The sequence below is a fragment of the Symphalangus syndactylus genome, chromosome 3 (assembly GCF_028878055.3).
Source record: "Symphalangus syndactylus isolate Jambi chromosome 3, NHGRI_mSymSyn1-v2.1_pri, whole genome shotgun sequence".
NCBI classification, from domain to species: domain Eukaryota; kingdom Metazoa; phylum Chordata; class Mammalia; order Primates; family Hylobatidae; genus Symphalangus; species Symphalangus syndactylus.
Window position 1 is genome coordinate 147,903,716 of NC_072425.2, and position 72,089 is coordinate 147,975,804.

General features: G+C 42.5%; 1 protein-coding gene across 18 annotated transcripts; it reads right to left on the reverse strand.

The window, feature by feature from the left end:
- Nucleotides 1–5,981: 5,981 nt before the first annotated feature.
- On the reverse strand, nt 5,982–52,308 carry SNX19 (sorting nexin 19). Of its 18 annotated transcripts, none has more exons than XR_010119905.1 (13): nt 50,065–52,292; nt 47,433–47,571; nt 46,076–46,176; nt 45,822–45,941; nt 43,735–43,865; nt 42,389–42,485; nt 41,718–41,898; nt 39,095–39,224; nt 16,146–16,330; nt 15,148–15,235; nt 13,258–14,084; nt 7,247–7,443; nt 5,982–7,005 (listed from the first exon to the last, which is right to left on the reverse strand). XR_010119905.1 is itself a non-coding variant. In XM_063635668.1 (12 exons), the coding sequence occupies exons 1-11, from the start codon at nt 51,736–51,738 to the stop codon at nt 13,952–13,954; spliced, it is 2,979 nt and encodes a 992-aa protein (XP_063491738.1). In that variant the 5' UTR covers nt 51,739–52,292; the 3' UTR covers nt 7,302–7,439; nt 13,927–13,951. The 18 variants fall into 18 exon arrangements, 16 of the variants coding, with proteins under 16 accessions (XP_063491738.1, XP_055129758.1, XP_055129759.1 ...); XR_010119904.1 differs by having other exon boundaries at nt 5,982–7,010; XM_063635668.1 differs by lacking the exon at nt 5,982–7,005 and having other exon boundaries at nt 7,302–7,439; nt 13,927–14,084.
- Between the last annotated feature and the right edge of the window lie 19,781 nt (nt 52,309–72,089).

A 72,089-nucleotide genomic window follows, 5' to 3' on the forward strand; every position in this document is an offset into this window, starting at 1 on the left:
AGCATCCAATGCATGGTACAGACACTAGTTCTGAAGGAGCTCCAGAGATGGGGACTTGGGCACTCAGAGATGCCTGGGCGAGCAAGGGGAGTTTAATGTGGACCTCGAGGAAAGGACCAGGCAAACTGAGAGGCAGACTGTTCAGGCAAGGAAGGAGTGAACAGGGGGAGTCAGCAGACGCGGGCATGGCCTCACCGGCAATGGCTTGGTTGGAACAAAAGCATCTCACAGCAGAGCCATGGGAAATAAGGGGTGTGAAGAAGCTAACCAAGGAGGAAGGATGTGGCCTGATTCCTCAAGGCTGGATAAGAAGGCGCTCCTCTGAATTCAAATGAGATTTCATGATCAACATGGTTAGGACTTTGATGCTATTACTCTAGGAAAGGGTTAATGGTTTCCCCTTGAGGCCTCATTCTCTTAGTGCTGAAAGGGCTGTTTACCTCACAGGCCACTAGGCCCCACCTGCCCCAGAGGCCCAGTTAAGGAAGGATGGCTGCTTAGCGCTGCCTCCAGGGTGGAGTCTTCTCGTGTGAATGGCTGCTGTCCGCACTCTGCCTAAGTCCTCCAGGTGCTCAAGGGCCTTGTGACCAGAAATCACCTTTCTGAAAGCCAACCTGACTGGCCCAGGAGTGAGCCCATCTCCATCCCAGCCTGTGTTTTCCTGTCCCTACTCCTGAGTATGAAGATGTGCAGGACCCCAACTTACTGGAGCACGGCTTGGAGCCTGGGGCAGCAGACCCTGTGTCCACTGAGAACTGTGGATGTGGAATATGCCCAGGACTGCATTCTCAGCCGTGCCTGCCAGCCGCACACTGGTGCCCGCCTGCTGCACCATCTATGAGATAATGTCTCTCCATTTTGGGATTGTGACATAGTTACATCAGACCTCAGTGGCCAGTGCTTGCATTCCAGGCCTGAGATCAGTGTGACAGCAGAGAAACCTGAGCCGCGAGGGACATTCTCAGGCTCAAAAATCACAAACCCGACAGGGAAAGGAATTTGATCAGAAAACGACACCATTTAGGTAATTTTAACGCCTGGATCTGAGCTGCCCTTTAAGCAGAGCCCCTTCTGTCGCAGGACTTTATTACCAAGTGACCCCGGCAGATGACTTTCATTTGTTTTTAACTGTACAACAAGGTCATGTTTGCTTCGGGCATACTACATGGAGTGGACTTTGGGTGACAGGGTAAGGCCTGGCTCAGGCCTGTTTTTCCTTGCACACAGCATGCAGGCTGACAGGGCAGAGGCCAGGTTCTGAGGCTTTGTAGCAAATGACCTCCTGTGGGTGCAGGGAGAACTTCTTCCACTCTTGCACATACAACTCCTAAAACTTCTACCTTTACTGAGGCACTATACTGTTGAATGCCACCTAGGCATTCTTTGATCATCTGAAACTTGCAACTAAGAGGTGGGAAGAGACAACTGTTAACCACTTAGAGGTGACTATTAGTTCACCAGTCAATCAATTTATGAATCAAGAAACATTTGTATATCTATTTACTAAGCATTTTTTATGTGCAGGAGAGAGTACATACCAACATACAACATAGTCTTCCTTCTTAAAAAGTACACAATAAAAGTATGAGAAACAAGATTTGTATTCAGAGAACTCTAAGACAAATGGTCAAATATTCAAATGGCCTGGCACTAGTAGTAATTCCAGCGGACAAACAGCATGAGAAAAGGCCGGGAGACAGTAATAAATACGTGCCCATTGCAATGAGTTACCCAATCAAGCCCCTTTACCTCCTTAAGATGGCAGATTAGAAGACCCTCTTCCCCAGAAGAGTGGGAAAGTCTGCCTTCAGGCTGTCAGTAATACTAAATAAGAGTGCTTGATTTATAAATTTTAAAAACATAAGAAGGTTTGATATTCTGCCCAGAGCAACGGAGGGCAGCGTGGTTTACCAGCAAAAGGACTGAACAGAGTGCCAGGAGCCCTTAGCTCTAGACTTACTGAACACAAAGACCTTGGGTGAACTTTTCATTGAAACACTGAAGGCTTTAGGTTCACACCTGTATATGAAGGATAGTCCTGGTGTAGGGCAGCAAAAATGCCACAGAGCTAGAAGCTGGAAGACCTAGGTCCTGGCTTTGCTAATAATAATGACATTTATTATGCACTGTGTGCTAGAGGTTGTTCTTAAATATATTAGCTCATTTAGCTCCCTTGCCCACCCAATCTCTGTGAGGAAAGCACTATTCTTATGAGCATTTAATGGACAAGGAAACTAAGCTACAGAGGTGTGAAATCACTTTCCTAAGGCCAGAGAGCTAACTACTGACAGCTGGGATTCTACCTGGTTGGTTGTCGGCACAGCCCGTGTTCTTAATCTCTGTGCTGCTGCCTCCCAATAAACTGGGGGAGTGATCCTGGGCAAAAGACAAGCTCGCTGCATTTCAGTTTCCTCTTCAGTAAAATGAGGACATGAGTATTAATAACTTGCCAAATTACCTTAAACAGTGATTGTCAAGATCTAAATAAGACATTGGATATGAAATACTTTGTGATATAGAAAGTCCTATACATGTGTGAAGTCTATTCCTCAGAATGATGAAAAGATGAAATGAGATGGCTGATGGGAAACGCTCTGGGACATGAACATAAAAGTGTGACTTGGATGATCAGTGCCACCACCGTCCTGGGAAAGGCTAACTGGCGGTGAGCAGGCTCTTGAACTCCATGAAAATTTAAGGATGTGGCTTCTTTTTCATATCTGTATGGTATCTTTAGTCAACTTGATTTTGGCAGGTTTAAAGAGGAAAAATGAAGGACAGGAAGTTTTTATCCTAGAAGCCTAGAGAAAGTGAAGCATATTCCATTCAAGAAGAGAATCTCAAGGTTTCTTTCCTTTCTTCCTTCCTTAAATTGAGACCCAAATGAGGTGGAAGAAAATCTCTACTGAGATGAGACGCATTTTTAGGACACACATAGAGACCATCATCGTTGTTCCAGAATCTGGCCATGTGCTAAGAGACAGCTTCTGCTCCCTAACTGATATTACCAAGCTGGACAGCATCTTTTCTATGATCCAGTTCAACTTCTTTGTGTGGAAGAAACTGAGGTCCAGGGAAGTGAAGAGATTGGTCCAAGATCACCAGAACCCACGACTACAAGGCAGCTCTTCTGATGCCAGACAAATGTGTGCTCCTCCCCATTTCACTGCCTTTCTTTTGGATGGGTTTGGGGTGAGTTAAATTTTTATGAGAATCTACATCAAAATCCTGTGACAATTCCAAAGAACAAAATGACTTTTTAAAAAATCTCTTCTTTGAAATGGCTCCACCTCTGCCTTCATATTGCCCGAAGAGTTAAACAGACACAATCTGGATGACTCTCAAAGATAGTAAGAATCACCTGTTTTCTTGTGGTAAGAAGGTGCTTCCAGAAGGCTGATTTTTCACTTCTCAGGCCTTCCCTTTTCACACACTGGGGGCAGAGACTCTCTCCTACTGACAGGAAGAGAATTAGCCTCCTTTGGTGTTACTGCTCCTTCCCACTTTAGCTCAGCATTATACACACAAAACGGGTGGGTGCGGAGCCCTTTCACCAGGGACTGGGTTGCAGAGTCTGTTAGTGGAAAAAAAAGCAACACCCTTTTTGAGCCTGGAATTCATCAGATTTTTTTCCTGTGGCGATACAGAGGCCCCTTCACCCCAGCAACCAAGAGGCTACAGCTGGATATGTGCTTATGAGATGGGTCATAGTTAAGAGCTGCCAGCCTGGGGTCTGTTTCTGGGACATTTCCACCTTAGATTAGACAGGCATTGGAGTCAGGAGCTAGCTGGTTACTGTAGCAACAGGACTTCAAAGCTTCACATTTCAGATGGAAGCTGCTACGCTATGAAACTTGCTCAGGACCCACTTTTTCTCAGTTTGAGGTTAAGTACTCCTCCGCCCCCCACGCCCGACCACACTCCATGCCCAGTATACTTTTACAGCAGAGAGGAGATCTGGAGGAGACAAGGGCCTAAGGCTTCACCCTTGCTCACTTGGAACTAGGCATTCTTGCTGTCATCTGGTTTAGTCAAGGGGGTTGTGAGGGGTGTGGCCTCCATTGCGAGTGTAGGAAAGATGGGAAGAAAATTGCCAGATGGGGAGGAGGATTCCAAGCCTATCAGGAGGAAAGAAACATGTTACTCACCACCACAAGAAGGTTGCCAACTTTGCTTATGGATCAGCAACTGCTGGTAGGCAAAGTCTGTTACATGCCTGTCACTAGGCTATGCACCCGAGGATGGAGGCACTAGCTGAGGCTTACGAGTCAGAATAGATAAGGAGAAAATTGTCTGCCATGGTATATGCTGGAAAAACTCTGGGAAACAAGACAATCTGCCTCCAAGGGATTAACAGCCCAGTGGGGAAGATAGACCAACAGGCGAACCCTAAGGGCAGGTTAGAAAGAAGCTTGACTAGTGTAGGTCATTCAAAATGAAGACAGCTGTGTATGTCTCAATCAAGCTGTGTGGGTCCAGCCAATTTAAGATAAACTCTGTTTAATTACGTTTTATGTTTTAAAAGGAAACTTCTTCATTACATTGCCTATCAGTGCAGTTAAGTAAAAAGGCACATGGAACTATATGAACAGATGCCATTAACAGGTTTTTGCTTTTACATATCATCTTTCCCATTTGACTATCAATTACTCAGTATTTTCTCATCAGTTTTCAGAAAGTTTTTCGAGGATAAACTTGTAGAGGGATCTGGGGAGAGAAAGCTTTATTGGGATCTCTAGGGGCTATTTTATATTTTCCAATATCTGAACTGTTTTTACAACAGATTTTCCACAGAAAGCTCAACAAGTCACTAAACTTTCTGAGTCTCAGAATCTGGCACTTAAAATCAGGGGAAGAGATGTGAATGGCTAAACTTTCTAGTTGTGTGAATAGTTTGCAACATATAAAGAATTGGTCAAAATGTTTATTCTTAGGGTCGGGGGTTATTCTGACTTCACAGAAGGGAATATCTGGCCAACTTTCCTCATAGAATATCAATTGTGGAATCAAGTATAGGGAATATCATGCATTTAAGGTTCACATATAGCCTTAAGTTGATGTCCATATTGATTTAACTATCAAAAAGGCAATTAGATTAGTGGGGTAGCCAAGTCACCCACAAAGACTGATGAGCTGATATAGAAAAAAAAAGGGATAAAGAAAAAGCAATTTTGAAGTTCCATGAGAACAAGAGAAATGACAGATATGAAGAGTTTTTTGAAGAAAGTTTCTTCTCGGTTGCTATTTAGTTTTAACAAAGGAGTTTCAGAAATGAACATAGAGAAGCAATTGGGTGAGGCTCCCTGCTAGATGAAGAAAATTTCTATCACTTGGGAAAAATCCACAGAAATCCTAATCCTATTAAAAACTTAGGTCATTCCACCCCAACAGTACTCTTTCTTCCATGTCCAAAACCATACGTGGAGCTTGCTTGTGTTTCAATACAAGCTCTTGCCTCAGTCCTCTCCAGATTACTAAAAGGAGGTATATAACCCTGCTCTTCAGCAGAAAGACCGCAGGTATTCCCGCTGCATCCGCATATGCACACTTACTTCCCTTTGATCTGTGGCAATGAGCTCTGGTGCTGCAAATGTCATATGCCATCCGCAAACCCACATGGATGCAGGGTACACACCTGAACAGGGGGTAGCCTCTGATGAAAACATTTGAGCAACAGATTTCTTTACCTCACCCAAACAGATCCACTGAAAAGGAAACTTTTTAGGTTCCCACCCACACGCAAGATGTACAAAGCTGTCTGGGGCAGGTCTGGTACAGATTAGCCAGTGCCCTCCACTGGAATAAGTGGTTAATTTCAAAGAGGTTTACGGTGGTTTCTCCACATATCTTCACCCTTCAAGCCTTACCTGCAAGCCTTTCCATAAAAGTCACCAGCACACTATCTCTGGGATGTGGAAGGTTGGGAGAAAGGAATCAACAAAATGAAAGTAACAGTATCAAGATCCAGACTTATTCACAAATTTTGCCTCTTAAATAAACAATCTTTAATTAAGTAAACTTTAATATTTATTTTGTACCTATCATGCACTAGGTATATACATATAATTAGGGGGCATAAGGACATAATAGGACTAAAAAAGATAAAAGACATGTTCACTGCCCTTGAAGAATTATAATGTCTTACTGAGGACTTCATATACATGCACATTGACTAGACAGGCAGTGTAGATAACTGAAAAGAAAGTGGGAAGAGTTTGGGCTGGTGCAATCAGACAGTGCTTCTTGAAAAGGGAATTTGAATTGGTCCTTACGGGCAGAGGTAGCCTACTTGCCCAGCTGGAGGAGAGAAGGTAATCTACCACGTGGAAGGAAGGACAAGAACAAAAAAATGAAAGAAGGAAGGAACATGGTGGTTTGGGCAGAATAAAAAATCCCTAGATTTTTGTGGAAGTTTCTCGTCTAACCTCCTGCCTAAACCATCTATAATACATTCTGTCCCCAAGAAAATGCTCTACTGCCAACTAAGCCTATGTGATTCTCCTAGAGATGCATGAGTCCTTAATGAAAGCTGCCCTTGCTCTTCTTGAAAAAGCCACTTGCATTTATAGATAACAGAGCGTAAACTTAAAACACAACTGCATAAAGTGGCAAGGAACTGGCCTGCCGTCAGCTCACTGAATTTGGATTCCATGCAAGCCGCATGTGTAAAGGAGGTAAACTCCAAAAGTGTTTTTCCTCCCTTAATAAGGTCTATTCTCCTTAGTGTCAAGGTATGAAAAGCAGATATTTCATATCAACCTTCATGGTTAATCTTTTTGATAGTTACAGGAGCAGGATGATTCTTCACCCACGGGTGCGGGCAAAAGGGCTGATTACCTATGCTCACAGGTCACCAAATCCAGTTCAACACACTATAAACAAGTCATTGCTTCTGTCGACATTTGAGTCCTTTTGTCTGCAATCAGCGACTTCTGTGTCTATCTAGCCAGGTCTTTACTCTCATGGGTTAATCAAAGTTTCCGGAAGTAATCACAGCCAACTCTCCTTTGCTTATAACAGGATGCAGCAGTAACATGGAACATAAGGTGGGGAAAAAAGACAAAAGTGTGGATGATTCATACATTATTCACAAACTTACCTTCTTAATCACTACAACACTTTAATATTAAAATTAGCTTACACTTCCTAAACAAACACTGACTGGTGACAAAGGGATTGGGTTAAAAGGAGCAGATAATGTCACTTCAAGAAATGTTTTCTAAGTTTGGATCTTGATTACTGTTACCTTCGTTTTGTTTTTTTAATTCTTCCCTCCTAACCTTCCGCATCCCAGAGATGGTGTGCTGGGGGCTTTCATGGAAGTGCTTGCAGGTAAGGCTTGGAGAAGTGAAGACAGGTGGAGAAACCAGGTTTCGTCAAGCTGTTGAAGAGACATCAAAGCCAGGAGTAATTCTCTGCATCCTGTCACATGCTTGTTTCTGCCTCCAAGAAAGCAGAGTTAAAATGGACTTTCAGACCAGAGACAGGTGAGGATGACAGGGAGGCACTGCAAAGGCTCCGCAAGTCTGAAAATAGCATAGTGTGTCTGCCAAGGTGACTGCGGGTGCCCAAATTTCCCCCACCACTTCACAGTGGCCTTGGCTTTACACACTGTTGCTACCAAGTCACTGAAGGAAAAAGATTCTGATGATTTTCACTTGTTTCACGCTTGACAATTAAAACATTCTTCTGGATTTCCTTTTTCTCTTAAACCAGTCAATGTTGTCTTCGTGTAATAAGAAATATCAGGTAAGTCTTAGGATGTGGACATCATGTTTGGGACAATGTCTCCCTCACCGCCTCTCTCATCCTTTATACCATAAAAGAGTGATGGCAATATGCTAGCTGAAATTCACCCTTCGATGGTTTCATTTTCTTGTCTACAAAGGCAGGGTGAGCGACTGCTGCCCTGTGATTTCTGGCACTGCCGGTGGAAAGGAAGCAGAGCGGCCAAGTTACGGCAGAGCGCGCCCAGTTAGGCCTTCGACTACAAAAGTATCATGGTTTTCCTTCCTCCCCAGTTACCGTTCTTTCCCTGGTTCCCATCCCCTTCCACATCCAGCAGTGTGGGCTGACCTTCCTTTCCTCATCCTGGGAAAACACATCTTGCTCCAGTGCCAAGTTAGATTGGACAAACAGCCGATGTGGAGGGGGCTGTGGGAGATGCGGCTTGCCAGGACAGCTTGGCTGAATGGGTTCCTGAAACAAGGCATCTCCAAATGCTCCCTGCCCCTCAAACAGCAGAGGAGTGTGATAATCACGCTGTCAAGATTTTTAGAGCATAGCACTTACGCTTTTTTTTTTTTTTTTTTTTGAGATGGAGTCTCGCTCTGTCGCCCAGGCTGGAGTGCAGTGGCGCAATCTCGGCTCACTGCAAGCTCCGCCTCCCGGGTTCACACCATTCTCCTGCCTCAGCCTCTCTGAGTAGCTGGGACTACAGGCGCCCGCCACCACGCCCGGCTAATTTTTTGTATTTTTTAGTAGAGACGGAGTTTCACCGTGGTCTCGATCTCCTGACCTTGTGATCCACCCGCCTCGGCCTCCCAAAGTGCTGGGATTACAAGCGTGAGCCACCGCGCCCGGCCAGCACTTACACTTTTACTAGGCCTCACTCCGGACCTACTGAATCAAAATTTGCATTTTAACCCGATCCCACATGAATCACACACACATTAAAATTTGGTAAGCAGTATTCTAACTCACTAGACCACAGGTCCACAAACTGACTCATGGGACAAATCCGGCCAGCTGCCTATTTTTGTAAATCAAGTTTTATTGGAACACAGCCACACTTGTTTATGAATTGTCTACAACTGTTTTTACACTACAATGGAAAAGCTGAGTAGTTACAACAGAGACCATACTGCTGCAAAACCTAATATTTAGTCTCCAGACCTTTACAGAGAAAGTTTGCTGGCTCCTATACTAGACTGTAGACTCCTTAGAAGTGAGAACCTGGTCTTGTTCTGCTTTGTAAGGTAGAAGGGCAGTTCAGTATAGTGGATATACATGTAGGCTCAGAGGCAGACTGACATGATTTGTATCTAGGCTCTGCCACTCCCTTGCAAATGACTGTGGGTAAGACAGAACCACTCTGTGCCTCATGTTCCCCACCTATAAAATGGGGATGTATTAGATTGGTGCAAAAGTAATTGCATTAAAATGGCAAAACTCCAATTACTTTTGCACCAACCCACTACATCAGAACCTACCTTTAAGGGTTGATTTGTGGGTTAAATAAGTGAAGATATGTAAAGACTTTAAGTAATGCTCTCAGAAAATGTTAACTTTTAGCTGGTACCAGGCATTTTGAGAGCAGACAGGGGATTTGCTGAATGTTGGCAGAATGACCCATCCCTAGAGCAGACATTGTCTATCAATATCCATTCTCTGCTTCTTCCTTGCTAACATCAATTATTTCTGTAGACATCTGACCTTCATGGAAGATGACCTCATCTCTGGGGGAAAATACTAGTGAAAGCCAATCACAATGCCATTCTCAGTGTCAGTGGATTGGCATGAGGTGGGTGGTTCTAGCCAATGAGTCATAAGAGGCATTTTATTTTGATTTGGGGTCTCACTCTGTCACTTAGGCTAGAATGCAGTGGTGTGATCATAGCTCACTGCAGCCTCAAATTCCTGGGCTCAAGTGATCCTCCTGCCTCAGCCTCCCTAGTAGGTGGAACCACAGGCGAGAGCCACCACGCCCCGCTCATTTTTTATATTTTTTGTAGAGACAGGGTCTTGCTATGTTCCAGGCTGGTCTTAAACTCCTGGCCTCAAACAATCCCCCAACCTTGGCCTCCCAAAGTGCTGAGATTATAGGTGTGAGCCGCTGTGCCCGGCCTAGAAGAGGATTCTTGAAGGACTTCTGGGAAATGGTTCCATCATTCCTTAGAAGAAAACACAGAAGAGATGCTCCTGTTCTTTTATGAATTTTATCTCTGGGTGTGATGCCTGAAACTGCAGCAGCAGGAAGGCAGGCAGTCTGAGAGCATAGCTGACCTAATTAGAATGGCAAGGAAGAAAGACGGAAAGAATTCAGGCCCCTTAAGAGGTCTCAGAGTTGCTGAATCACCAAACTCCTGGGCTTACCTACTCACGTACTAATGTTATGAAAGAAAATGAATTTTCCTCATAATTTAATTCTTGTCCAGAGCATCCTGATTCATATAGCCAGGGACCATAGTTAGTTACACATATTTTTACTTCATCCAGGACCTAACAACTGGTGTTGGGTGCTATGAGCAAAGGAAGAGCAGTAGCTGGAAATGAATGACCTGGGTGTAGGACACAGGAAGACTCAAAAATCTTCTAGGCTATGCAAATCAAAACCACGAGATATTAATATCACCTAATACCTTTTAAGATGCCATTATGACAAAACAAAACATTACAAGTGTTGGAGAGGATGTGGAGAAACTGGAACCCTTGTACATTGTTGGTGGGAATATAAAATGGTCTAGTCACTATGGAAAACAGTATGAAGGTCTTCAAAAAGAATTAAAAACAATATATGATCCAGCAATCCTACTTCTGGGTATTTATCTAAAATAATTAAAAGCAGGGCCTCGAAGAAATAGTCATACTCCCATGTTCACTGCAGCATTATTCTCATAATCAAGGCGTGGAGCCAACCTAAATGTCCCTCAATGAATGAACAAAGAAAATGTGGCATAGCCATACAAAGGAATGTTTTCAGCCTTAAAAAGAAAATTCCGTCACATGCTGTAACATGGATGAACCTGGAGGACATCATGCTAAGTGAAATAAGCCAGTCAAAGAAGGACAAACACTGCATGAGTCCACTTATATGAGGCGTTCAAAGTAGTCAAACTCACAGAAGCAGAAAGTAGAATAGTGATTGCCAGAGGCTGGTGGGAGGGGAAATGAGGAGTTGCTGTTCAATGGGTATGAGCTTTTAGTTATGCAAGATGAAAAACTTGTAGCAGTCTGCTACAAAACACTGTGCTGCTTCTAGTTAAATGTACCGTCTCAAAATAAATAAATAATGTACTGTACACTTAAGAGGGTATATCTCACATTATGTGTTTCTTTACAACAATAAGAAAATCACCTTGTAAACTGGAAATTTCCAAAATGGAAATTGGAGTAGCTTGTATTGATTTTAAAATTTATACATGCTGTCACTCATAGGTGGGAATTGAACAATGAGAACACTTGGACACAGGTAGGGGAACATCACACACTGGAGCCTGTCGTGGGGTGGGGGGAGGGGGAAGGGATAGCATTAGGAGAAATACCTAATGTAAATGACGAGTTAATGGGTGCAGCACACCAACATGGCACATGTATACATAGGCAACAAACCTGCACATTGTGCACATGTACCCTAGAACTTAAAGTATAATAATAATAAAAAAAATAAAATTCATATGTGCTCCTAGGCTCAGATTTAGGAATTTATTTTCCATTTAGGTTTTATTAAGTCTAATCCAAAAATGCAAAAATGAAACTGTGAGTTATATGTGATAAAAAAGTATAGCTTTCTGGAATTCAAATAAGCAATGGCAAAGGTCACGTTTAGAATTTGACAGAAAGAACACAGCATTCCTGCCTCATCTTTTTTATAGATATTAAGAAAAGGAAAAGTAGTCTTATTTCAAATATCAAAACTCTGACTTAAATGAATAAAATTTAGTCAGTCACGAGTAAATACAAAAAACAAGCAAACAAAAAAACCTTCCTGGATTAGCACAGGCCCAATTCTTCCCTGCCTTTTATCACCCTGTCAGCTGGGAGTATCTTTTCCAGATACCTGTGGCTCTCTACCAATTGTTACTCTCTTGTTGTCTGAACCTGCTACCCAAACTTGGCAGGTCATTTTCAAAGCCAGATGAGTTTTGATTGTTCCCTTGGCAATATCCATTATTTCCCTCCTGGGTAGAAGGGGGATCTGAGGACAGCTTATCTTTTTGGGGTAGATGGAGTAGAGGTGGGGACTCTTATATAATATGAAATAAAAATAAGTTCTTTGGGCTGGAAGTGTCAAAAGATTCCTTAGAATTTATAGCCACAGGGATTTCATGGTGTGTCTGATGTACTGATTTTGTGCCACATTTGAGCCAGAACTGGCAGCAGATTCAAAGCAACACAGGTGGCTAAGTACACATGAGGGGAAGGTATGGGGAGAGAAAAGTGGCATAAAATAAGGCTGTCCCCCTATGCCCATCGAGAATAAGATCTTAGCCCTAACTGAAGGAGCTTAATGATCAACTCTAACACATTGGCTGGACTCCTGCAGGTACTCACGGAAGGTAGAGGTGCTGTGCTACCTTTTCTTGTCAAAGTCTAGGGCTGGAGATGCTTCAAGAACTTTGGAGCCATAAAGTCACTGTAATGGTCAACTTCTAAGGCTAGAAGGGGCCATGAGACATCTCATTTATCTCCTTGCTTTTGGGCAAGAATTGCACACCTAAGCTTCCCGAATACATCAGACACAATTTAGGGTTAAAAGCCTCCAGAGGAGCAAAAAAGTAAAAAGATTTTACAACTTTCTTCCACAAACCACTTTAATTATGTGCTCATCACCTACTTCAGAATCTAAGAGAACTTTGACACTTGTTTTTGACAAGTGTCTTCTCATCAGTCTAACTCCAAGACCTTCCTCCAAGTGGCAGGCTCTGGTAATTCAGCGAAAGCAAGGCGCTAACAGGCGAGTGTGAAGCCAAAGGGCTCCCAGTGACATCCTTGACAGCTTTTTGCCAGCTATTCACATACATTTAATATACAGCACTTCCCTGTGACTGTCTGCATCCCTTTCTACCAGCAGTTCCTCCTGATTTATCATTCTCCAGCAATTCCCAATTGCTTTGCCTTTCTAATAGATGTTGCAGTCTGACAAAACACCTTTGCCTTCATGCTGGTGTTGTTAAAAGACTGATTATAACCATAAGGAACGGGAAATAAGATATTGTTGTAAGTTTGCTAATCTTCTCTGTTCAGAATAATAAAAGTTCTCTGTCAGAGACTTATGAAGGGAGATTTCACCCCCCGTCCCCCCCACCGGCTTGCTAGTCCTACTGTTTGTGCATTCTTAAGACAGGAGGCAAGTGCTTTACATTAGAAAAACTGAGGCTGAATATGCAGCCTGTCATGCAATTTTGCTGAAGATAGAGGGTCAAAAATTCAAAAACTCAATTGCTCTAGGGCAGGGGGTTGGGAGCAAAGCCAATAAATAAAATGTGTGGTGCAAATGCCTTTCAGGAAAGGGTGTGAAGGGTGGGGTGGATTTACCAGAAGCTTTGGCAGTCAGCTTTGAAGTCTTCTGGAAAGGAAAGTGTAGCCTCCCAGGGAAGCAGCCTCATGACATCTTCCATAAGGCTGATGTGTTGGGAAACAGCAACACGTGAGCAAGAAGTTCCTTGAAAAATTTTTCTTCCCTCCTTCTTCTTCTGGAACTGTTGGGAAACTAGATTAGACCCAGGAGTCTGGTTTTTGAGAATGGCCCTGAATGAATCTTTAGTTTCCGGGTAGGAACAGAGAGCTCAGAAGGTTGTTTTCTCCTCCAAGGAAATCTGGCCACAGTTTTTTTCCTGTTCTACCCAGAGCTTGTGTGCTGGTGGATTAAGCACATGTGTGCACAGGGCCAGGATTGTGGCAAACAATCTCAGGGAGGATGGCAAAAGGAGAAGCAAAAGGGGCTCATTCATCTACCTCACAGCTTCTTTTCCCAAAGGAAACAGGATCTACTCACCAGCAACAATCCCAACATCACAAAAGGAACATGGAAATAAATGTGCATGCAACTGGGACACATAGACCCCTGTCACCTGCTACAAATGGAGCAGAAGTGGGAGACAAGTGAGCCACCGAGAACCTAGGCATTCTTAGCTGTAGCCTACGTCAAGAGAGCACGGGCTTCCTGACTGGTCTCTGGTGGCCGAGTAACTCTACTTCCCTGACCTGGGAAGAAGGCGTGAATAACCAACTAAGAGGAGGCACCCATCCTCTTGGAGTTGCCTGGGGTATCTGAGGCAGAGGTGGTTGCAGCAGACTCCTCCACAGAGGCACTGAGGTCCAAGGATTCCAGGATGATGTCCCCAAGGCAGTAAATCAAATGCCTGAAACAAATGGACAAAAAAACTTAGGGGCTGGCTCAGTCAGGAAACACAAGATCCTGTTTATGACATTTATTTTCTCCTCCCCCATCACTGATACCCTAAACTTCAATAGCCTGATGAAACCTCTGCCATCAAATTAATGTTTTTTAAACTAATAAAGCCTCTGACCCTAATAAAGGCAAGAACAGTTTTTATATAAGACTAGTTTTATTCAAGACTAAGTTTTATAAAATTCCATTTCTCTTTACATAGTTACATTAGCACTGCTCTGAAGAACTGTGATAACAAATCCTTGAGATGTCAGGTTACTAGACACTTTCAGAGCTCCTGACTACTGTTGTTTCTCATAATTACCTTAAATTTATAGGCTGCTTTACAGGCAGTGAGGCAAAGCCAGGATCCTTGAGGAAGTTAATAAACACAGTCTACTTTGGGGTAGGGTTTGAGTGCAAGATTACTCAATACTTCCAGAAGAGTAACAGCCCAAGGGATGGAATCTATCTCTTCTGGATTATTCTAGGACTCTTCACCCAGCATTTCTGGTCCCTTTATGAAATCCAACCTTACTATCTTGTCTACCTGATATGAAGCAAAGACAACTCCTGGTCTTGACATGAATCACAGCTTTGCTATAAGGCCAGGGGCTCATGGTGAACATCTTTACATAGTCTGTGATACACAGGCCAGGGTCGCTCTTGGAGCATTCACAGGGGCTGGCAGATGTTGGCAAGAGCACTGAGCAAGTACGCTGAACAAGCCTGGAGGAGAAGAGGTCATTTTCAGCAGCTCGTGTGGGGGCCTGCATAGAGTTCTTCCAAACACAAATGGTGGTTGGTCCAAGAGTGATTTCCTAGCACGTGATGACCTGCTCAGAAGCCTGATGGTGTGGATTTTAGTTAGTGTGTGGATCTGGACATCAAACTCTGTAGTCAGTGCCCAGAGCAAGGAAAGACTACAGTGCTATTCTTTGGAATGTGGGCTTTTCACTCAGAAACCTTGGATACCTCTGAGACCAGAGGTGGCTTTAACTATGCTGATGTTGGAATAACATTTTTCCACTTACCTGTTGATGAGGGGTTGTTGTAGTGACTCCAAGACTAGACCCCAGCTCAGCTGGCATTTGTTCACCCCAAGAATTTCTACTACGAGATCTGAGGAGGAAAAAACAGATGGAATTTGTGTGTTATCGCTGCAGTTTTAGATTCTAAGGACAGTCTCTCCCCAGGATCTCTGCCGTTTTTACATAGGTTAGGTATTTCGGGCATAACTCTAAACCACACAGCCAAGCTAAAATCCTCACAAAACAGGAAAAACCTGAGAAAAATACGTTTCTCAAGTTAGGTGCCTACATAAGAATGGGCTTCAAAGATTATTTTGTAACCTGTCACTCAAATGCAGGTACTCCTTCCAATGTAACAGTTTAGGTTGGCAAACAGAGTTATAATAATAAGGGTAAATAAAACTGATTGTCCAGAGCTAAGTTCACAACTATCTCCTGGTTGTCACAGCCATAGGCAACAAACTGCCTTCCTGGCCCTCTAAAAACACAATGCAAGGAAAAACAACCTTCTCAGATTTTGTTTTTACTTATTGCTAAAGGCCATGTACCATACTCAATGGCTGCAATTTATTAAGTTGGACTTTCTGTGAGACATGTGATTTTCTTCCTTGGTCCCAAAATGCTATGAATTGGCAGAGAATCTGAAGTCTTCATCTCCTGGAAATGGCTCTGAGACCTGTCCCTGCAGGCAGAGCTTCCCCAGACCTGCCAGCAGGTAGAGAGAAAGTTATTAACCTAAATATCTGCAGGATTGTCACCTAGTATTTAGGGTGCAGCCGTAGCGTTCCTTTCCATTCCCTTGGCATCAGCTGAGCAATGGATAAAAGAATTGCAGCCCTGTTCATTTTCCTATTAGCCTGGGAAATGATGGGTCAACAGAGTTTTGAATCTAGCCACATTCAGGGCCCTTTTACAAACAGGAAAAGGTGCAGGGGTAATGGTGGCAAAGCAGAATGGAAGGGAAATGTGATTGGTATAATTGATCTCATTGGTCCAATTACCTGGGAGGACTCCCATCAGGCTCTGCAAAGCCTGTTTCTCAGCAGCCAGTTTCTGCTCTTGGGTCCTTACAGGCCGTGGAAACTTAGGCAAAACTCCACCAGGCCAGATGGACTCCTGAAGAAGCCGGAGGTACTGCACCCAGCGCTGTGGACTTGTTAAATTAGCTACCTGCACCTCTAGCCACCTGTGGTAGAAGAGAGATGAAAGCTTAGATAAAGCTGAAGGAAAGGAAATAACAAGGCAGCGGACTGACTGTTTATGTTCCCCCGTAGATTCCTATGTCAAAATCCTAACCCTCAAGGTGATGGCAGTAGGAGGGAGGTGGGGCCTTTGGGGAGGTGATTAGGTAACGGGGACAAAGGTAAATATCCTTATAAAAGAAACCTGAGAGAGACTTCTCACTCCTTTTGCCATATGAGGACACAGGGAGAAGACAGCTGTCTATGAACCAGGAAAAGGGCCCTTGCCAGACACCAATTCTGCTGGTACCTTGATCTTGAACCTCCTGGCCTTTAGAAACTGTGAGAAATAAATTTCTGTTGTTTATAAGCCATTCAGTTTATGGTATTTTGTTATAGCAGCCCAAACAGACTAAGATACCATGAATTACATGAGCAATCAGAACCGGACAAAGTCAGCACTGACTCTTGCAATGGAAACCAAGCCAATTCAACAACCTGGGATAACAGAATTTGAAGATGAGTAACAATAAGAATCGTGTTATTTATGGAGTGTTCACTATGTGCCATCTACTGTACAAGCAGTTTTACAGAAGAGAACACTAAAAGGGCCTCGGTCTCTGGGCAAGCCTGCACCTATACCTTCCCAGCTCTCCTCTGGCAAGGCTGCACCTATTATCTTTCTAGCTCTCCTCTGATGGGAAGCATTATAACCTTCTTGGTAACATGTACACACAGACTTCATAGCTAAGGACTTAGCGATCTTTATACAAATTCCTCTCTCTACCTCCCCAGCCATATCCCCTGGTCTTCAAGTCCTCATGACTGTCTTGGGGATTTCCTACATCTGCCCTTTGTTCATAATAGTTCTCTCACTAACAAGGGCCTTTTCTCGCCTTGCCTGAAGAGCAAGTCTCAAGTCTGCCCTTCTGGCAAGACCTGTTTCAACCCTACTTCCTCCATGAAATCCTTGACCATCACAGCTGGAAGTGCTCTCCTTCTCCACAGACCTCCTTTGGCAGGTAGTTCTGGAACAATTACTTTGGAATATGAATCTTTTTTAAGGTGTTTATAGCTTTACTTCTTCAACTAAATTATAAGCTGTAAGAGTTCTGTGTCTTGTACTTTAAAAAAATTCCCCGCAGTGTTTGGTGCTCAAGAAATGGTTGACTGACTGATAACTCTTCTTATTTCAATGAAAAATTTTCCCTTTGTCTTACTTTCAAAAATGAGTCAAAATTTTCCCTTTGTCTTACTTTCAAAAATGAGTCAAAAATGAGGGGTAAGATATACCAAATCTGGAGTTCAGCTGGAAACCTAGAAAGTGGTTCAACGTTATTCTTTATCTGTTCCTGCATTTTTTTCAAAGTGATATGGTCAGAAGTGAGGTTCAAGGCTGTTGAGGCCTCCCCTTCACCCACCTCATTTAAGACTGACATAGCTGTGTTGGTCATGGATGGACAATCAACCACTTCTATTCATGCACGGAAGACTCGTTTGATCCTGCACCACATGGCAGCTCATGCCATCACTCCTCACTCCTATACTCGAGTCACTTGTCACTCATCCAAGAGCAGAGGGGGCTGCCAAGGCAAACTTTATTTAACCTCCACTCTGCCAGACAGTCTGCATTCCACTCAAGCTGGGCATTCCAGCCATGGGGGCTGCAATCCCCCAAGCTCAAGGCTCACAACTGATTCTAAGAATAGGAAGTGTGTAAGGTAATAGCAGGGCAAGAATGGCAGCCATCGATGGAGATCAAGAGTGGCACAAAGCTGTTCTTGTAAAAAATAGCCATCACGATCGTATTTGTTATTATTCGGGCCGCATCTCCTTTTTATAGGGCTTTTCATTCAGCGAGCCTAAGACGCCTGATGAAAGGGATCCAGTAGCAAGAATTCCTGTTCCTGTTTATATAAGAGGGTCACGAGAGGGAGGTGGCTGCAATGACCTGATCGGCTTCTCTGCAGGGGATTAAGTGACCCAAGGTCTCCTTTCTTCACCTCAAGCCATGTATACTTCTGCAATTTTTGCTGAGGAGAATGATGTGTCTTAGGGTCTCATCTAACTGTCTTGAGGGACAGGGGCAAAGTCTTGCAAACCAAAATCTTCAGCCACATGATCCTTCCTAGACTGAACATGTTACATGCCAGCAAGCCTGGGTACCTCAGCCATCTTCTGGGCGTGTCTTACAAAGCAAGAGTTACATTCTTTTGAATGAACATTAATTTATCTGATGGGGACAGTACCTCACATGGCATTATGACAAGGATATCCTCCTTGTTCTCTTGCATGGTGATTAAGTGTCTCATGTATATGTGTGGGGTGCAAAATGAATTTTATCATGTGGCAAAATAAATTTATAAACTTATACAAATCTATAAGACAGCTTTTCAAACTCTAAATGGAAATGCTGGGGAGAGACATAAAAGTAGGAAAAGTAAAAATAAGCACCTGATGATGAGGATGAGTCTATGAGTCAAATAAATTTGTGGGAGCTAATAAGCACAACTCACGAAAAGGACTGCCACCTCTGAGTAAGTATCAACTGCTGATGAGACAAAGACACTGTCAAGCACTGTACACACAAGGCACAGAACTGGCCAACAGGAGGCCCTGGAAACAGTCAGGCCCAGGAATGTAAGAAACAGGACTTCCACAAACTGGCAGAAATAAACTCCCTCCAGGCCTACAAAGAGGGACAGAGTTTGGAAAGCGATTTCTAGTCCCTGGGAGCTGCAGAGTGCCAGCTTTCCTTATTCTTCTCCACACTCTGAAGATAAAAGACACAAACCACACATTTGTACCACACATGGTTTCAACATTTGCCCTCTTTCCTGGATTCTCCTCTTGCCTATGTTCTGCCCACCCTTCCCCCTGTCAGCAAACAGAGGCTTTATCCTAGGCCTTTGGGCTCAGCATGGTCTTATTTCCTAGTCCCAGGCAGCCTGTGTAGAAGACCAAGTGCAACAAATCTTTCTTGTTCACAGAACTTCTGAGCGACGGTGTCTCGGTAAAAATGATGAGCATGCCAATCTGGAAGGAAAACATGACAAAGAGCAAACCAAAAAAATCACCACCACAACTGCCACTGCCCTCACACAATACAATCTCTAAATTTTTAAAGCTGTAATTCAATTTCCAAGACATACTTTATTATCACTCGCAATGCCTTTCTTAAGTTGTAAATGGCTGTATTCAGGGATTTGGTATACTTTGCCTTGCCCAACACCTGGATGGAACCAACTGCCACAGGTTCTTGAGAGCAATGAAGAAGGTGGAGATTTCTTCATTCAAATCTCTTTCCTCTCCCTTTCATCCCTACCTTCCCTTCCTTTGGCATCAGTTTCTGGACTTTGCTGGTACCATTTACTATTAGGCTGACAGAAATCTAAAGCTTCAAGGTCAAAACACACACACGTTCCTCTTACTATTCATTAGAAATTACTTATAATAGGCCGGGCATGGTGGCTCACACCTGTAATCCCAGCACTTTGGGAGGCTGAGGCAGGGAGATCACCTGAGGTCAAGAGTTTAGACCAGCCTGGCCAACATGGTGAAGCCTCGTCTCTACTAAAAATACAAAAAAAATTAGCTGGGCATGGTGGTGCATGCCTGTAGTCCCAGCTATTAGGGGAGGCTGAGGCAGAAGACTCGCTTGAACCCAGGAGGCAGAGGCTGCAGTCAGCCAAGATCACGCCACTGCACTCCAGCCTGGGTGACAGAGGGAGACTCTATCTCAAAAAAAAAAAAAAAAGAAATTACTTATAATAAATCATTTACTAAATACAAATGCTATTGTTTATGTAATACAAGATGCATGAAGTAAATATGCTAAAATAAATACGGTAGAGAATAGCCTCAGATAGCACTGGTTTTATTTTCCACCACTATTCCAGGTCTGATATTTGATTTAGAGATATCTCTTTCTATTATCCTGCCTTCATCCCAAAGAAGAGAAGAAAAAAGAACCCAAACCAGGTCTCTTGTGTCAAGCCATCTCTGAATGATTCAGAGCCTTACCAGGGGGCCTAGAAATAGCCAGTAAAATGGCCAAAAAACCCCACCCCACAACCACATTTTGACCCCAAGACATTCAAGAGCTTCACTTATGCCAGACAGGGGAGAAGAGATGATGTGGAGCTCAGGGCTTGTCAGTAGCTGGGACTGCACATCCACTCCATGTTCAAGGGAACCTGGTCTGAAATAGCCGCAGATAGAGGAATGAAGTAATGACTAAAAAGGAGACAGTTTAATACTAGGGCTTAAGATGGCACTTCAAGGTTAGCAGAAGGTCATTTCCCATCAAAACAGCAGGATCAAATCTCATGAGTAAGAGGAGAAGGCTTTAGAGACCATGTCTAATCCAATTAGCCAAATCCCCCTCATTTCTTTTCTAAGACAGCAGCTATGGCTGAGTGAGAAAGGGTCTTGAATCAGTATGGCTTAATGAAGAGGAGAAAGGGAAGAAGATACTAAAGTCATAAAACAGAAAATAGTCATAAGATCCATACCAACATTCTAAACAAAAATGCCTGGTGCAGTCTAAATACAAGGAAAATAACAGGTCCATTCCTTCCAGCCTATTTATCTATTGGCTGTACCTCTACAGACAATCCAAGGGCAATTATGCTCCAATGTTAAGATACCAAATACAGTTCAAAGGAAAAGAGACAGAAAAGGAAGATCAAGTTAAAGCTTCTATCATCCTAAATACACCTTCAGTAAATTAGAAGTATTGACTTATTACCCTTAGAGCAGGGTTTTCAACGTTGGTACTACTGATATTTTGGACTGCGAAATCTTTGTCAAAGGGGCTTTCCTGTGCATTATAAAACATTCCACAACATCCCTGCCCCTCCTCCCCTCAAACTAGATGCTAGTTTTGCCAACCAAACATGTCTCCAAACATTGCAGCATGTCCCCTGAGGACAAAATTGCTCCAGTTGAGAATTACTGCCTTAGACTTAGGGACTTTTGGATATAACTGTATCAGGCTACTTTCACAGTCATTTTAAACCTGATGGTTGTAGTGGTTGTAGCACAATGTTTTTCGACCTGTGGGCTGGACATCATTAGAGGTCATATAATCTGTTTTGTTGTTTGTGATAACATAAAAATGCATCTCATGTTTGGAGACACTTGTTTCGTATGTATGTACATGTGTATGTATATATCAGATAGGCGTGCATGCATATGTGTGTATGCACCTGTGACTATGTATATGCTCATAGTGGGCTGCAATGTACAATGCATTTTTTACTGTAGGTTGAAGTTTTAAAAAAAGTTTGAAAAACACTCATACAGTGTCAAGAATTAGGAGTTCCGAGGGAAAGTAGGAGAAGCCCAAGCCACATTTTTAGCTTCCTGGAAACGCTCCCGATCTCCACCCACCCAAGCACCCTGTAAAATGTTTGCAGGGGCCTCAACCATGAACACTGTGCTCTGTACTGCCAGTCCTAGCACATAAGTATGAGTATTGGCTCATCCAATCAGTAGCAGCAATCTATAGGGTAGGAGAGAAAGGAGGTCTTGGAGGTGATGGTGTAGATTCAGGACGTTCTCCATTAAACAAACTGTTTTTGCCAATTTCACACCTGATAAAAGTTACACTTCTTTTCTCTCTGATGCCATTCCCAGGCCTCTGTCTTCCTGCCATGGCCCCTTCTTGTGTTTATAGACAGTTCCCCTTGTCAGCTCTCAGCTCTAGGCTTCTGTCCTGTAACTATCCAGACCCAAGTTACTCAGCTGTGTCTGAGAAAGTTCAACACTGCTACCCTCTGACTGTGTATCTGGGTCACCACCCTTTCCTGCCCGGTGCTGGGGAAGAATGAGGAGGAAATGAACCCCGAGGGCAAGAAACTACCACTTCTTTCTCCCAATGACTACTGTGAAATTTAAAATGGCTCAGAGTTTGCACAATTTCTTCTCTGATTTTTGCTTTCATGTTTTAAATCATGGATCCACATCTTTGAATCATGTACTTTAAGGGAAGACTTGACAGTCTCCTAAATATCACAATGTAAGAATCTGAGTTCCATACATTTATATCTAGCCACAAAGTTTTTTTATTTTTTATTTTTTTATTTTTTATTATTATACTTTAGGTTTTAGGGTACATGTGCACAATGCGCAGGTTTGTTACATATGTATCCATGTGCCATGTTGTTTTGCTGCACCCATTAACTCGTCATTTAGCATTAGGTATATCTCCTAATGCTGTCCCTCCCCCCTCCCCCCACCCCACAACAGTCCCCAGAGTGTGATGTTCCCCTTCCTGTGTCCATGAGTTCTCATTGTTCAGTTCCCACCTATGAGTGAGAACATGCGGTGTTTGGTTTTTTGTCCTTGCGATAGTCTACTGAGAATGATGGTTTCCAGTTTCATCCATGTCCCTACAAAGGACATGAACTCATCATTTTTTATGGCTGCATAGTATTCCATGGTGTATATGTGCCACATTTTCTTAATCCAGTCCATCGTTGTTGGACATTTGGGTTGGTTCCAAGTCTTTGCTATTGTGAATAGTGCTGCAATAAACATACGTGTGCATGTGTCTTTATAGTAGCATGATTTACAGTTTTTGTTTTTGATTGGTAATGTACACATCACAGATATAAAATTAATATGTATTAAAAAATGGAAGGATTCTTAAGGAAGGAACTTCAAAAAATCATCTGTTCAACCTTAGTGGTTTTGCCAATCTCACCAACTCTACATATGAAAGCATTGGGCACCAAAAGGAAATATTTTACATCAAGTGGCTTATAAGAACATACAACTTGAGAGTTGGAAGGAAACTTAGAGGTTATCGTATCCAGTCTCCTCCCAAAGCAGAAACCTCCTCTGCAATATAGGCATAGACAAGGGTTGGGTCCTGTGAATCCAGAAACTTGGGCTTTTATCTTAGTTCTGCTACCCAGTTAGCAATGTGACCTCGGGCAAGTGGCTTAATTCCTTAAAAGCATAATCTAAATTCGTTGAAGATGCTTCTTAAACCTTGCCAACCTAAATCTGCCTCCTTATGTTAATAAATTCTAGTCATTGGTCCCATTGGTCCTAGTTCTACTCTCTGGAGTTACCAGATATTAGGTTAAATCTCTTCCAAAAGACAACATTTTGCATTTTTAAATTCAGCTATTATTTCTCCCCTATGTCTCTTCTATAACCTATACATTCGTGATTTTGCCAACCTCAAAGACACTCAATAAATGTCTGAGGAAAGGAGAGAAATGAACCACTCCTCAACCTGGCTCCATCCTCCGGGTGTGCTGTTTTGTTTTTCTTTTAAAATGATGTGCCCAGAACCAAACAGCTCTGAGATGTGACCTGACCAGCAAAGAATATAGGGGATTGATGCCTTCCTTGATTTAGACACTATACTTCCTATATAGCCTAAGATTGTGTTAGCTTTGTGGCACACACGTCAAAAGCACTGACTCATATTGAGTTTTCAGCCAACTAAAATCCTAAGTCCACATATGTACATTTAAAAAAAAAAATCGTGTGCCCCTCTGTTAAGTATAGTCTTGCCCTTCTGTATTTGTGCAATTAAAAAAAATCTAAATTATAGTTTACAATATTTATTTCTACCAAATTCCATCTTGTTGGCTTTAGATTATCATTCTAAGTTTTCTAAATGTTTTTGAATCTTAATTTTCGTCATCTAGAGTTTTAACTACTCCTCTAAGATTAGAATTACTTGCAAATTTTCTGATGAAAAAACTGATCAGGATAAGATGAAGAGCAGTGCTCTATTACTAGAAATTTTCCTCTAGGATGGCATCAGTTTATGATATTATTTAATAATCTTGGGCTAAAGACACTCAACTAGCCACAAATTACTTAAATGTACTATAGTGCAGGCAACATATTCCATTTTGTCCATATGGATATTATGGCAAAAGCTTGTTGGAATCCATATACAATGTAGCTACAACTGCATGCTAATCAGGCAGGGCACACTCCTACTGAACCCATAATGGTTTCTAGGGTTCCCCATTGCCCTTCCCAAATGTTCACAAACATCTATTTCATCATCTGCTTCAGAAATTTCCAGAGATAAATGTTGGGGTCAAGAACCTTTAACCATTTTTTAAAAAGGCAAGATATCTGTGCATCTCTAACCCATATGGACAAATGGCAATGTTTCTGAATGACTTTAGGTCTTTAATGTTAAATATAAATTTGTTAAGTTTCATGGGATATAATTCATCTAGGCCATGTGCAGCTTTAAATGTACAAACTTTAAAATAGGTTGCATGCTCTATTATTATTTTCATTTCTATTTTGGTCGCCAATTCTACTTTAATCATGTCTGTTCAATTCTTTTTGCTAGGCCATTTTCCTTGACAAAGAAAACAGAAAACAGCCTAGCAAATAATAGACCCATTCATTCACTGCTGAATGAATAAATGCTTTCACCATGTGATCAGTTAATACTACAGCATCTGTCCCAAACAATTACCTATATATATTTTTTCTTGTTAGTAACATGTGACATGTGTATGTGTTTTTCACCTAAGTCTTTTCCCTTAATATTTATCTACAACCTCAGCTCCTTCTGACTTGACGCTTACTGGACCCTGTTCTTATTAGTTCTATTACTACTATTTTTGCATTGTTCAGTATGTGTCTCCTCTTCAATTTTTTAAATATGTTCACCTAGAATCTGATCGCAGTTAACTACGCCGGTTTCATTTGATGCTGACTCTTTTTCTTCCTCATTGGAAATGTGTGTTTAATTTGTTCATTCATTTACTCAAAGCACTGCTTGAGCTTCTTGTAAATGCCCCCCACCCCCCAAAAAAAGACTATTAAGGTTTTGAAGGCAGAAATCTTATGTAATTCATTTTGACATCTCCTTTAGCATTTAATAGTGTCATTCACAAATAAACAATCAAATATTTACTGAATGAATCAATCCTGTTGCAAAACTTTCAGTGATACCTTCTGGTGAGAATTTTAAGTTAATCTGTTCTTACAGCATGTAAAACAGTTTTTATCTCATTCTGTTATGCTCTTGTGAATTCCAGTACTCTCATCTATCTCTGCTTTCCTTTCTGTGTCAGCTGTTTTTCACAATATCCAGTTTTAACTTTATCTGAATTTTTTTTTGTCAATGTCTTACTCTTCACTGGGTTGATGGTCTGCTGACAAATATATTCTTTCTACTATTTTTGAGTTGTATTCTGTCTGTGGTCAGAAGTCCACCATGTGACTAATCATATGTCATGGCACAGAAAATTTAAAAACTTTGCCTTGGTAATAGCTACAAAGTTAGCTATTCATTCTATGTTTCCGTTTTTCTTCTAAAGAAACTTACAGATAGAAAAAAAGTTGAAAATATAATCTGGGCCTTAAGTTTTCTATTAAAAAGAATCTCAAAATTATTAGAGATACAGTACAGGCTTCTCTGGGTGTCATCATTTATTTTTATATAAATCAGAGTAGACACTAATCTATTACTTTAGTAAGCAACAGGATTTTAACCACAACCCAGATATGCTGTTCAGAAAGACATTACCCCATCTTTTTAGTTACGCTTCTCAATCTGCAAGGTGGAAAATTATGTGAGTCACTCTTGATTTGTTTCTTTCTCAACCCTAATCCAATACCACATAATCATTGAAATAGTCACGAAATATAGGTGATCCTACCTCCTCAATATCTCATGAATCTATTACCCCTTTACCATCTCTACAGCAATGATCTTAGTTGAATGCCTCATCACCTTTTCTATCAGCGAAATCCCTCCCTAATTTGTCTTCCTGTTTCTAAGTTTGGCCCCTTCAATTAATTAATCCTCCACAGCACTATTTAAATGATTTTTCTCAATTGCAAATTTGCTCATGTCATCATCTGTTTATGTTTTGTAAACTGTTTCCTATCACATGAGTGACAAATGTTTTGTTCTTGGAATGACTCACAGGACTCTGAATGAGCAGACTCCCTTTAAACTCTTCACTGTTATCACCAGCCATTATTCTTGCCTATCATATATTCCTAATCAATCATACTCAACTTCTTTGAGTACCACAAGTAAACTATATTGTTTTACTGCTCCGCCTTGAATGCTCTCTCTCTCTCTCTCTCACTGTCTGCTGGCAACTCCCCACATTCTTTAAATCTCATCTCTGATGTCATCTACTATAAGCCTTCCCTGGACCTCTCATAATTGACGAATCCCTTCTCTGAATCACATATAGAGTTCTTTTCAAAGCACTGATTTTATACTACAACTCCTATTTGTAAGTTTGCACCTCCAGTTGGATATCACACTTCCTATGGTAGGGGTTTTGGGTCTTTTTTTTTTTTTTGTATTTTGATCACTTAACAAAGTGCCTACCACAGGGAAGGCAATCAATAAATTTTGGTTACTAAGTGAATTCATGCTGTATATGAGACAAACACTGGTCTTAAAACATGGCACACAGTTCAAAATAGGTTCTGCAGAAAGCATACATCCCAATACTTACAGCAGCAAAAACACTGAGCTCTTAATTATTCATGCTTACGGAGGAAGACAATTATAGATTTTAAAAAATCTTGGACAATATAAAAATCCTTTGTATTTGGCATTCCATATGTGTTTATATACATGTCTGGCAGATTTACTTTCCTAATAATCTTTTGTTTAGGCTAATAATAAAATGAAACTGTGGGCTAATACACCAGCGATAGAGCTGATGCTGTAATGGGTATGCTAGGTCATAAGTCAGGTGATCTAGAGCCAAGAATAATCCATGAAATGGGCATTCACATCTGGCTATGCATTCCTCTGGAAGGGAAGAGAGCTGGAAGGCAAGGGAGTGGCTCAGCCATGCTTCTTATCTCACACTATAAAGCCTGGAGGAGCGAGACAGCTGCCAGTAGCCTATGTTTGGTCAGTTTCCCTGGGAAATAGGCCCAGAGGATAGAAGAGATTGAAAGTCAAACAAAAAGTAAAGGGGGGTTATGAGGACTATGAGTCACACTTGTATTTTGGGAAGTGCCTCTGATGGATGGAGCAGCATCGAATTGATTCCAACCCATTATCTGAAACTAGTAAGAAGAAAAGAGAGGAAGGTCGCAGAATGGGGGAGGAAAGACCAAAAGCAAAGGTCAGGTTACCTTTCTAACAAATGTAGAATGAGAAAAAGACACTTGGGGACTGTGTATTTTTAGGATAAATAAGACCGATTGTAAAGGGAATGCTCTAAAAATTTCTATACTTCAGTATTGTGACATGTTTAAGATTTCAATCTGAAAGTTTTTTCTTTTTTCTTTTTTTTTTTTTTTTTGAGACAGTCTCATTCTGTTGCCCAGGCTGGAGTGCAGTGGTGCCATCTCGGCTCACTGAAACCTCCACCTCCTGGGTTCAAGCGATTCTCTTGCCTCAGCCTCCCGAGTAGCTTGGACTAAGGGCATGCGCCACCATGGCCGGCAAATTTTTTTTGTATTTTCAGTAGAGACGGGGTTTCACCATGTTGGTCAGGCTGGTCTGAAACTCCTGACCTCAAATGATCCACCCACCTTGGCCTCCCAAAGTGCTGGGATTACAGGCATGAGCCACTGCGCCCAGCCAATCTGAAAGTTTTCTATACACAAATCTAGTGTGCCTCTGAAGTCTTTCAAGTCAACCTTTTTTTGGCCCCATACTATGTTGCTATCGACATACTATAATCCAGTTCTGAGAAAATCAGGACTGACAGACTTTAGAAATAACACTGAAAAGCGACAGACAGGTTTGAACCTGGCTTAACCACATAAAAGTCGAACAAACTCTCTGAGCTCTGGCTTCCTTCATTATAAATTGGGCAAATTCTTGCCTTGCCTTTTTCACAAAGTTATCATCAAGATGAAATAAGAAAAATCAAAAGTATTTCTAAAAGTGCTTGTGTGTTTGCACATGTAAAAGAGAAAAAGACTACTTCAGACCTTCTTTAAAAATCCAACCAGGTTCAGGGAACTAATGATGGCAGGATCTGGAGTAAGCTTTGCATTTCATGCCTCCGTTTTCTCACTTGTAAAGCTTACTCTTCCTGGCAGGCTCAGGGAAGTAAATACTGAAACCAGTAAAGCATTTGGTACTGAGTAGTTAAGAAAATTGGGAAGAGGCCTCAGGGGGTTTTGGATAATATGAAAACTCTATTTCTGAATCCTTCCTAAAACCAGACCTCCATATACCAAACAATAAAACTTTCACTGCAGAGACTATAGGATCCAAAATGTCTCTGTCTCTTCTTTCCTTGTCCCCATGTGAACAGCAAGCCTGGCTCATTCTCAGTCCCCAGGTAGTTATCCTGACCCTGCCTTTCTCAGCAGCAAGGGCAAGGGCAGAGAGGTGGGGGGGGGGGAAAGCGGGAAGGTAATTAAAATGGCCACCCATTCAGAAGAAAATTGAGTCTGTGGAGGGGAAAGGGCAGGGAGAGGGAGCAAAACCCTTAGTGCTGAAGCACCAGGAAAAAAGGCAAGACCCGAAAGAGGGAAGAAGGCAGTAATTTAGCGGTCGTCTTGACAACCAGAGTCCCTATTGTTCACGGGGGCTTTACCTCACAGGGAGATCTCTCTGTTCTGCTCTGCACATAGAACCCCCACCACAGGAAAGGAGGATGGGAAGGGAAAGGCTGCAGGAGGCAGAAGTGATAAGTAATTATGTGCTCGCAGAAGGGGCTGTCCTCCAAATTTCTACAGATATTACAGACAACAGATTTAGCGTGTGCTCAGCCATGATTTGGAAGAAAATTATTAGGGATTTATTTAAATCAGCAGACATGGTAGGACTTCAAATTATGCTGTGAAAATGACTAGAGGAGGCTGGAAAAGACCAGCCTTGAGGAGAATAAAGAATACATGTATGAGAAGCAGATGCCCAAGATAAACAAAGAGAAAAAACAGAGAGGGGTGTAGCGGAGAAGGAAAAGTGACTATCATTAACACCATCACTTTGGTGTAGAAGAGCTACCCAAAAGTATTTCCAGTTTCCTGTCTACAGGCTGAATTGTAAAACCTTTCCAAGTAGAAGGCCATCTATCCTGATATGAAGGATGTAGGGACACCAAATGGCAACTCCAGAATCTCCACAGAATAGGAACTTTGGGAGCACTGACTATGGGTAGAAAACACAGAGGAGTAATAAATAAAACTGGAAAACAACAAAAAGGAAACCTGAGGGAGACAGGAGGCAGGTGTTGAGGAACTTATCTTGATGCTGCATTTGCATACCAGCCTCCCTCCCAGGAAGGCTGAATTTTCCCCGAGAAATCTTTCAGGGCCAGCATTATATTAAAGTATATTTCCCACCAATTTACCCAACTCTCTCCCTGCTCCAGTACCAAGTAGCTCTACTTCTCCAAAGGGCACTTGGAGAAGCCTACAAGGACAGAGGTAAAGATCAAAAGTAAGCATTAACATACGGTTGCTTCTCCAAAACCAAGTTAATGGGAGAGAGCCAAACGGTCTCCATCCATGGCTGAAAGCAATAGGGAATGTCCTTGATTATGTAACAGGTTGATAAGATTCCTAACATCGGGGCTATTCAGCACTGACAATCTCCATCTTAGTGAATACGTAATGTATAAGATTTTAGGGTCACAGGAGACCCTGAATATAGGTCCAAGTAGTTTATAGAGAATACTGACAAAATTCTTGCAATTCAGATGTCTAGCTGGTCTCATCACCACAGACTCTATTCTGCTCACTCTGTTCTGAATGAATCAGCTCCAGCACTGAATTTTTAACGGGTGGGATCCACTCAAAGGGGCAACTTCTGGTCATCCACACCACTCAGAGAAGCAAGCATATGCTGAAGATGCATTAGAGCAGAAGGAAGAAGGGTGAAAGATGAAAGAACAGGGCTTATCTAAAAGTCACTGGCACTAAGGAGTAGGCAGATAAGTGGCCTCTAAACCGTGAAGCAAGTCAGGGAATGGCTTCCATAGTGCTGTATCAACACCAGGGCAGGGGACCTATAACTGCAAAACAAACAGGTCTTCCTCAAAGGACAGCGAATGGTATTGTTTAACCTGCAGCGCCACCTGGTGCCCAGAGGGAGAATTCCTGTGCCCACGCCATGCAGCAGGAGTTTGGTAGGCTTTTGGTCACCTATTTGAAACAACAAAAGCAACACACATTCAGAAAGAAGCTGGCTAAAAATATTCCAGATTGCTTTTTATTTGAAAGTAGAATGCCCCTTCTCCCGTTTTAAAAATGTCTTAGTGTCTAGAATATTATTTAGCCTAAAGCAGTTTAAATGACACCTATCTCACAAGATCTAGCTGTTATACCTTCTTCTATAAAGGCTCCCTAACATTTACCTCTAAATTATCTCTTATCCCCCTAAAAAACTTCATGCACTAGGCTATGATTCCCATTTCGACAGTAACAGGCAAAGGAAGTTAAGTGGTTTGTTCTAAGTCACATAGCCTCAAAGCAAGATCTGAATTCAGATCTGACTTCAAAGTCCATGTTCTTGCTTTCCATGTGGAAGGAAAGAGGTGGAGAAAGTACAACAGCAGGAGATGCTTCCATAGAGGGCAGGCTCGGTGGGGCTTCATACTGGGAGGCCCAGGTTGGGGAGGGGCGCTGCGCTCTTTGGAAAGGAGAGAGCCATTAGAATGGGAGATGGCCTGAAGGGCCCCCAAACCTCTGCTTAGGCCATACCATGGCTCTGGGAATCAGAATTCCCCAATTAACTGAAGATCTGGGTATGCCCTGTGTGGAGGGAATGAAAGATTCAGTTTCCATTTTGCTTCTGTCCCCCAGCACTATTGAGGAACCCCTAAGATTCTTAATAGTGATAAGCAGAGGGACTGCCTCCAGTAGAATGACGTGTGATCTTCTGTGTTCATTTATTTGACACAAATTTATTAGGTGTCTTCTATGTATGGGGCTGGGTGTTGAAGACATAATGGTAAAAAGACACAGTCCCTGCCCTCAGGATGCTGACATACATTCTAAAGCTGTCATCAAAATGTCAAAATCTTAGGTTTCTGTTTGCAGTCACAGATGGGCAAGAGACACCAAGAACCTGACTTGGAAAAAAAGGCTCTGAGGTTGAAATACCTCATGATATTCTGTTTTTTTGTTAACTTTTACAATGAGCAATTCTGTACCTCTATTTGAGTATATGAGACTTCAAGAGCACACACACAGAAATGCAGATGCAATGCACAGGCACACGGCTGTCAGCTGCCATCTGCCTGCTACAATCTCAAAGATATATTCCAGTAGAGACTGGTACTACGTGACAGGAAAGGCATGATGTCTTCATCCTAAGATGGGTGTAGAATAAGTGACACCCAAGAAATATGACAGGCAGACCACTCATATGACAGGGAAACTGCTAGGGCCCATCCTGGTCCAGTCTATAGCAGTCAAGAGCTTCCTTTTGGCATGGCCTAACGGAAGAGGCCTGGGACAAGCAGCATTCCTTCCCAAGGAGCCACAGTACAATCTAAGCAAAGCCATCAATGAGAAAAATTAATTTCAGCACCTCTAAAAACAGCCCAAGCCAATGACTGGAGAGCCAGAAAATAACCGAGAATTCTGAAGACTGAGCTTGAGTTAATTTTGTATTTGGGGGTCTTGCAAAAGTATGCGTATTTCTAGAAAAGCTGTGCATAGGAAGAGATCAGGTATAAGACATAGCCAGGCCTCAGAGCTGAACTGGAAGAAAAAGTTACACAGCAAAGGAAAAAACTGTAATCTATGCTTCCTGAGAAACTCTGAGTCTTAACGTTGATAATCTTTTCCTGATTGTGAATAGGATGTAAATAGAGATAGCTAAGAGACAATCTCTGGCTCAGAAGTGCTTTAAAAATAAAATCAGAATATGCAGACAAAAATAATTTCTATGCTACCATCAGATACATGTGTCCCTGAGAGTAGCCGGATGGAAAGCAAGAGAGGCTAGATGGGAATACGGCAAGGGAACTTTCAGGTGAACCCAATTCTAGTGGCCACTGCTTTGCGGGAAAGCTTGCATGGAGGGGAGGCAGGGCAGAGCAGTGGGAAACACATGAGCTCTGAGGCCAGGATGACTTAAGTGGAATCTTAAGGTGTGGTGGTTACGACTTTTATGATTTTGGGAACGTTATTTTATCTGAATGTAATTTTCTTCACTTATGAAATGTAGAACTATATGTCTATCTCATAGAATTGAACATTAATATAAACAGTACACAGCTGCTTTCCTGGTATTAATATTGTAATAAACGTCAGTTCCTTTCCCATTGCAATTACTCGTGCCCTTTTGGTGGCAGACCTGGAGGTTCTCTTAAGAAATAACCAATGTCACAAAGAACTGTTATCCACCTGCTAGTTAGACATGCCCACCAGGAAAGAGGCCCTTGAAGTAGAGTTCCACTCAGAAAGCACCTTGATTCTAGAGCATTCTAAGAGATTAGTGGAAGCAAGAGGGTTCATGGTCAACCTTTCCCAACTGTCCTTAGGGGAGATGGACATTGCGCCTTGCAGCACAGCACTCTCCAGTGCTCCCAGACTCTGCCACAGCTCTCCTGACCCTTCCTAGGAGACGGTTTATAGAGAGACATCTTCTCTAAGAAAGTGATTCCGAGGTCTGGTGTAAGGTCCAGAGCTTGCTATCAAGTTTCTCCTGGGTCCCCTGCTTGCTGGACTCCTTAAACCTGCACATCCTTTCTTTTTTTCTTCCTCTCTGTATACTTCCTAACTTTACACACTTTACACTCCCCTCTGCCAGAACCTTCCCCCCTCCTTTCTGCCAAGCCATTCCATTCCCACATGCCCCCAACACTCACACACACACACACTCTCTCTTACACTCACACACACACACACACTCCCTCTTTAACTGAGAAATCCTGACGCAGATGCCAGGAATGTGTCTGCTGCCCTTTTGACACAGGTCTGATGCCATTGTCGGGGCCATGGGGAGGGCAGCGCTGCGGACATGGCATTCACGTATTCTGCTGCTGGCGTGGTTCCTATTTTTATCGTGGCATTGCTCTGGGTGTCCAGGCAGGGCGCCAGTCCAGCTTCTTCTCCTTCCTTCACTTATCGGGGCTCCATACCAATCCTACCCCTTACCCTGGCTGGGTCTTCCTGCCCCAAACCCCCTACCATCAATGGAGCACAGTGTATCTCTCCCCGTTCCCTCCAACCCAGTCTAACTCTGAGTACTTGCCCAATTTGCTAAATCTGATTCTGATGTTTGCAGAGATATTTTCAAGTTTCTTCTGTTTTCGGGCATGAGCAGAGTTTGCACAAGCCGGATTTGCTCCTTGGCTCAGACTGCTACCCGCTCTCCCCTTCCCCTCCCTTTGTCTCTCATTCCAAATAAGGAGTGCTTCTTGTTACATAATTGGATGTTCCCAGCACAGAAGCTGACACATGAGGTTAGGCGCACATGCATGCAAGACTTCCCTTTGACTTAACAATGCCTTTTTTGGGCATCTAACTTCTCTTCAGCTCCCCTCCCACTTCTCTCCACATCATCAACAATCAACGGAGATTTATAAGCCTGGCTCAGATCAGAGCTCTTCCAACTTTGGCTTAGAAGGAGGGGTTATGAGGTCGAACTTATTCTGTTTTTTTTTTTTTTTTTTTTTTCCTTTGCAGGATAGAGTGTGTGCTTATAATTTGACAGAAGTCTATGGCGTCCAAGGCAGTAATGTACATAGGTCTTTTAAAGTTGTGAGATGGGTACACAAAGTTGGAAGCAGAGGAATAAACTTGCCTGCTTGGGGATAATAATACTGGAGGTTGGAAAATGAGGATATTTTACGGAGGAGATGCACTCAAATCTGGTGACTATAGCATCCCTGATGGTCAAACTGCAGTGTGTTCTAAATAACTAGAGAAGTGGCAGTACCACGTGTGGCACCAACACCAACTATCCTGCTCTTTTAAGCACAGAACTTAAAGGAAGAGAACCCAAGTACCCTGCAAAAGCATATGGCTCAGCTACCCGTGGTTTCAGGGAGGGCAAACAATGTAGTCTCCTAGGCAGCAGTCGTGGGGATGGGAGACAACGGGACCTCATATCATGCCTCTTGTGGGAGATGCAGGGGGTACAGTGGAGAGGTGCTGCAGCTCTGGAGGTGTCAGGTTTCTAGCACATTGGCTTACCAAAGCAAATAAAGCTGAACCATGTAGCAATGCATACACCACTTTTTAAAATTAAAACCTGCAACTGTCCCAGGGACAGTAACATGGGCTGCCTTTAGACTGCAGCAGTGCCCTTAGTTTAGCTGCAAGTGTGTAGCTATGGAGATGCACTTTGGATTCTACAAACTGCCTGATAATCTCCAGTACTTGGAGACAAAGATTTTTGGGTTGGCTTTTATCCTGCTGAATTGCAGGGCAAAGATCTGATCCTGAAATTTAGACAATCATCACAGCTATAAATCAGAAAAACCTGGGTTCAAATTCTGCTTGTGATATTTATTAACCCTGTGATTTTGACTAGATAACCCACATTCTTTTTTTTTTTTTTTTTTTGAGATGGAGTCTTGCTCTGTCGCCCAGGCTGGAGTGCAGTGGCGCAATCTCGGCTCACTGCAAGCTCCGCCTCCCGGATAACCCACATTCTTTATAACTCTTAGTTTCCTTGTCTTTAAAATGAGGGTCATAATACCACTTTCGCAGGACTTTTGGAGGAATTAAATGGTATTAGGTTGGTGCAAAAGTAACTGCGGCTTTTGAACAGCATGTGCATGTAGTGTTCAGTATAGTATTTGCACTAAGTAAACTCTCGATAAACATTTGCTGGACAGCAAATATGCTGATGCTGATGAGATTATCCACGTTTACACTCTGAATGCTAAAATGAGTTAGCTCCACGTCTGTAATACACAGGGTGCTTGCAGGTATGAGATCATGGGCCCCCAGTGCCAGATCTTTGGAAGCTCTGGTGGAAGAACCGGTTCTTTCTTTAGATATCACGACTTCTAGCTTCCTATCTTAAGGAGGCTTCAGGAAAACTGTGAAACCAGCTATAAGGTACTGCAGAAGAGGGCCAAAAATGTCATTAAAAAGATGGGAAAAATGATTTGTAGGGATACATGAATGGCCTCAAACAGAGAAATATGAGATTCTTCATCTAATTCGAATCTGTGGAAGCTTGGGTGAGGAGACTGCGAACAAGATGTGGTCCTATTTTCATTGCTGCCAATACAAAACCAAATGGGCTAAGGATAAAGTTGGATTCTTAGATATAAGAACTTGTTGACAGGAAGGGATATGAGACAACTGAACATGTATAAAACATCTTCACCTGGAAATATGTACAATGAACCAAAGATAACAGGCCATAGGTACAAGTTTTTCAAAAGTAACTAGCTGCAAAATTCTGTTCTTGCACAATATTCACAATGGCTTCATTCAAATTCACCAAATATATTCAGAGTTTTCCCACTTTTCCCATCACAATAATGATGCTTTTCCATAAAATAGAATAAGACAAAACAAAAAAACAAAAAGTCAGAATGTGAAAAGAGGAGAAAGTCAAGGGAAATTCAGCTGTAAGCCCTCTCCCTCATTTCCTTTATGGCATGAGCTACATTTGGGCTTTGCTAGTCTTCATTCACCAGACTTTACCCAGCTAACTGGAGTTGTGGTTGTAGTTGGGGAGTGTCAGGGATAGGAATGGAAAGGTGAGGAACCTGCCTGGGCAACATGGTGAGACCCCATCTCAACCAAAGAATTAAAAAAATTAGCCAAGCATGGTGGTGTGTGCCTGTAGCCCTAGCTACTTGGGAGGCTGAGGTGGGAGGATGGCTTGAGCCCAGGAGGTTACAGAGAACTACGATTGCAGTGCCACTGCACTCCAGCCTGGGCGACAGAATGAAATCCCATCTCACTGATATTTCATATATTGACATTTTACCCTCAATATATGAAAAATGAAAAAGAAGCCTCACAGCCTCTGCTCTGAACTCTAAAATGAGCCCTGTCTTTTCCATGTTTGCCATGCACCTGGAACTTGCTTCCCTCGTATTTAACTTTTCTGCCTTAGATCTCCCAGGGCCCTGGCTACATGAAATAGTTCTTCTGTGATCATTCTCTAACTCCCAGAATATAGGTATTTCTCCTTTATCTGGACTAGCCCAAACCCTTGAATATTCTGAGTTATTCAAACTTCAGGTAAACTTTTTCCTACCCCTTTTATATAAGGATCTCAATCTTTTTTGAATTTCTCCTAACTCTTCTATACTTTTATCCTCATACTGAATAATTTCTTGTGTTTTGAAACCAATCTGTCATGTAAATGACCTCAAGGAGAAGGGCTCATTAATGGTCACATACTAGCTAGTTTTGGGATCTTCTCATTTTGTTTTTTTAAACCACTTAGAAGATTAGCAAAGGGAAGTCCAAAAAAAGAAGAAGAGAAATGAAGGCCTAATTAGTGACATCCAGAGGTCACAGAATAAAACTAAAGAGACTATACTTTCAAGTGTAAAGGTACTGGGAAGGGAAATGTTTATTTCTTTATTAAATATTTAATGAGTACCTACTATGTCCAGGCCCTGTATAAGCTGCTGGGGAGACAAAGCTAGTTCCGGTCCTTAAAGAACTAATAGTCTACACAGGGTTTCTCAAGCTTGATAATACTGATATTTTGGGCAGGATAATTCATGTTGTTTGGCATGGTGGACTGTCCTGTGTAGCTGCAGGATGTTTAGCAGCATCCTTGGCCTACACCCACTAGATGCCAGTAGGCATCCCACATCTCCTACCCAGTTGTGACGACAAAAAATATCTCCAGATAATGGCAAGTGTCCCCTGGGGGACAAAAGTATCCCCTAGTTGACAACCACTAGTGTAGGAAAAGCAGATCATTTATATAAACACACTGTGATAAGTATTATCATCAAAACTTCACAAGTTAGAGAAGACGACTCCTTAATTCTGGGGGAAAGAGAGCAGATGCTACAGAAGGTTTCACAGAATAAATGACATTTTATGCTTAATATATGAAAAATGTTTTGCAGTAGGCCAAGCAGACAAGAAGAGGAAAAGTTAGGAACACAGCGAAGGAACAGGGAAATAACAGGTAGAGAAAGACCATTCGAAGGCAGATACAGGAAGATGAGCAAAGGCCTGGGGGTAAATGACCACAGAATATTCAGGCAATGATGGACGTCTACACGGTGGAAAGAGAAAAATAAGACTGAAACCAGATCATGCCAAGTAAGAAAGGAGATGGAATTTTAATATAAAGAAATAAATGCACATTTTACACAGAGTGGAGCCCCTTTTCAAACAAAGCCTTACCTAGAGCCCCAGTATATTAAACTGATCAAAGTGGAACTTCTTTGCTTGGGTCATGGTCCACTCAGTTTTCCCTGAGCTTCTAAGTTGGCTTCAGAAGCACTTCTGCAGAACCCTAGAACTCTAGGACACATATTGGAAAAACCACTTTTGTAGGTAATAGGATACTGCTGAAAGATTTTAAGTGCAGAATATATGTTCAGATTTGTTTTTCAGAAAAAGGCACTCTAGTGGCAGGGCTGAATACTGAGTAGGAACAAGGGGAAAAGCTTAAAGGGACAAAGACCAGTCAGCATTTTATATGTAGGTTTCACTTGGAGATCAGTCTTAAGGCTACAAGATACATGAAAAAAGCACACTGGCTTTGAAGTTGTACAAATCTGTTTTAAAATTCTAAGTGTGCTACTAATGATGACCTTGGGCATGTTAGTTGACTTTGCCAAGCTCTATTTTCTCATTCTGTAAAATGGGGCTACCTACCTCACTTGACCACTATAAAAAAAATACATGTACATGGAGATTGGGCGCTGGCATAGATAAGCGCTTAGCAAATATAGATGTGCATCATCTTCTTTCACTTGGCCTCTTTATGATTCAATTTTATTAAACCTCCTTGATCCTATGTAACCTAGAAAAGGGAGATTTAATTGCTTGCTGTTAATAACTTTTCGACTTGGTAAAGAATAGATACATAATTCTTTTTTATAAGGATGTATTTTTTGAGTGACCTGTTAGCATGAGCCTCATGCTAACAGAAGGTCAGCATTTGGCTTCCTCTCACTTTGGGATGTGCCAAGATGTCTCATAAGAGGGAGTTCAAAACAAGAGTAGCCAAAACCCAAGCACTACGTGTGTCTGCCTGGCTCAGAGAGACTGTTTCTGGCCTACTTCAGGTTAGCAAAGCTTACATCAGTTCCATAGTTAGAATGTCAGCAGCTAAAAACCACCTGTGTACAAATCTTTCAGGAGATCAAATGGTGTGAGGATTACAAAGACTGGATTAGAAAAGCCAACTTGCAAATCCAAATTTCCCTCTATTCTTTACCATCCTGTGTCAGTAAGTACTTCAGCTGTGAATATTTATGCCCCTCTCAGAGAAAACAATCTTTATTTCAAGAGCACTGATCTGTTTTCTGCTTTTCTTTCCCACTGTTTATCATCACAGTAATGACATAATGTCAGTTGAGACAAATGTCCACCATAACCAAGTGAGAGGTGCAGGGCTGGAGGATATAACTGGGTGGAAAATTGAGAGGAGGACAAGTTCAGCTAAGTATTTTAGGATCACACACAGTGTCTGCAACTCAGTACATTATGCCAGAAGTCTTACAGAACCAGATACTTTCAAATTGTAGACAACAAGGTAGTTAATAAAAGCTTTCTGATACTCTCAAGGCATTTTTCATCCCTGTAACCCCTGTAACACAGAATCTATCTTCTCTTACGGCTGCAGATTTCCTGGAGACTATTCAGCATTGCATCCCCCTTCCCTGCAATTTGAGATTCTGATGTGAGGGAGAATTCAGCAGTCTTACCTTTGAACTAGGGTCCCAAAGATAAGACGAAGAAACTTCTGCATGTTTTCGGTACACAGCCATTTCCACTGTTCTGTTAGTAGCAAGAGGAGCAGATCCAGGGCTGTGTCAGCTAACTCTGTCTCTGTTCCTGAGGGATAAAATGGCATCAAGAGTAACTCAGAAAAGACCCATACTTGAGGAACATCTTTCAAGGTACTGGGTGGCACCTGTGTCTCTCTACCTCCTGCCAATCGTCTGGTATTTTTGCAATCCCTCTACACTCAAATCAAAAGATGTTTAGCTCATATCTAGAAGGTTCAGTGACAGGCTCAGCATTTCTTTACAATTTTGATTAATGTTCCTGATATTGTAACCTAATAAATGTTTCTATGTTTTTAAAAGATATATATATATCTTCTAATTTTATATATATATACACACACATGCACTTATTTTGCCTACTTAGTTACTATTTCTTCTGTATTTCCCCAGGATGCTGAATACTTTCTGTTCCAAATAAAATCACAACTAGTGACTAAGTGTAACTGGCAAGGCCTCCTCTCTTTCCAACCTTGCATTCCACTCGCCCCCACAAAGCATTATGGAAACACCGTGGCAGAAGTAGGGAAAGAGTTGGCATTCATTTTCCTGAAAAACCTCCATTACACAGAGCTGTGGGGTTAGGATTCAGGAGGGTTCAGTCTGATTTTGCGATAACGTGGTTCTAGGAAGAACACCACACCTCTGGTAAAATGCCATAACAATTACTACATTCTTCCCTGTTTCAAAGACTGTAAGGGCCACAAATGAGCTTATACCCATGCTAAACTAAGGTTTCCTGAACAAATGTATTTTGTGGAAGGAAGCATGTGTTGTTTAAACCTGTCCTGGGGTTCCAATGTCACTTCTGATTTGCCTCCAAGTATGTGATGTTAAAGAATGGATCTGAGATATCTGGTGCCACTGCTGTGATTAATATTATAAGTAATATCAACAATGACTTTGTTAGGGTAGGATAAATGGATATTCTGTGGGTCACATTGCCCAAGCTCTCCTTGAACATGAATGACTTCTGATTTGGACAGATCTACTAGAACTGAATCATACTTCCCTCTTAACCCCATATAATACATATTTTCTTTTCTGTTTGTATTGCAAGGATTGGGAGCTGATATGTTGTTTGATTTCTAATCATCTTCTCAAAGATGGGATATTGCATTCCTTGGGAGACAGCGTCATCCTGAGCCTTAGTCCTCAATCGTATGATTCCCTCAGGTTCAGCATCTGCTTGGAGCTGCCACCATGTGGTAACAATTAGTTACAGCAGTGAAAAATAAGAAAGCAAACAAGGTACCACCAAGTCAGTCCTCTTAAAGAAAATGGTAGATTTTTTTTTATAATCATATGAGCATTTTGAGTCTCTCAGAGATAGAAGAAGGGTTTCAGGCCTAAACCATCCCTCTAGAGATATGATGTTCAACATGTACAGGCTGGACTTTGCCTAGAATGATATTCTTACCACATTGCCCCTGCCCCCTGCCATCTTTACAGTCTCTTAGAGTTCTCTGATGCTTTCACTGTCATATCACTTCACTTAGTCAACTGTGAGATATGTGTGAAGGGATGGGGCTGTCAACCTCATTTTTCACAGACTTAAATTGAGGCCCTCAGAAGAGATGTCAGGTGATTTGTTCATGGGCACCTCAGAAAGAATAGTGAAATCAGCTTTTTCCCCAGTTTTGAATCTAAGATTTTGTGATCTTTTATTCTCAACAGAGGGCTTTATCTTTATGGAACTGATATACTTATTTTAAGTTCTTGTTCAGTAAACATACTGATTAATATCTAGGGCTTTGAATTTTTCTTCTATGGAGTACATATCTGCTCTTCTTCTCCTGGAAGGCAAAATTGCTCTGCCTCCAATGCATATAAGGAGGAAGTAGAGCTTTTACCTCTTCTCCCTCCCTACTTTATGTTGGGTAACTAGGTGGTATCATCTGCCATGGCAGTAAATAAAGATAAAAATAATAGATCTGGGGAAAAAAGACAATTTCCATCTTGAACACGTTACATTTCAGTTGCCCTATGGTATATCCAAGTGAAGATACACAATATTCAATATTTAAGGCATCACCATACACGTGTTAGAGCTGAAGCCAACAGTACAGCTGGGGTCACCCTGGAAGAGTGCGTAGCATAAGAACAGCGAGCCAAAAATCAAGCTCTGGCAGGTGGATCATGGAGCCAACAGAGTGGACTAAGAAGCCACAAGAAAGGCATGAAGGAAACCAGGAAACTGAGACACTAAGGGAAGAAAGTTTCTAAAGAATTGCAAGAGTCTGATTTGCCAAAGCATGCCAAAAATAAGTTCAATGAGCTATCAATATTAACAGCATGATCTTGTCCTGCTGGATTAGAACTCCCTGTGTTTGTGCCCTGTTCTGCTGCTTGATTCCGCTGTGGCAACTATGTCCTACTCATCTCTGTGCCCCAACACAGCACCTCCAACACCGGAGTTCAACACATGGCATGCTCAGCTGAATGGAACAGAAACCAAAGTTACAAACTCATATTATCCCAAGTCCCAAGTGGATGCCACCCTGGCTCCCTTCTCCACGGGAGCAGAGACCTCGCCACTCACCTGGATCGCTGTTGCTGGGGACTTGGGCTGGCACAGCTGCATCTGACACGCAACTGTCCACACGTCCTTTGGGAGGTTGTTCAGGATCTTTTTCTGGGGCTTTTGTTGGCTGCATTTCCAGTAACTTTGTCTGTTTTTCAATAAAAGATTCCATCCCAGACATGGATAGAGTCTCAGACTCCTAAGAAATAGCCAGTGGCATATCACATATGGAATGCTTACAGTAGGGGAGCAAATGCAGCACTCTAGGTTTCCCTGCCTCTCCCCTGCAGAAGTACCTTGGGTATAAAACCCAACTGATGCCATGACTACTTTAGGAAAGATTTTATTTTTTACCCAAGTTGCAAGTAAAACAGCCTTCCCTGGGATTATCATTTCTGCACACATTTTTGGTCATCCATTTTTTTTTTCAGGAACTAGCTTTCTTTCTTATCTTGTCATCCATTATCCAAAACCCACCATGGTTGAGAAGCCAACCTGCCAACCCAGAACTGGTAGGAATTCCAAACCACTTAGAGAAAATACTTTTAGCATAAAAGTTGGAGATCCAAATGCTGATTAAGTCATTTAGCAGGACATTTCTGACTTTAGAGAATATCTCAACTGCCTGTAACTGCAGGACCAACATCTCAGATATTTTTGCCTCACATTCTCTGGGTTTTGGTTCTTACCACATTGCCTTCCTGGACACAATAAAGAATCTTGTCTTGTGCTTCAGTCACACTTAGTGTTGGAGAAATTTTACTGGATGAAAACCTCAGCCTGGACCTGGTACAGAAACGAAGAGCAGAAACAGGATGTAATGTATGGCCTTGAGCCCCACGCTAAGGGCTGGCAAGTATTGATAATAAATCACAACAAGTATATCCATACTTATTCTGGGGAGCTTACTGTGGTCAGAGCTGCCAGGAAAGACTCTGCCCTGCAATCCCCCAAACAATGTATATTCTGGCAATTCTTAATAAATAATGTAACCCATACACTAAGTTATGTCTGCAGTGCGCTTGTGAAATGGCTTCTGCTAAGTAAAACTGGCATCAGTATGAATTATGGTTATATTCCTGCAGGATAGATTAGCTAACATATACTAGGCACTCACTAAAAATTTGCTGAAGATTAAACAGACAGGTGGCATAGAGCAAGTTTTTATTATTGCTATTCATGGTGTATCCTTTTTGGACATCCATTTATTCCCCTTGTGTTCCAAATAAAACCAGAGAAGGAACTGCAAGTGATAACATCAATGTTTCAAGGGACAGAGACTCATAAGCACATGTATCATGGTCATCCTTCAATACATGGGTCCAGTTAAGAAAAGGTTAGGTGCTGTGAGTCTGTTATTGCTGGCCCACGAAACATAAGCACAGAGAGTCACATACACACACACACACACAGATGCTCTCTCTTTCTTCATAAGGACTCAGATATAGATGAAATTTCCAGTAAGGGTACATGTGGTACCCTTGCTTGCCACATGTTGGCTTTGAATGCTGCCAGGGAACAGCTTGGGCCCTAGTGAAGGAGAGAGTAGCAGTAGTCAACCAGTTACTAAAATAGGCCCTGCAGGTTTCCATTCTAGCCCTTTCCTGTTTATTGCTAATATATGCAACTTCTGAGCCAAGATTTCCAGAAATGATGGCAAACAGAGATCAGTTATAAGCCTTAATTCTTAGTAGGAAAGAAACATCTCAATTTTCCAGGAAAAGAGAAAAGGGAATATCCTAGTCAAAAGAGAATATTCCTCCTAGTCAAACATCCCTGGTCAGTTGGGTCCCAGGTTCCCATGGCAAAACCAAACATTCAGCAGTGCTGCCTCTGCAGCACCGCAGGCTCCCCCGGGTGGAGCACTGAGGAGCTTGGGGTCTAGCTTTGCCTAAAAACTGGTATGTCTAACCCACCTCCACTCCTCTCCTCTAGGGCTTGAGAATTGGCTCAAGAGAGAGGTGAGCGTTGGCTGAGGACTGGGGATCAATTTGAGAACTGGGGAAAGGTCCCTGGGTAACTGAGCGCTTCTCACTTGCTAGCCTTCTTGCCTTCTGTCTGGGACTTGCTTTCGGTCTCGGCCTCACTCAGCTCCTCTGTGGGGCTCTGGGGTTCAGAACGAGGAAACGCTGTCTTCAAGGTGTCCACAATGGCACTCACCACCATCTGTAGGGGTCAGAGGTGCAGGGTCAGTCCATCCACATCCACAGATGGAAACCGCCAAGCGAGTAGTTGCCTCACAGCACTTTACGCAACAGGACGAGGAGAGGGGCCGGGCTATCTAGCAAAGCCTTATCCAGTAGGAAGGTCGAATACCAGCTAATGACTTAGTGACAACTATCTTTCCTTTTTTCCATGGCCATAAAAATCTTTTTCCTTGAGGAGTAAAACAAACAATGCCATGGGAAAAGAAGCCAAAACCAATAGTGAGAGAAATAAAAACCTAAGAGTTCTGCAGGCTGGTGAGGTATTTTTCAATTTCTTCCTTTTTATGTAAAAAAGTCATTTCTAGTTTCCAAATCAATAACACCTTCATCAAGATGTGCATCAGTGGAAGTACATAAGTAGGCGTATAAAGAGAAAGGAAGAGTGAAGAAGATGATCAAAAATAAAAATACAGTTTAGGGGCACAGGTAATATTAACAGGCTTAGAGTAACTTACACAGAGCAAACAATCAGTTTTTCTAGTCAATTCAAACAATTTCTATTCTTTAGGTACAGAAAGAATAACAAAAATCACTCAGGTCAAAACTAAGATATCTGGAGTTGAGTTGTTATAACTTATCTACTCATAAAGACCAAATAAAATAATCCTCACAGAAGATTAAGAATAACCTCTATTTCTTCAGAATGGCAAAATGACATACAGATATTTGCTAAAAAGGACAATGTACAAACAAAACCTTAAACTATCAAAGAAACAGAATGAAACATTTACTCTTCCTCTGGTGCTTCTTGCTAATTAACACTCCTGGCTCAGAGCACCATGCCTTCTTTGACTTATTCTTGTGGTATTCCTCCATAAGGAGTAAGCTAGCATAGCCAAGACAAGGCTGAAGAGAGTGGTCAGCAGACTACAGTAAAGACTGGGGGAGAACAAACCAGGGAAAGAACACTGAGGATGCATGAACTTAGATAATGCAGCTTAGAAAATACAACTTGTTCTCCAGGATCACAGAACTGTAGTCTGTGAGGGTGGGGAGGTCCTCATCTGTCTCATTCACTGATGTATGAATAGCAACTAGTAGAGTGCCTGGCTCAAAACAGGAATCCAGTAAGTAGATGTGGAAATAATGGATGAATGATATCTGCATGGAACTCTAGGCATTTACCCAGTTGATCCCTTTTTAGTTTGTAGTTTTTTCCATAGCAGTGGATATCCCCTAACACCTACTACATGAAATTCTATTTTATTTGTTGCTCCAAGCCTAGATGAGAAGAGGGAGGCTCCTCTTCCACCAATGAGTCAGTGTTTACCAACCCTATAAAACACACATCACTTTTGATAAACATAAGCCTCAGACTTCTGCCCCAGAGATGCTCATATCAGTTGGTAATCACTGCTTACAAGCTCTGACATATTACACAAATGTCCTTCTTCCACCATCTCCATAGGTGCTGAGATAACCTCTTGAAAAAGATAGAATTCTCTCCATACTCTGTTCTCTAGCGGAGAACCATGACACCACTCTAAATCCAGCCTCAGGTCCTGTCTTAGGCTCTTTTTCCTGGGTGACCCAACACTGGAAATGAACTTTACCTTCTGAAAGACCACCCTTCATGCCAGCTATCTGTGAAGACACAGATCAATCTTTACATGCCTCCAACAGCGCAACAATATAATAATACCCCCAGGAGATATGTGTATACTTAAGAGTGTTGGGGTCCTGTTTCCCAGCAGCTGTTCCCTGTGATTCAGCAAGCTGATGATTCAACAAGCTGATGATTCAACCAATATTTGGCAACAGGTCTTGACAATTTAAGTCCATGTTCTATTGATGCCTCTGTGCTACCCCTTCCCACACCCTATTGCTCTTATTTTTCAAGCACTGCCTCCATTCTGATGAATCCTCCCCATTTATAGATCAAAACTAAAGCTGAGCACAGTGGCCCTGCTGGTACCTTGTCTATTCTAGAGACCATAAATGGTTTCTTGACAAAGGCAATACGAGCATCTGTGTTCAGAGCAAGGAACTCCTGCACCTCCTCACTGTTAGCGATCTCCGGAATGGCACAGAGTTGCTGCAAAAGGAAAACACACACACAAATTTTAAAGAGAAATTCCAGTCCCCAAATCTCTCCACCTTGGCTTGGGTGTTCTGGGGTTAGACACCCAGGTTAAAATGAGAACAAGGCCAAAAGAGAAGGATGCTGACCTTTAGGAATGATTCTAGGAGGCTCTTACGGGCTTCTACTCTGTCACTGTCCATGTTTCCAAATGGAAGATCTGGAAAGAGCTTTTTAGGACCCTTCACATCTTCAAAAAAAAAAAAATCAAAATAGTCACTCATTTCACATTCACAGAGAGCTATTCCATATAAAACATATAAAGAAAACAGAACTATTGAATATATTTCCTTGGATTAAAAAAAACAATTTGAGGACTTCCAAATATACATATGATCCATACAACACGAAATTGTTATAAGAGAGGGCTCTAAAGTCCAGAGACCCAAGTTTAAATTTGGGCTCAATCCCTACTATAATAATGATCTTAGGCCATTTGTGTTATCTTTCTGATTCTATGTCTCTTCTATAAGATGAGGATAATGAGGGCACCTATCTCATAGGCTGATGGGAGCATTAAAAGAGCGAACACGTGTACAGTGCTTAGGAGAGAACCTGGCATGTATTTTCAAGCTTGGCTCAGTATTAGCTATTGTGTTAAGAAAGAAAATACATAATTTATGTCCAAACTTATTAAACTGTTTATTTGGGTAATCATCACCATTTTTAAAAAAACAAAGTAATCAGTTACTAATTCTTAAGAGTGAAATTTTATTACATTAAAAAAAATTTGGCCGGGCGTGGTAGCTCATGTCTGTAATCCCAGCACTTTAGGAGGCTGAGATGGGTGGATTGCTTGAGGTCAGGAGTTCAAGACCAGCCTGACCAACATGGTGAAACCCCATCTCTACTAAAAATACAAAAATTAGCCAGGCGTGGTGGCGGGTGCCTGTAATCCTAGCTACTCTGGAGGCTGAGGCAGGAGAATGGCCTGAACCTGGGAGGCGGAGGTTGCAGTGAGCCGAGATCACGCCATTGCACTCCAGCCTGGGCGACAGAGTGAAACTCCATCTCAAAAAAAAAAAGTCCCCCATGCCTGAGAGTTGTCAAACAGCACACAAAAGATCTGGGTGTGAAAGGAAAGTAGGTAGCAACAACTTCTGTGTAATATTTTAATATTTAAAAACCACCAATCTATGAATCTGGAAAAGTTAATTTAACTCCTCACACTAACTTACAGGCACAGGTGGAAATATGAACACTTATTTTTTAATCTTAAACTAGATGAGGCTCCAGAACAAAGCAGTTGGCAGTAAAGGACTACTTCTGAAAGAATGTGATTGCTGCTGTCCAGCACTAAATTTCAAAACTCCTGAAGCAAACCCAGGGAGCAGGGAACCTTGAAATGGCATTCTCCTCCCTGATCCCTCCCATAAACCAACAGGCCAATCAGGGTGGCTCGACGTGGGAAGCAAGCGGGCAGTTGGGGTTGGGGAAACTCCTGACTTTTGATGAACTTTCGTAGATCTGGTTTCTCCTCCAGACGGGTCTGCAGATTCAAGAACTCCCGATAGCGGCGATTCACAGTGTGGTAGGCCAGCTGCTGCAGGCCGCTGCTGTTTTCACCATCAAGGGCTGTCTCGTACTGTTCAATGAACAAATTGATTGACTGAATCAGCTGGGTTTCAGCATATTCTATTCTGGCTTTACTACTTGGTCAATGGCCACATAGCAAGAGTATGAAACTAAGAACAAAGGGAGGGAGTATGTTCCTATTCTCTTCCAGAACCTCCTATATCTAATTGCTCAGAAAGTCAGAAATGAGTTTCACTCCTCTACACTACTACTTTCATCTGAAAGCTGCCTCTCCCAGATACTTTCTTTACTTATAAAAATGGCTACATAACTATTTTTCAAATGAGTATTTGAATAGAAGGCATAACATCCATAAAAATGATACTGCCTCTATCACCTTTAAATTACAGGGCTAAACATTATAACAGGAAAACCATTTTTCCATTATACTCTCCTGTGATTATTTATATTAGTTAAGGGAAGAACAATTAATCCAAACAGCAGATAAAAATCATGTTTATCTGCAATAAATAAAAGGGTATTTGTTTTGTTTCAGGCAGATTAATTTTCCTAATTGTTATTCTTAGAGCCAAACTGAATTTTTCCTAAGTACCTAAGTATGTATCATCTATATCACAGAAGTCACATGAAAATTGGAGATGTGATAAGGGGTCAAAGTCCACTGTCTTCCTAAGCTTAGAGGGCAGGGCTGGTATGTGGCAAAGACGACTTATACCTCATGTTCCCCAAAGAGTGAATACCACGGATAGCATGGAATCTGCAACTCAGCATGGGAGCACACTTCTTGACAGGGTAGTTAAGATACAACGAAACATTGTGGAAGAAGTATATACGTGCGCCTTCTCATTAGGAACAGGTTATTATTTTTTGGTTGAGGTATACTGTGGGCAAGAGATGGAAAAAACTACCTCCTTGTTGGTGGGACTTGTGGCTGGTGCTTTACAATTTTTTGGAGACAGATAGGGTATTCATTATGAGCTGATGTGAGCAAAGCAGTCCCTCAGAAAAGCACTGAGAAGGAAAGACCAGGTAAGAGCGACAGGTGGCATTCAGGGTGGGGCTCTCAAGCCTGGAGCATTTGGAACTATGAGGCTTTCTGTGGAATACGCTGCTCCTCGAGGGCCAATTTTCAACACCGTTAAGGTTACTTCCATCACATAAACTGAAAACTATTTACTATCAAAGTATAATAATATTGTTATACAATTTAAAATCAGTTATATGTCCATATAAAAATCTAAACCCAATTTCAAATTACTCATAATTGGCTATATTATTTTGTTCTCATTTTTTACTTTACTCTTTTCTAATGCTTAATTGAAGTAGTAGCAGATGTCAAAATCTAGCCAACAACAAAAAAGAATAATGGGAGAAAAACTGTGAACTTAAACATTCTATCCATCAACTTTTCTGCTAATGAGGAGGGAAAAAACCTGCTGTTTAATGTCAGTATAGGAATAGTCATTAAAAAAAGATGAAATAATCAGAAGCCAACACTTAAATGTGAGAAAGGTGCATGGCATAGGGACATCCAGAATTAGAACAAAAAGGCAGGAAAATGCTAACAAAGTTATACCAGTCCTTTGAGGCTAGTCTCAACTATTTTATGACCTGACAGCTGTACTTCTACAATTTGCCTATAAGGAGTGTGTGTTTGTGTGTTCACACATATGCATTTCTAATTACGTCCATTCTGTCCTACTTGAAAATGTCATAATGTTACTTTCTAAAATGCTGTCATGATGCACCTGTGTTGAGCAGATCAAGGCAGGCCTTTTCCCTCTTACTTGGATTGGGAGTTCGGAAGAGTGTAGCAAGCAGGCTGTCCCTGGTGGTAGCTTTTGGACTCAAATGAGAGAAATTCAAGTGGAAGGCAAGTAAAATCCAATGGGTAGGATCTTGCCCAAGAATTTTCTTTCTAAACTTCTTCTTCCCTGCTAATTTCTTTTTCAAAATACTAGTATATTTTGTACTTTGTTTTAGGAAGGTAGGTTATTTACCTATGTCTGTCTCAGAAGATAGCAAGTTTTTGACTCTTGGAGGTGTTTAAGCAGACTTGGGAACAACTTGACAAGAGGTAACACAAAGAGGGTTGGTTGGATTAGAGAGGCAATTCCCCCAAGATGGCCTTAGGACAGGCTGACTCCATGTTATCTAGAGAGTTCTATTTGAAATATAAAACAAATAAAATAGAGAATCCAGGGACCCCTCCTTAGAAATTCTCATACAGAATCCATCAGTCTGTCAGAATCTGTATATCTGAAAGGCAGCTCAAGTGATTTTGAGGTGCAGTCAAGTTTGGGAACCACTGAAAATATAACCCTCAGCATTCTAGCAGCCCTGAGGTTCCAGGATTGTTTGTGTGAGTACAGGATAAACGCTACTTTGCCTTACAGATTAGCTTCAGACCATTCACAGAGATAGATGCCTATTGAAACACTTCAAACTAACAGCATCTCTCCCCTGAGAACATTTGCTTCACTGACTGCTTTCCAAACCCATTCCTAGCCCGGGTGAGCACCCACAGCTTTAATCCTGTTACCTTCACAGTATAGAGTGTGTATGGGTGGAATCCGGTGCCACTGTGCTCTCGGGCTGTAATGGTGCCAGTGATACGAAGGTTCTGGATGATAACTGGACCATCGGGACTGCTTAGGGGCTCAAAGCTGAAGGTGGCTGAGTTGAGAGGACCAGGTGGAGAGGAGGAAAGCAGAACTGGTGGCAGAGTAGGATCAAGGGAGCTCACATCATTGGTGAGATCCTTCTCTAAGCATGAGGGCCGTGAGGGGCAGGTCTTTTCTGGCCCCTCCAGCAAAGCTGTAACAGAGGCGGTAACATCTCCTTGTTCTATCTCCTTGTCTGCTGTGTCAATGTAGATCTCTGGGCAGGAATTGAGTGTGGAGACCAGCAGGCCTGTCTCTGTTTCTGTCCCTGGACCCTCCTCAGCTTCTGCTCCTTCAGATGCCTCACCATCTTTGGGTTCCAGAGCCTGGGAACCCTCTAGGGCACACAGGACATCCTGAATTCTGTCGGAGAGAAAGTTGCCTGGGGTCATGAGCATGATGGTTTCTTTGCCCAGTTCAGACAGCGGAGACTCCAGCTCTGAGTCTTCACATAAGAACAGGGGGCCTCGAAGATTTGGCTGTAGGAAATGAGATGAGTTGTTTCCTACTTTTCTTTCTTCACACATCCCACCCAAATCTCCCTCTACAGCTTCGTGGCCTTCTTCAACCTCTGGAGAGGGGCCTGCAGGACCCTCTGGCTCACTGTAACTTAGGAACACTGGGGCTGCTACTGGAGAAGCTCTCCCTTCTGCAAGCTGCTCTACCTCAGCAATCAGTGGCAGAGATGTGGGCACTGAGGGCTGTTCGGGGGCACTGGCTGGGCAGGGTGCTGGATCTCTGGCCTTGGAAAAGATACCCACGAGTACAAGGTGGATCCAGTCAGGATCTGACAGCCTGCTGATCAGTGGTAAGATTACATTGCATGTGATGAGTTCGACCACTACATGGCGTCCGGTACGAGTCTCCAAGTGGGGCTTGGGCACCAGCCCTTGAAGCAACAAATTCACAACGCCACGTGTATAGATGACTTCAGCACTGGGGCTGTGCACAGCAGGATGTGGGGCAGTAGCCCGGCAGTAAGCCTCCCAGAGGTGGGAAGGCTCAACTGGACCATTCTTCCCTGCAGTGGCCTCCTTTGCCTGAATGTAGCTCTGCAGGTGACAACCGCAGAGAGTCAGAACACTCTGGGCAAGAGCATGACTGTCCATCATGCTCATCCTTCTCCGAAGCTCCTGGACCAACCCTTTCATGGCTGCCTCCATTTCCTCCTCAAAGGCTGGCTCCTGGCTCACGGAACGGTACCAGGATAACACAAAATCTCGAATAATCATCTGGATGGTGCGGTTGATCTCCTGTTCCAGCTGCCTTTCTGCCTCAGGGCATGGAGGGCAGGTGGCCAATGGGATGAAGCGTTCCAGGTGCACTCGACCTGAAGCCGCTCCAGCAATGCTGGAGCCCAGCCATCCTCCCAGCACCACTAGCAATGCGGACAGAAGGCACAGCAGCCACACGTTGACCAGAAGATGTATGACCAGGAGCCAGCCAAGCAAGACCCCCACAGCCATCAGCTTCCGGCTACTCAACAGGTTATTGAGGTGACAGCTGGATCCAGCTGGAGTTTCCTGGAACGGTGGCACTGTTTCTGTCTTCATGGCTGAACAGACAAGGTGGCTTCCCCAGATGTCAGCCCTCAAGATTTTACTTCAGAGTTAGGGAAGGGGGGCGTGAACTGTGTCTCAGATATGGGGCGATCTGGGTGCTGTTCAGGGAACCGGGGCTCCGGGACCTCAAAGTCCTACAGGCACTGCAAAGCGACAGCTGCAGCTCCGCGTCTCCCCATGACTACCACTAACAGGGCCCTCGAACTCGCCCCTTCCAGCCGAGGTGTGGCTTTGGAGGAAAACTCTGCGGCCTTCATACTGCCCCAGGCGGAAGGCCTCTTCGCGGCCTCGGGGCCGGCGCTGCAGGGCCCTGGGGCCCACGGACACTCACACACGCAGAGGGCAGCGGCCGGCGGAGACTGGGTCACACGCCGCCGGGAACCGCGCGCCCACACTCAGCCCCGACCTGAAGTGGCCTCATCGGGGTCCTCTCCGGGATCCTCGGCCCGCTGCCGCCGCAAACCTGGGCGACTGCGCTCCGCAGCCGGGCCTGTGTTAAGGCTGACCGCCGGCCGGCCGCCGGCGACAGCTTCCGGGTCGACGTCGACGGGAGCGAGGCATGCTGGGAGAGCGGCCGCGCGCGCTGCGAGGAGCGGCGCTGCCCCGCGCCCTCTGCTGGCGAGGAGCCGCCCTGACGCCACCTGCGCGCGGTGGTCTCGGAGCCTGCGCTTGAGCGCGCACGGGGCGCGTGCTCGCCAAGAGCTGGCGCAGATTCCCGAAGTGCCACAAAACAGAGCCGCCGCAGCAATCACCGCTAAGACCCAGACTTCCAGACGCTTAAAACGCGTCCTAGTTCTGGTTATTAAATGAAGCCTGTCCGTTACTGCTTAGGCACGCTGTCAATAATCCGGTTTATTTTAGTTTCATTGGCCTGATGTGTCTTAACATTTACCCGTTTTCCCCTAGAGCCTGTACCCCGCGTCCCCAGTACACAGCCTACCTCATTTGTTGTCAGAAATTGCAGAATGTAAGGCATAAAACAATACAGAGATAGATTTATGTTTTACATTTCATATACTGTATCACAAAATCAAATTTGTGGTTGAGGGTTATTTGCTGGTGGCATTACACAAACAGGCAAATATTTTGAGCATCTGCTATCTTCAATGTGAGAGGCAGGGTGGACAAACAGAAGCAGACCTTGTCCTCCAGGACCTCCTGCTAAGTGGGGAGGCCAGCGCTTTGTACGTGATTGGCTATCTAATAATGCCAGTCAGCGTGCGAGAGAGTAAAATACAAAATATTATAGGAATTCAGGGGAAGAAAAGATCACTGTGGGTTGCAATGGTTAAGGAGAAGCTCACAGAAAAGGTGCCTTTATGCTGAGTCTTCAAGGTTGAAGGTTTCTATTCACCTCTATCTCTTCTCGCCTTATCCTCCCCAAAAACATAGGAAAGGAAAGCAGAGAGAGAGGTGTCCTTTCAGATAATCCTGTAATATATTTGCTTTGGAATATGCTCTATGTCGGATTGTTTCTGGCTTTAGCAAATTTGACTTCACTTGTCTACACAGGAACCTACAGGAAGACAAAATATCGGAAGCACTGACCAGGTGTAAAAAGTCTTAGTGTCAGTCTTGCGTGAAGCCAGCTTCCACATCCACCTTGGGCCCTAGGAGCTGTGCCCGCAGCGTGGGTCTCCTTTCCATTTAGGCATAGGATGCGCATCGTTTGCACAGAGCTGCTCATGGTTGCCCTTCGTCCACCTTCTCTGTGCTGTAAGCAGTCTTTCATCATCATGGACTACTCCCTAGATGTCTAAAGGAGTCTTCAAACAAATCCCAACCCAAAACTCTGCCAACAAGAAGTGCGTTGCAGCTTCCTGTCTCGCCCATTGCTACTGTTGGGGCAGAGACTTCCTTTGATACAAAAGAAGCCATCATTTAGATGTGACCCATAGTTTACGATTAATCACTTCTAAAGCAAATGGTTTGATTTAGGATCAGTGTCCACTAAGCAGACTGGGCACTCCCCTGAGATGGCAGAATGTGAATCCATGCTTTCATGGTCCATATCTTTTCACTGCTGCCTGCCTTCCCACAGAAAAGGAACTCGAGAAGTGGGCTCTGCCCCTCTCTGCCTTCCCAGACCATTCTAATGTCCTCAGGAGCACTTAGAAAATGGCAACAATGCTCTGGAGAAATGTCCCTGCCACCTAGTTGGGAGCTAAAACAGAAATGTGAATGATGAACGGACTAAAGACGGTGCTGAAGACTTCCCGTGGCAGTTCAAAGAGAAAGTTTACTTGGCAGCATAATCTGGAGTGTTCAGGGCAGTAAGGAAGTGACCTTGCAAGTGGGCGCTATGCCACCTGACCAGATGGTCTGGAGCATCAAGGTAGCCAAGAGTGCCTTCCTGATTCTGAAGCAGGTTTGATGGACATGCCCATGCACTTGTCATTTGGACGGGTGTGAGCTCCTGCCTGGGGGTCTGGGCAGGCCTTGGTCTCCAAACAGATTAATCACCGGGAGGAGGTGAGAGTCAGGACTGATGTGCCCTGGTGTGTGTATGTGGGGTGGGGAGACTTGGCCACACCACTCACCATCTGGAGACATCCTTCCTTCTTTCCTTTTCCCTATTTCTCAAAACATTAAAGGCATAGTGCTAGAGTGTTGGAGAAAACAAGACAAATAAGATACAATAATTCTCCTCAAGGGACTCTCAGTCTAGTTAAAGGAGAGACACGTAAATATATAAATGTATTGAAACATGATCACGTGTGTAATGTGATGTGTTCTGATGTGTTGTAATAGAAGTGCATACAATAAAATCAAAACGCAAAGGGGGTGGTCTGCTGTGGAAGGGGGTGGCTCACAGACAGTTTTCCCTTAAGTTGGGAAATGAAAAAGAATTGAGTGTATTTTAGGAAATGTAGGGTGGCGAGAGCAAGGGGCAAACAGAGGGAAGGTCTTTCAGGCAGAGGCTGCTCATAAGCAACAGGCAGAGACCATGAGAGCAAGGGGGCCCATGACATAGGCCCTGCCGGAGCCAGCCCGCACCCCACTTCAATTTTCTCTCAAAATAGAAGACCAGGAGGCTTCCTAAAGAGAAGCTCAGTGATGGGGCAAGTGAGTGAGAAGAGGCGATGGTGTGGAATTATTGCTGTGCGATATAGAAAGGGAGCTATTGAAGGTCAGGTAAAAAGATAAAGTGGGGGCTGGGCGCAGTGGCTCACGCCTGTAATCCCAGCACTTTGGGAAGCTGAGGCAGGCAGATCATGAGGTCAGGAGTGCAAGGCCAGTACGGCTAACATAGTGAAACCCCATCTTTACTAAAAATACAAAAAAATTAGCCAGGTGTGATGGTGTGCACTGGTAATCCCAGCTACTCAGAGGGCTGAGGCAGGAGAATCTCGTGAATCCAGGAGGCAGAGGTTGCAGTGATTCGAGATTGTGCCATTGCACTCCAGCAGCCCGGGCAACAGTGAGAGACTCTGTGTGGAAAAAAAAAAAAAAAAAAGAGAAAGCGGGGCTGAGGGACCTATTTGTAGTGGCACCAATACATATGGTTGAGTTATTTTCTCTGGAGGTGTTTAGTATTGTATTAGTCCATTTTCATGCTGCTGATAAAGACACACTGGAGACTGGGCAATTTACAAAAGAAAGAGGCTTAATTGGACTTGCAGTTCCACATGGCTGGAGAAAACTCACAATTATGGCAGAAGGCAAGGAGGAGCAAGTCACATCTTCCATGAATGGCAGCAGGCAAAAAGAGAAATGAACTTGTGTGGGAGAACTCTTCTTTATAAAACCATCGGTCTCATGAGACTTCTTCACTATCATGAGAACAATGGGAAAGACTTGCCCCCGTGATTCAATTATCTCCTACCAGGTTCCTCCCATGACACGTGGGAATTGTGGGAGTTACAATTCAAGATGAGATTTGGGTGGGGACACAGAGCCAAACCATATCATTCCACCCCTGGCCCCTCCCAAATTTCATATCCTCACATTTCAACACCAATCATTCCTTCCCAACAGTCCCTCAAAGTCTTTACTCATTTCAGCATTATCTAAGAATTCCATAGTCCAAAGTCTCATCCAAGACAAGGCAAGTCCCTTCTGCCCATGAGCTTCCAAAATCAAAAGCAAGTTAGTTACTTCCTAGATACTATGGGGGTACAGGCATTGGGTAAATACAGCCATTTCGAATGGGATAAATGGCCAAAACAAAGGGGCTACAGGCCCCATGAAAGTCCAAAATCCAGCAGGGCAGTCAAATCTTAACACTCCAAAATTGATTCAAAAAGTGGGTTCCCATGGTCTGGGGTAGCTCCACTCCTGTGGCTTTGCAGGGTAGAGCCTCTCTTCCAGCTACTTTCACGAGCTGGCATTGAGTGTCTGGCTTTTCAAGGTGACTGGTGCAAGCTGTTGGTCAATCTACCATTCTGCAGTCTGGAGGACAGTGGCCCTCTTCTCACAGATCCACTAGGTGGTGCCCAAGTAGGGACTCTGTGTGGGGGCTTTCACCCCACATTTCCCTTCCTCACTGACCTAGCAGAGGTTCTTCATGAGGGCCAAGGCCCTGAAGCAAACTTCTGCCCTGGCATCTAGGCATTTCCACACATCCTTTGAAATCTAGATGGAGTTTTCCAAACCATAGTTCTTGACTTTTATGCACCCACAGGCTCAACATCATGTGGAAGCTGCCAAGCCTTGAGGTTTGCACCCTCTGAAGCCACAGCCTAAACTCTACATTGGACCCTTTCAGCCATGGCTGGAGCAGCTGGGATGCAGGGCACCAAGTCCCTAGACTACACACAGCACTGGGACCCTGGGCCCGGCCTATGAAACTGCATTTTCCTTCTAGACCTCTAGGCCTGTGATGGGATGGGCTGCTGCAAAGGTCTCTGACGTGCCCTGGAGACATTTTCCCCATTGTCTTGGGGATTAACATATGGCTGCTGGTTACTTATGCAAATTTCTGCAGCAGGCTTGAATTTCTCCTCAGAAAATGGGATTTTCTTTTCTATTGCATTGTCAGGCTGCACATCTTCCAAACTTTTATGCTATGCTTCCCTTATAAAACTGAATGCTTTTAACAGCACCCAAGTCACTTCTTGAATGCTTTGCTACTTAGAAATTTTTTCTGCTGGATATCCTAAATCATCTCTCTCAAGTTCAAAGTTCCACGAATCTCTAGAACAGGGACAAAATGTCACCAGTCTCTTTGCTAAAACATAACAAGAGTCACCTTTGCTCCAGTTCCCAATAAGTTCCTCATCTCCATCTGAGGCCACCTCAGTCTGGATTTCGTTGTCCATATCATTGTCAGCATTTTGGTCAAAGCCTTTCTACAAGTCTCTAGGGAGTTCCAAACTTTCCCACATTTTCCTGCCTTCTTCTGAGCCCTCCAAACTGTTCCAACCTCTGCCTGTTACCCAGTCCCAAAGCGGCTTCCACATTTTCAGGTATCTTTTCAGCAGCCCCACTCTATTGGTACCAATTTACTGTATTAGTTCCTTTTCATGCTGCTAATAAAGACATGTCTGAGACTGGGCAATTTGCAAAAGAAAGAGGTTTAATTGGACTTACAGTTCCATGTGGCTGGGGAAGCCTCACAATCATGGGGCAAGGCAAGGAAGAGCATGTCTTCCATGGATGGCGGCAGGCAAAAAGAGAAATGAACATGTGGAGGGGAACTCTTCTTTATAAAACCATCAGATCTTGTGAGACTTGCTCACTATCATGAGAAAAGCATGGAAAAAACTTACCTCCATGATTCAATTGCCTCCCACTGGGTCCCTCCCACAACATGGGGGAATTCAAGATGAGATTTGGGTGGGGACCCAGCCAAGCCATATCAGGTATCCTTGGTATAAAAGAGAAGCAAGCAGGAGGTATCAAGGTAGATGAAGTGAAAGGAGAAAAGATTAGGACTTTCACATCCTGGGAAGAGAGTGGTTACAGTGGAAAATCATGGTGTCTAGGTATCTGGGAAGGAAAACGAAGCCAGGAGAGGGACAAACAGCTGTGAGGGGAGGATGAGCTGTACTGGGAGCAAGTGAGTAAGAGCCAGAAGAAAAGGGCCTGTGGCTCAAGATTGGTCCATCAGAGCCTGTGTTTGTTCTTATGGCTGCTCTACCAAATGACCATCAACTTAGCAGCTTGCAGCAAACATGTTTATTCTCTTACAGTTCTGAAAGGCAGGAGTCTAAAATGGATTCAGAGGGCTTGTTCCTGTTGGAGGCTCTAAGGGAAAATCTCTTTTTTGTCCTTTCTGGTTTCTACAGGCTGCCTGTGATCTTTGGCTTATGGCACCACATGCTCCAACCTCTGCTTCTGTGGTCACATCTCTTTCTCCCACCTTGACCCTCCTGCCTTGCCTTTTCTTTTTTTTGATGGAGTCTCTCTCTGTCACCAGGCTGGAGTGCAGTGGGGCGATCTCGGCTGACTGCAAACTCCACCTCCTGGGTTCAAATGATTCTCCTGCCTCAGCCTCCCAAGTAGCTGGGATTACAGGCGTGTGCCACCACACCCAGCTAATTTTTGTATTTTTAGTAGAGACGGGGTTTCACCACGTTGGCCAGGATGGTCTGCCTTCTTCTTAAAAGGGCCCTTGAGCCCTCCCCAGTTATCTAGGAGAATCTTCCCATCTCAAGACCCTTAACTTAGTCTTTTGTTTCTTTTGCCAAGTAAAACAACATACCCACAGGTTCTGGGGGTCCAGATGTGAACACATTTTGGTGGAAGGGGGCATTATGTGACCTACTACAGAGCCTACGTGCCTAAAGATGAAAATGTTTTTGTGATAATAAAGTCTGGGTGTGGCCAGATGAGTTTCTGAAGTAGGGTCTGGATAACCTAGGGCTAGGGTTGAAGGAGACATTTTGAGTCTATGTTTTGGAGAAGGATGATCTACATGGGCAAGGAAGTCACTAATGTTAGGGTAGAGAGGACCAGGATCTTGGTACAAATGTTCTCAGTAAGTGAGAAGAATGATCAGGAAGTTGGAAGGTGATGTAATACGGGGAGTGATATGGTTTGGCTCTGTGTCCCCACCCAAATCTCATGTAGCACTGTGATCCTGAGTGTTGGAGGTGGGGCCTGGTGGGAGGTGATTGGACCATGGGGGTGGTTTCTAATGGTTTAGCACCATCACCCTAGCGCTGTTTCGTGATAGAGTTCTCGTGGGATCTGGTTGTTTAAAAGTGTGTAGTGCCTCCCCCTTTACTGTCTCTCTCCTGCTGCCTTGTGAAGACATGCTTCCTTCCCCTTTGCCGTCTGCCATGATTTTAAGTTCCGTGAGGCCTCCCCAGCCATGCCGAACTGTGAGTCAATTAAATCTCTTTTCTTCTTAAATTACCCAGTCTCAGGTAGTTCTTTATAGCAATATGAGAACAGACTAATACAAGGAGTAAAGAAAGTATGGTGATACCAAAATAAAAGAAGGAAATTGTGCGTAATTTGGGAAAGAATCATCTAAAAGCATCCGTGAAGAACTAGGATATTGCCAGGAGCATCTCCACATCCTGCCTTAGGCACAGTGATGGAGAAAAATAGCCACCAGAGGGCAGCAGAAAGTATGGCATCTTAAGGAGAAACTGCATCTCACTCATTCGTCATTCACATGTCTATCCATTCACCCCACGAGGATTAAGCCAGATATTGGGAATTCAAACATGGTCTTTATATAGTTTATCTTCCTAAAGAATTCACAATCTAATGCAAGAGATGGATATTGACACAATGTAAAAAGTGCTATAATCAAAATATGTCAAAATATGGGAAGGCAGAAAATTAGGAACAGTTACACAGAAGAGATGACTTTTGAGCTGGCCTTAAAGGATGGGTTGAATTTCCCATAAAGACAAGAGTAACAGGCCGGGCGCGGTGGCTCACGCCTGGAATCCCAGCACTTTGGGAGGCCGAGGCGGGTGGATCACGAGGTCAAGAGATCGAGACCATCCTGGCCAACATGGTGAAACACCGTCTCTACTAAAAATACAAAAGTTAGTTGGGTGTGGTGGCATGCCTGTAGTCCTAGCTACTCGGGAAGCTGAGGCAGGAGAATTGCTTGAACCCAGGAGGCAGAAGTTGCAGTGAGCTGAGATCGTGCCACTGCACTCCAGCGTAGCGACAGAGTGAGAGTCCGTCTCAAAAAAAAATAATAAAAAATAAAAAAAATAAACAAACAATAAAAAAAGGTTAAAAAAAAAGACAAGAGTTACAGGTCATACTAGGAATAAGGGAGACATGAGAAATACTGAGTAGGCTCCCATACTGGTTTGCTAGGGCTCAGAACAAACTACTACAGGCTGGGAGGTTTAAACAACAGAAATTTATTTCTCGCAGTTCTGGAGGCTGGAAGTTTAAGATCAAGGTGTTGGCAGATTTGGTTTCTCCTGAGGCCTCCCTTCTTGCCTAGCAGAAGGCCACCTTTTCAGTGTCTTCCCTCTGTGCACATGCATCCCTGGTGACTCTTCTTCTTCTTATAGGGACACAGTCATATTTGATTAGGGCCCACCCATAAGACCTTATTTAATCCTAATTACCTCTTTACATGCCTATCTCCAAATAGAGCCACATTCTGAGGTATACTGGGGGTTATGGCTTCAACATATGAGTTTTGAAGGGACAGGGTTCAGTTCATACTACCTCTTTTCTTCTGTGGGTTATGTGAATGGTCATGTTTTGATTATGAGGATACTAAAAAGGAAGATAATAATTTTGATAGTTCCCAATATATATTTTTTTCATTTCATTCAAAAGTGGAAACAGCACTGAACTACAAGTTAAGGAGATCCAGGCTTAACTTCCTCATCTGGCTGTATTCAATACTAAATGCTCGAATAGCCCCTCCCTCTGCAGAACAACCAGACACTGAATAGGAGACAGTTTTTGATGAGTTAATGGCCTCAAATGAGGACACAAAATAGGTGAGAAGTCCAAGGTACAGTAACCCATCCCACTCTAAAAACAAAACTTTTAAATAAGAGCAAAACGAAACAGAAAACAACTCTGAGTTGAGGGTAGAACTGTCAGTAGAGAGCAGATGAAAGGAGCAGGGTGGCGCCAGGGACAGATGTCCTTATCAGATCTGCAATTCAGGTTCTGAGCCTTGTTGCAGCAGGAGGAGGTGAAACTGAGCCCCTGACTCCACCTGGAGCCACAATCCTTGAAGGGGTTTGAAGAAGTTCCAGGTCAGTGGCATTTCCAAGCTTCTGGAAGACACAGAAGCAAATCCATTCTGGAAGAAAATATTCTCATGGTAAGACCATGAAATAAGCACATATTTAATATAGAGTACTATGAACTCTAAATCCAAGACCATCAGTTACGAGAAGGAAGGCTAACATGAGTGAGAATCAGAAAAAATAAACAACATATTGAGAGCACAGGGACTGTGGATATGAATATTGTCTGCTGCTTAAGATAGAAGATCCATGTATGAGCTCAAAATGAATGAAATACAAGTATGTCCTAACAATAACAGATTGTCAGAGATGCCCATACAGTTTCAAAACATAGCCAAATGAAACTTTTATAAATGAAAAATATGACTACTGAAATAAAATGCTTAATATATGTGTTAAATAGTTGATTATATCTAGGCAAAGAAAAAATTAATGACCAATAGTACTTGTTGAAAGAAATTAGACTATAGCATAGAGAACTAGGGAATTGAATATATGAAAGAAAAATGAAGAGAAATGAATGCTAAAATAAAAATTCTAATATTTATATGATCAAGAGTTCCAGGAAGATAAAGAGAATGGAGAAGGATAAAAATTTAAAGAGATTTTGGCAGATAATGTTCTAAAACTGGATGAAAAGAGATTCAGGAAGCATCAATAATATAAAGTAGATCAAAAGGCCAAAATTTGATTGTTTTAAAAGACTAGTAAAAAAGAAAAAAATTTAAGTAAATTGCTTGAGAATGAAAAAGAGATAAATAGTAAATAATATGGAGCCTGATAAAGGAGACATATTTACGTATGTAGTACAGTTAAAGGAATAACTTAATGACAGCAAATTTAAACTCTAAAACAAAATGGAAAAAGTTTTAGAAAAATATAAATTACAAAATAATCTAAGAAGAAATAGGATGTTTGAATAAATCTACACCTATTGAGAAATTAAGTAACATTTTAAGGTTTCTCTCAAAGCAAATACCAGATAATTTTATAGGCCATTTCTCCCAACCTATTCCAAATAGAATAGGTCATTCCAAATTTATATAATCTTATATAAACTCCTTAAGATTTCTTAAAAGTACATAGTTTGCAACTCACGAATAAAGTGTAACCTTGAAATCAAGACTAGACAAGACAGAAAAAGAAAGAAAATGTATAGGTTAACCTCTCTCATCAACTTTTAGATGCAAACATTTCTTTCTCTCTCTTTCTTTCTTTCTTTCTTTCTTTCTTTCTTTCTTTCTTTCTTTCTTTCTTTCTTTTCCCTTTCTTTCCTTCCTTCCTTCCTTCCTTCTTTCTTTCTTTCTTTCTTTCTTTCTTTCTTTCTTTCTTTCTTTCTTTCTTTCTTTTCTCTTTCTTTCTTCTTTCTTTCTTTCTTTCTTTCTTTCTTTCTTTCTTTCTTTCTTTCTTTCTTTCTGTTTCCTTCCTTCCTTCCTTCCTTCCTTCCTTCCTTCCTTCCTTCCTTCCTTCCTTCCTTCCTTCTTTCTTTCTTTCTTTTTCTTTCTTTCTTTCTTTTTTGACAGAATCTTGCTCTGTCACCTAGGCTGTATTGCAGTGGCGTGATCTCAGCTCGCTGCTACCTCCTCAACCTCCTAGGCTCAAGGGATCCTCCCACCCCAACCTCCTCAGTAGCTGGGGCTACAGGCACAAACCACCATGCCCAGGGACTAATTTTTAAACTTTTTGTAGAGATGAAGGGGAACTCGCCATGTTGCCCAGGCTGGCCTCAAACTCCTGGCCTCAAGCAATTCTCCCGCCTCAGCCTCCCGAAGTGCTGGGATTACATGTGTGAGCCACCACGTCCAGCTAGATGCAAACATTTCTTAAACAAAGTATTAGCCAACTAAATCCAGCAGGGTACTTAGGTGAAACCCTGTCTCTACTAAAAATACAAAAAATTAGCCGGGCGTGGTGGCGGGCGCCTGTAATCCCAACTACTTGGGAGGCTGAGGTGGGAGAATGGCTCGAACCCGGGAGGCAGAGGCTGCAGTGAGCCGAGATCACACCACTGCACTCCAGCCTAGGCGAGAGAGCTAGACTCTCTCAAAAACCACAAAACAAAAAAACTCTGTAATCATCAGCCCCTACATTAAATGAGAAAATCTACACGTTGTCTCAGTAGGTGAGGTAGAAACGTTTAACAATATTCAATATTCGTTCATGATTTCAAGTAACAATTATAGGAAGGCATTTCCTTACCTCAAAATATTATTCTGAGTGGGAAACGTTAGAAGCATTTCCCCGGTTCAGTTATTTTCTTATATTTAAATATTTTAACAGCTCTATTGAAGTATAATTGACATAAGATAAATTGCAAATACTTAAAGTGCACACTTTGATAAGTTTTGACATAAATATATGCCAATGAAACCATCACCACAATAAAGGTAACTAACACATCCATCATCTTCAACTTTCCTCCTGCTCTCCCAGCATCACCCTGCCCCCTTTCCCAGGCAACCACTGATTTGCTTCCTGTCACTTTAGACTAGTTTGTCTTTTCCAGAATTTTACATAAATGAAATCACATATAATGCACCTTGTTGTGTCCGACTTCTCTCACTCAGCATGCATAATTATTTTGAGGTGCATCCACGTTGTTGTATGAATCAGTAGTTTATTTTTTTATAGCTGAGTAGTATTCTGTAGTATGGATGTATGATAATGAGTTTATTCTTTACCTGTTGATGAATATTGTCTCGCTTTTTTGTTCTTGTTTATTACAAATAAAGCTGGTGCGAGCATTTCTGTGCAAGCCTTTGGAGATGTCCTTTCATTACTCTTGGGAAAATAGAGGTTAAGCATTCCTAACTCAAAAATTCAAAATCCGAAATACTCCCAAATCCAAAACTTTCAAAGCACTGACATGATGCCACAAGTGGAAAATTCCATATGTGACCTCACGTGACAGGTCTTAGAACACAGTCAAAATTTTGTTTTTGTTTATAATTATTGAAAATATTGTGTAAAATTACTTTAGGCTATGTGTATAAGGTGTATATGAAACATAAATGAATTTTATATTTAGACTTGAGTCCTATTCCAAAGATTTCTCATGATGTATATGCAAATATTATTCAAACATTCAAAAAAATTCAAAATCCGAAACACTTCTCGTCTCAAGCATTTTGAATAAGGGATACTTAACCTGTACCTATCAGTAATATTATAGGGTTGTGTGATAGGCATATGTTGAACTATTTAAGAGGCTGATAACCTGTTTTCTAAAGTAATTATACCATTTTATATTCCCTCCAGGAGTATATGAGGGTCCTGGTTACTCCACAGCCTTTCACACACTTGGTATGGGGCTTTTTTTATATGGTCTTTTTTATTTCAAACATTCTAATATGCAATTGTGTTTTTATTTGCATTATTCTAATGAATAACAATGCTGAACATCTTACAATGTGCTTATTGATAACCTGTATATATATTTTTGATGAAATGTGTTACAATCTTTTGCCTGTTTTATTGAATTTTTAAAATTACTATTGAGTTGAAAAAGTTCTTTTTATATTATAGATGCAAGTGCTTTACCAGTACCTTCTCCCAGCCTGTGGCTTGCTTTACATTATCTTTTGAAGAACAAAAGTTCTTAATTTTGAAGAAGCCCAATTTTTCATGCCTCTTCCCACACCTCTTTGTCACCAACTTTCCAATCATGGTCCACCCAAGTCCCTGACCATCTAGCCTCACCATTGGCCACAGCCTGTGAGTTGGTATATAATCGCACGACTGGCCACTTTCCTTCTGGGATGGTTAATTTTGGTTGTCAACTTGACTGGATGAAGGACTATGTAGAGAACTGGTAATGCATGATTTCTGGGTGTGTGCATGGTGGTGTTCTCAGACAAGACTGGCACGTGAGTCGGTGAGCTGAGTGGGGAAGGTCCTCTCTCAATGTGGGCTGGTACCATCCAATCAGCTGGGGGCTGCAATAGAACAAATCGGTGGTTTTTTCTCTCTGCTAGAGCTGGGGTGCACTTTTCTTCTCCTGTTCTTGGACATCAGAACTCCAGGCTCTCCGGACTTTGAACTCTAGGACTTACACCAGCACCCCTCACCTCCCAGGTTCTCAGGCCTTCATTCTCCTAGGACTGAGAGTTACATCATGGGCTTTCCTGTGTTCTGAGGTTCTTGGACTTGGATTGAGGCATGCTATCAGAGTCCCAGGGTCTCTAGCTTGCAGATGAATTCTCATGAAACTTCTCAGTTTCCATAATCACATGAGGCAGTTCCCCAAATAAAGCCCCTCACATATATGGGTATATATGTAATACGTACATATATATGTATGTATACATATGGATTTTATCCTATTCATATATAATCACATGTCTGGACACTTTCCTTTTGTGATGGTTAATTTTGGGTGTCAACTGTATATATATATATCTTGTTGGTTCTGTCTTTCTGGAAAACTCTGACCAATATACCTTCCAAGCAAAATGAACTAGGTGCACAGCTTGAGTTCTGTTCCATGGAAAGATTTCCCCTCAACACTATTTTCAGGGGTGTCTCAGAGAGGGGCTCTAGTACTGCAGTTGTCCATTCTGCATGGTGCTTGTGTCAGGCAGAATCGCCTGTAAACCAAGCCTGAGTTTTCTCTTCCTCCATCAACTGATTATGGGTAACTCCCCATAAGGCCATAAGTACAGGCTGGGAGAGAGAAGGCAGTGTGGCAGGAGAGAAACCATAGGCATTTGGGCCACTTCTTCATGTAACTTACTTGTACCTTCAACTTCAGGGTCTACTTATGTTTATACCACTTCAATTTGGTAATGGAGTACCATTGTGTACACCCAGCTTCATGGCTTGTTCATCTGGATAATACTCAGCTCATAATGCGCAACTCAGATTGCAGGTGAATGTGGCTGAGCATTCAGTCTCTACTGAAAACCAGTTTCAAGCCAAAAACTGTTCCTCAAAAGGAGACTCGTCGTGTGCATATGATGGCAGGGCTTTGCTTTAAAATCCTGAGTCTACACTGTGATATACCTTTAATCTAAAATCCTGGGTCAGCATTGTGATATGCCAGCCAAACACTCCAAATAACATCTTTATCTGACACTGACTCCCCAACAACAATTGGATAGGATGGCTCACTCGGCCTAACTTGCAGGGCAGCTTTCATGTCAGCTTGGACCTGTCGCAGAGCCTTCTCTTGTTCTCGGCCCCACTAAGAAATAGTAGCTGTTTGGATGATTCAATAAATGGATTGGAGTTACACACCCGTATGATAAATATTTTTTCTTCTAAATCTAGAGGGTCACTAGGCATTGTGCATAAGATATTTAGGGATATTTTGACATGTGTTACACAACTAGACTCCTAGAAATTTCAAGGATAGGGAAGACATCTGAATTTTTATCAGATTTATTTCTCATCCTCTGACATACAAATGTGTCTTAGCAATTAATCCACAGTAGCTGCCACTTCTAACTTACTAGATCCAATCAACATCATATAATCACGCCATCAATGTAATGGACCTGTGCAATGTCTTGGTGAAAGGAAAAGTGATCAAGATCTCTGTGGACTAAATTATGATGTAGGACTGGAGTGTCGATACACTCCTGAGATGAGATAGTGAAGGTGTATTGCAAGTTGAAAGTAAATGGCTGCTAGTGGTCTTTAGTAACAGGTATGGAGAAAAAACATTTTCCAGCTTAAAAACTGTATATCAGGTGTCAGGGTTTATGTCAATTTTTTCAAGCAATGAAATAACATCTGGAATAGCAGGTGCAATTGGAATCACCACCTGGCTGAGTTCATAATAACCCACTGCATTCTCCAAGATCTGTCTGTTTCAACTTTCCAAATAGAAGAGTGGGAATGTGGTGAACATCACCCCCCAGCCCCCAAACTCAAGTCCTTGAAGTGGCACCAGTCTCTGAAATCCTTCAAGGGATGTGGTATTGCTTTTGTTTTACTATTTTCCCAGGGATCCTGCCAGTTGCTGAGATGTCCATTCCAAGTATGCATTCCTGAACTGCAGAAACAACTACAGTGTGGACCCATGGTGAGATGTATCTTAGCTAAAACTTCATTGATCCCCTGATCTCCGTAAGCCTCTACTCTGACTGAAGGGCCACAGTGACATTTTGAGTCTCCTGGAATTAGTGACAGTTTAGAGCCGGTGTTTAGTAATCCTCCAAAAGTCTGATCATTTCCTTTTCCCCAATGCATAGTTACCCTGGTAAAACTGGGTCAGTTTGGGAATTGATTGAGGGGCCATAACTCTGTTCTGGTGATTCAAGTTATTAGACTTCTCTTCACTCGATGCAGAATTCTTCCACTTAATTTAGTAGACTGCCCATCTATTTTATTTTATTTTTAAGGACAACAATCAACTAGTGATTACCATAGGCCTCTGTGAGTTAGACGATTCTGCTTCCTGCTTTTACTCTGCTATCCATAATGGTAGCCACATGGACCTCATTTTTGGTGATTAAGTGCCACCACTTGGCCCCTTCTACCCTGTGATCCAGTTCTCTCTAGATCTTGCAATCTCTTACATTGCATGTAAGTATCCTGCCTCTGAGGTAGCGGTTCCCACTGTTATTTCTGGCCTGCAGAGAAGAGTGACTACAGACCTCTTGAAGGATGCTAGGGCTACCTTCACAATTTATTTCTCATAGTTGTGGTGAAAAGCATGTCCCTTGGACCTTCCCAGGGTGGGTAAGCAGGCCTTATTTGATAAATGCACTCTGACATTCTAATCTCCCCAAGTCTTTGAGTACCTTCCTGTACCGTATAGCAAGGAAGAAATTCTTCACTTAGTGTTAGCCCACTTTTGGCTCATGCTTCAGCCAACCAACCAAACAAACATTTAGAGCCTTTTCTAACCCCTTGAGCTATAGCTTTGAATCTAGATTCTGCTCAGAGAGCCCATATCAATAAATTTGGCCTGATGCAACTTTATGTTCCCTTTACCATTTTCCCACATGTTTAGTATTCAATCACACATGTATTCTGCAGCTTTCTGCGTGTATTAATTTAAAACACATCCGCTTCATTTGGAGTGTAGCATACCACCTCATGGGTCGTACCTTGCATCGCACCCTTTGAGGCCCGCTGGGACTTGAATCTAGCTAAAGGCCTAGAAGCAAAGAAGGGTGGTGGGACGGTTCTGAGGAGAGTCAGCAGTGTCTTACGAGGCAATTCCCTGGGGAGGACATTAAGCTCCCTCAGGAAAAGCAGGGCTAACCTCCTCATACAAAGGTGGGAGGACTGCTGCTTCTATTGGCAAAGAAGATTCAGCGGAATTTAAGGGTCAGATATCCCCAGCTTCATGGGCCTGTCAGGAACCAGGCTGCACAGCAGGAGGTGAGTGGTAGGCAAACTGGCAAAGCTTCATCTGTATTTATAGCCGCTCCCCATTGCTTGCATTACTGCCTGAGCTCCACCTCCTGTCAGTGGCATTAGATTCTCACAGGGTCGTGAACCCTATTGTGAACTGCACATGCAAGAAATCCAGTTGAGCACTTCTTACAAAAATCTAACTAATGCCTGATGATCTGTCACTGTCTCCAATCATCCCCAGTGGGACTGTCTGGTTTCAGGAAAACAGGCTCAGGGCTCCCACTGTTTCTGCATTATGGTAAGTTGTGTAATTACTTCATTATATATCACAATGTAATAATAATAGAAATGAAGGGCCTCATTAATGTGATGCACTTGAATCATCCCAAAACCATCCCACCCTAAGGGTCCAGGGAAAAATTGTCTTCCGCAAAACTGGTTTCTGGTGCTAAAAATGTTGGGGACCACTGACATTGACACTTCAAGTTCATTTATGCTGAACTCGAGCTGGGAATTTGGAGCCCTGAGATTAAGCTCATCATTTTCCTCACAGTTAGGAGCAAACAGCTAGTTTCATAATACTAGTTAGCTGAACTGAAATGTTCTAAGGACCAAACATTAGGTTGGTGCAAAAGTAATCGTGGTTTTAATACATGGTCCCACAGAATCTCGCCTTTTATTATAGGTGTGTGATTCGAGGTGTCCAATGGTGGTATTTTGCATTTTGCATCTGTCTGTTGCCATATCATGGCATGGACTATCTGTGCCCTTCTTCCATAGGAGAGTTATTAGTGCCTTTAAATAGTGTTAGATAAGACAACCAACTCCAGAAGCGCTAGGAACAATTCAGAAAACTCACTATTAAGATTTCATTCCTCTAGAGCTGCTCACTCTTGATACTAAGATATATATCAGTCAGGGTTCTCCACAGAAACAGAACCAAAAGTTATATTAAAGCAGGAGCCTGTGCACTGGTTACAACTTCAGCCCCCTGCATCCTGGCCTGCAGTTTCTACTGCTTGCACGAATCTGGTGAGACAGAACACTCACACAACAAGCCCAGTGAAGCAGCTTTATCACTCATCAGTAGGCAGCATGAAACCACAGAAGCTTTGGATTTATGGCATGCTGCTCTCCCATGCCTCAGTAAGCTGCCCAGATGATGGAATCTTTTCTGTGTGTGCTCAGCTTTGCACCACCACTGAGGGACCCTGGAAAGTAGTCTACTCTGGGTTTTATACCCTGGGAACCACATGGGTTTCATACCTTGGAGGCAACATTAGATGCTGGGCTAAATCACTGTAGGACGTCCTGTTCTAGGAGGGAAAGTAACAGCCCAGGCTGTTCTGGCAAATTCTTTTTTAGCTCATGGTCTTGCATTCTCAACACACTTGAAAGTCATTCTTGATAACTACAAGCAAAAAAGGGGACGAGAACTGAGTAGGTCAAAGGCCTCCAGGAGATGGAGGATGTGTGTATGTACATACATACTTAATATTATATATATAATATTACTGTTCTGTTTTATATATGTATATATATTACTGTCCTGTTTGTATGTATACAATATTACTGTCCTGTCATACATATAACATATATAAACATGTTTTTATATATACACATATATAAACATATTTTTATATATACACATATATAAACATATATATGTTTTGTTATATATATGAAACAGGACAGTAATATTATATATAAAATATTACTTTTATAAAAACAAATATATAAAATACCTATAAATATATAAAATTGATGTGTGTGTGTGTATATATATATGTCTCTGAGATAGAGTCTCACTCTGTCACCTGGGATGGAGTGCAGTGGTGGTATCACAGCTCACTGCAACCTCCACCTGCTGGCCTCAAGTGATCCTCCCACCCATCTCAGCCTCTTGAGTAGTTGAGACTAAAGAAGTTGATAAATATTTTTACATATAAATTATCTGTCTACCTGTCTAGAGATTTATTTAAGGAAATATGTCACAGAGTTTTGGGGCTGGCAAGTCTGAAATCTGTAGGGCAGGCCTTAGGTAGGAGTTGATGCTGCAGTCTTGAGGCAGAATTTCTTCTTCTCCAGAAAACCTTTCAAAATTCTTAAGGTCTTTCAAGACTGTGGATGAGATGCAACTGCATTTTCAAGGGTAGTCTCCTTTATTTAAACTCAATTGATTGTAAATGTTAACTACATCTACAAAACACCTAGATTAGTGTTTGATTAAATAACTGAGTGCTATAACCTAGCCAAATTGATGCATAAAACTAACGATAGCATCATTAAATACTTTTTCTACATCTATTGAGATAATCATATGGTCTGTTGATATGGTGAATTACATTGATTAATGTTGCAATGCAAACCCCACCTTGGATTCTTGGGATAAGGCTCCTTCAGTCACAATGTATTATCCTTTTTTAATATATTACTAGATTTAATTGGCCAAAATTTAAATAATTTTCTTTCATTTGTGTTTATGAGGGATGGCTATATCCTCATTATGTGTGTGTGTGTATACCTCATCTTGTGTATACACACACACACATACACACACACACACATTCCTTGACTTAAGATACGGGGTTATGTCCCAATAAAACCATCATAAGTTGAAAATATGAAGTCAAAAATGTATTTTTTTTTTTTTTGAGACGGAGTCTCACTCTGTCGCCCAGGCTGGAGTGCAGTGGTGTGATCTCGGCTCACTGCAAGCTCCGCCTCCCAGGTTCACACTATTCTCCTGCCTCAGCCTCCCCAGTAGCTGGGACTACAGGCACCCACCACCACATCCGGCTAATTTTTTGTATTTTTAGTAGAGATGGGGTTTCACTGTGTTAGCCAGGATGGTCTCGATCTCCTGACCTTCTGATCCACCCACCTCAGCCTCCCGAAGCGCTGGGATTACAGGCGTGAGCCACTGCACCCGGCCCCAAAAGTGTATTTTCAATGTGATGTTTTCAAGTTATGGTTGGTTTATCTGGACATAACCCCTACCATAAGTTGGCACCATTTTAAAGTAAAAAAATGGTAAGTTGAATCATCGTAAGTTGAAGACCAATTCTATATATATATATGTGTGTGTGTATGTGTGTGTGTTTTTTTTTTTTCTTGTAATGTCTTTGGTTTGGAAATCAGAGTAATGCTGTCTTTTTTTTTTTTTTTTATTAAAGTCAATCAATATTTATTTTATTTTTTTTTATTTTTTTTTTACATTAATACATACTGGTTTATTATACTTTAGGGTTTTAGGGTACATGTGCACAATGTGCAAGTTTGTTACATATGTATCCATGTGCCATGTTGATTTCCTGCACCCATTAACTCGTCATTTAGCATTAGGTGTATCTCCTAATGCTGTCCCTCCCCCCTCCCCCCACCCCACAACAGTCCCCGGAGCATGATGTTCCCCTTCCTATGTCCATGAGTTCTCATTGTTCAATTCCCACCTATGAGTGAGAACATGCGGTGTTTGGTTTTTTGTCCTTGCGATAGTTTACTGAGAATGATGTTTTCCAGTTTCATCCATGTCCCTACAAAGGACACGAACTCATCATTTTTTATGGCTGCATAGTATTCCATGGTGTATATGTGCCACATTTTCTTAATCCAGTCTATCGTTGTTGGACATTTGGGTTGGTTCCAACTCTTTGCTATTGTGAATAGTGCCGCAATAAACATACGTGTGCATGTGTCTTTATAGCAGCATGATTTATAGTCCTTTGGGTATATACCCAGTAATGGGATGGCTGGGTCAAATGGTATTTCTAGTTCGAGATCCCTGAGGAATTGCCACACTGACTTCCACAATGGTTGAACTAGTTTACAGTCCCACCAACAGTGTAAAAGTGTTCCTATTTCTCCACATCCTCTCCAGCACCTGTTGTTTCCTGATTT

Excerpts from the sequence above, each read along its gene's own strand:
- SNX19 (XM_055273783.2), bottom strand. The coding sequence starts at position 51,738 with ATGAAGACAGAAACAGTGCCACCGTTCCAGGAAACTCCAGCTGGATCC. Across the intron at positions 43,866-45,821 it reads TGGTCTCTAGAATAGACAAG|ATGGTGGTGAGTGCCATTGT; the intron begins GTACCAGCAGGG and ends TGACCCCTACAG. Across the intron at positions 14,843-15,147 it reads CAACAACCCCTCATCAACAG|GCTTGTTCAGCGTACTTGCT; the intron begins GTAAGTGGAAAA and ends CTTCTCCTCCAG.